General features: G+C 39.0%; 5 protein-coding genes across 6 annotated transcripts; 2 read left to right on the top strand and 3 right to left on the bottom strand.

Annotated features, from left to right (window-relative positions):
- Window positions 1-3,909: 3,909 nt before the first annotated feature.
- LOC140944482 (uncharacterized) lies at window positions 3,910-8,048 on the bottom strand. Its single transcript, XM_073393620.1, has 5 exons — window positions 7,937-8,048; window positions 6,113-6,480; window positions 5,398-5,535; window positions 4,513-4,583; window positions 3,910-4,019 (listed from the first exon to the last, which is right to left on the bottom strand). The coding sequence occupies exons 1-5, from the start codon at window positions 7,988-7,990 to the stop codon at window positions 3,910-3,912; spliced, it is 741 nt and encodes a 246-aa protein (XP_073249721.1). The 5' UTR covers window positions 7,991-8,048.
- Window positions 8,049-10,234: 2,186 nt separating this feature from the next.
- On the top strand, window positions 10,235-12,260 carry LOC140944481 (ATP-dependent DNA helicase RecQ-like). The gene is made up of 2 exons (XM_073393619.1): window positions 10,235-10,740; window positions 11,051-12,260. The coding sequence occupies exons 1-2, from the start codon at window positions 10,235-10,237 to the stop codon at window positions 12,258-12,260; spliced, it is 1,716 nt and encodes a 571-aa protein (XP_073249720.1).
- Window positions 12,261-18,940: 6,680 nt separating this feature from the next.
- On the top strand, window positions 18,941-31,128 carry LOC140942863 (serine palmitoyltransferase 2-like). Its single transcript, XM_073391876.1, has 11 exons — window positions 18,941-19,230; window positions 20,794-20,948; window positions 22,517-22,662; window positions 24,361-24,582; window positions 25,207-25,312; window positions 25,709-25,928; window positions 26,862-26,988; window positions 27,613-27,649; window positions 28,530-28,628; window positions 29,213-29,342; window positions 30,563-31,128. The coding sequence occupies exons 1-11, from the start codon at window positions 18,958-18,960 to the stop codon at window positions 30,638-30,640; spliced, it is 1,593 nt and encodes a 530-aa protein (XP_073247977.1). The 5' UTR covers window positions 18,941-18,957; the 3' UTR covers window positions 30,641-31,128.
- A 6,022-nt stretch (window positions 31,129-37,150) lies between these two features.
- Window positions 37,151-43,844, bottom strand: LOC140943602 (fibroblast growth factor receptor 2-like). 2 transcript variants are annotated; one of them, XM_073392713.1, is made up of 5 exons: window positions 43,594-43,844; window positions 41,429-41,812; window positions 40,913-41,236; window positions 39,239-39,306; window positions 37,151-38,214 (listed from the first exon to the last, which is right to left on the bottom strand). In XM_073392713.1, the coding sequence occupies exons 1-4, from the start codon at window positions 43,826-43,828 to the stop codon at window positions 39,281-39,283; spliced, it is 969 nt and encodes a 322-aa protein (XP_073248814.1). In that variant the 5' UTR covers window positions 43,829-43,844; the 3' UTR covers window positions 37,151-38,214; window positions 39,239-39,280. The 2 variants fall into 2 exon arrangements, with proteins under 2 accessions (XP_073248814.1, XP_073248815.1); XM_073392714.1 differs by having other exon boundaries at window positions 43,597-43,844.
- Window positions 43,845-52,111: 8,267 nt separating this feature from the next.
- On the bottom strand, window positions 52,112-54,531 carry LOC140944480 (tetratricopeptide repeat protein 28-like). Its single transcript, XM_073393618.1, has 2 exons — window positions 54,499-54,531; window positions 52,112-54,445 (listed from the first exon to the last, which is right to left on the bottom strand). The coding sequence occupies exons 1-2, from the start codon at window positions 54,529-54,531 to the stop codon at window positions 52,112-52,114; spliced, it is 2,367 nt and encodes a 788-aa protein (XP_073249719.1).
- Between the last annotated feature and the right edge of the window lie 16,367 nt (window positions 54,532-70,898).

Here is a 70,898-nt window from a genome sequence, read left to right as displayed (position 1 = left end):
AGTGGTATGCAGATTTTCTATAGGGAATAACCTGAATACCACTAAATGCTCTTAGCAGCAATGAGTTTTTTCTTCGGAAAATAAGAACATATTTAGCAACCTAAATAGCCTAAATTTGTTCTAATTACCATTTATGCAAGAACCTGTTTAGGCTAACTTGGGGAAATGTTACTGTACACCTCATTAAATGAAAGAGAAAAACGGTGAGAGAGAAAAGGTGTATTTGAAATGTCGCAAGGGAATCCAAAACCAACTAGACAAGGAGCAATGGATCTTTGCGGAGGTTGCAGATGACTATCTTAATCAGTTGATTGCTTTTAAGTACGCAGGTATCCAATGCGTTCGCGATTGAACGCCCTTAACCAGTGAGCAGCATTGGCTCTGCTGGCATCATCTAAACTATCATGAACTCTTTAATTTATACAATAGAGAGGAGAAGTGTGACGTCATGTTACTATGGTAGCAAAACTTTCTGGATCTCAACAATAGAGAGGTTTTGCAACAGCAAAAAATCAATAGGTTTAGATTGGCAAAAGAACAACTTTGCACATGCATCACCCTTTTTTTACGTTTCTTAGCCGTTGTTGAGCGACTGCGACATGAAACCTCCTAATTTCACTCTTCCGCTTTATCGAGTAGGTGAGCACAGCACAAAATTTTTTTTTTCTTTTTCTGAACTTAGATACGGTCCTTTCGGATTCAACCCAGAAAATTTCGCCAACATTTGACAAATTAAATGAACTTAAATGAGATCGATGAAGTTTGAAACAGTGCGAATCCACTTTTTAACTGACGTTTTGATTTGTTGTCATCCAGAAAAATTGCTTCTACGGTAACGTGACGTAACGGCTTCTCTACCTTATTCATGATACCCATAATCGTTGCAGGCGCTTGCGATAATTATTTTCAGACAGTGTATAATGGTTAAATAGTAAGTCAACATCATCGAGTTTATAAGAATAAAACCTTTGTTTAGACCCTAAACAGGAGCCGATTCAAATGATCGTACCCGCGAGCCTCCCTGGAAGAGAAAAGGCGTGCAGGAAACGAGACAAGAAAAGGGCTCTTAATAAACGATGTCGCAACAAATTATGGTATCTAGAGGTTCCTTCTACACAGGCGTTTTTTTGGTGCACATTTAGGCACCATAAGCCCGTGAGAAAACAGCTACCAACGATTTTCCTGCGAAATAACATGTGAGGAACGAGCTCAGAAATTCCATACTGATGACGTATCACTACCCAGATTTGGGTAGTGTTTCTGATTGGCTGAAAATTTGCTTCAACCAATGAGAAGCACTTTCCAGATCTGGGAAGTGCCTACGATATCAGTATGGAATTTCTGAGCTCGTTTGTCAGACGTCATTTCGTAGGGAAGCCAGTGGTGGCGTCGCGAAATGTCAACTGTTCAGTCTCAGGCAAAGGCGAGATTAGCTGTCGCCATATACTTTGAAATCGCCGTTTTCAGACAGATGGAAATCAGGCCTTCGTTTTAGCAACAGACGGAACGTCTGTTGACTACGGCGCGCTAATCAAACAACTGGCTTGACCAATGGCAGAGCGACAAATTGGGTACCGGAAGTCGCGTTTAGTCCTTTCCGTCGTCAACAGACGTTCCCGTTCTGTTGCTAAATCAGCTGACATTTAAGCGCGCAAAGCGGGTTTTCTTCTGGCGGTGATCTTCGATTGTTTGGAAAGGGTGGGGGAGACAACTCCTTAGGTAGCTTTAAAGGAACGCTGAAAACCTTCCTTTTCAAAAAAGGCATCTTGTTGCGACATAAATTTAGACATTTTTTAACATAGACCCCTTTACGGTTGTGAGGGCATGCTGGGTAATCAGGACAAGATGGTGGGGAATTCAAAAGTTTGTATGGAAATTCAAAGTCAACTAATTCTTCCTAATTGAATATATTCGTCACTTTCTCTTTGCAGACTTAAACTAATGAAATTAAAGAAACTATACACTAAATGTGGAGTGCACAGCAGTCCTTTGTCGCTTTTTAGAAAATCTGACGTCTTCCATACATTTTCTGAAATTTTTGTGCTGTCGGATTACAGAAGTTGAACGGAAGGACTCAGGTTTCCTAAAAAGCAACAAAGGACTGCTATGCACCCATGATTTAGTGTGTAGTTTCTTTAAGCTCATTAGTTACATTTTTCAAAGGGAAAGTGACATACAGTGCATATTTTCAATTAGCAAGAATTAAATGACTTTGTATTCCCCTACAAACTTTTGATTATTCCACCATCTTTAGCATCTTGTCCTGATTACCCAGCATGCCGTCACAATCGTAAAGCCGGTATATTGGAAATTAACTTTTGAGTTTAGAATAGATTAGTTTTTTAGGTTTTATTCAATTATGTTATATTTCAACTTTTATAGTGATTTTTAGGACTTAAAAAATATTTCATATTTGATTGTATTTATTTTCAAAGTTTATTCTTTTAAAGTGACATTGATGTGAAGCGCTTGCGGAGTTTTTAGGAATAAGCCCAATATAACTGTATTACTATTATTATTATTATCATCATTACAACGGAGTTACAACTGCACGACAGACACAGCAAAGTTGCATTGTTTATTGTTATTACTAAATAAGTCTATACCAGCTACATTGACTACAGTATTACCACGCCTTAATCCTTATTATTGGGTTGCTACCGCAATAAGCACACGCATGTGATGGGATGTTGGAAAAACTCTCGAAAAGCATGGGAGGGATTTACGAACATGAGATTTGAAAGCTTTGAGCGTTTTCCCAACATCCCAGTCAGGGGGATTATTGCACCAGTAATAAAAAAAAGCCATTAAAAGGTTTGGTCTACTAAATATAACTATATAACTATCTGGCTTGCCTGCGTGCAGACGTCTCCTATTTCCTTTATTGCACGCGGAAAAGGTCCCTTTTCCGCGTGCAACAAAGGAAATAGGAGACGTCTGCACGCAGGCAACTATCTGGCTAATAAAACATATAAATAATAAATAGGTGTCATAGGATTGTACTTATGTAATAAAAAATGAGTTTTTCGTTAAAAAAATTGCTTGTATCTCAGTTATTTTATCTGACAAAATCAAACACAGTTTAACCAGTGAAAATTAGGAGAGTGAAGTTACGAGATCTAAAAACATGAAATATTAGGGGCGGATCCAGGATTTTTTTTAGGAGGGGGTGCACTCGTCTCTTGCTCTACTTCAACACCAATAAACCACATAGTTTTTTTTTGCAGAATACCGGTTATATTAGAAAACCGCAGGTCACCTCGGAGGGGGGGGGGGGGGGGAGAGTGCGCACCCCTTGCACCCTTCCCCTAGATCCGCCCCTGAATATTAACATTCACCTAAAAAGAACTATTAAGTTCAAATTACACAACGAATACAACAAACGAACTTTGTTCAGTATACTGTATTCGTGTTTTAAAATGGCCATTGACAATAAAATAGCCAATCTGATTCGTTAAGCCAGCTGCCGGTTCGTAATCGAAAGGACATCATTACTGACTCCAATAATAATCACGACCCACAAAATATTTATAGAAAAGTTATATCTAAACACTAGTGAATGACGCTTGATGATATATTGATGGCGTTCAATTGTTTTTAGAAAATGTATTTATTTTCGTTGCCTTGGTGTGCAGTGTTTATTTAACGAGTTTTCCTCTTAGAGAATGTATGAGTTGAAATGTTGAGTAATCAAAAATAACTAAAATTAATCTTAGATTGTATGATATGATTGTGATATTAGGTCATCAGCATGTTAAGAATATACTAAGATTCAGCATTCCAAAAAGATCATTTTCATGTGTCAAAGAAAGCGAGGAAGCTATTTAAAAGTTTTTTTAGTTACATAATCTAAGAATCAGTTTATGGCGTTTCGTGTACTAAGCAACTTTTCCTAACTAATCAGTCTCTTTAGAAATATAAGCTGTAAATTCCGCAGACCACCATATAAGGTGACTGAATTTCGTCATTTTGCACGAAAACTGCTTCTTGGTGCATGACCTGGAGACCGCTACGTAAGCCTACAAAAGAAAATGAGTAACAACTATGAGTTGTATACAAGCGATGAGTTCTGTCATTATTATTATTACTATTACAGAGAGGCAAACCTCCTTCCCCATTCGTCGTCTTAATTAATTTATATGGAAACCTCCTAACCTAAAACACGTCTATTTTTTTCTTACCAAAAAGGCTGCTTATGTTATCAATGTTTCGTGAAAGCAAATTTACTAGATGGCACTCACGTTCGATAGTTGATTGCAAGTGAGTAACGCCTTCATCACATACGCAAATATCATTGCATGCATAGCTGACCGAGGGGGACTGTGTTCTTTATATGAAGAAACTCGAATTTCGACTCTTGCACGGCAAGAGATCAGAATATATTTATTGATGATGAAAAAGACGACCTCAGTCTTGAGTATTTCTTAGCCTCTTTGTCCATTGTTCTCTTTTGTGCAAACCAAGGCGCTGTTCGTTACATATAGAAACTTAGCTGAAAGCACTTGTACTTACCTGAGGTTTTTGTCAGCTGTGCCATAGAGAATTCATCATTAGCTATAACAAGCTTGTTCTCAATTTCATAGCTGCAACAGAAAAATACATCGTATAAATGTGCTGACGAATTTAAAACACAGAAAGTGTCGACTTTTTTTTCTGATATGTAATTCCAATCTTGCATTAGGAAGGTTAAGCGATCCTTTTCTAACACAATTTTTTTATTATTTGCAGTGATTCTTACCTGACAAAGGGGAGGTTGAAGAGCTTTCGCACGGAGAGCTCACGTGCGAGCAGACCTGATGGCCTGTAGACATATACTTTCTCCAACCCCCCTTTAAACCTGTATAAAACAAAAGTTAACGCAACATTATTCATTGCTAAGGCTGTGCTTTTCATTTGTAACAATTAGAGAATAACAGCAAATGATAAAACTCCGCCTATGATCGGTGAGTTTGGTATCGGGAGATATCGTATGTACTTCAAAAAGGGTAGTGTTGCCTTGGTTTACTTGGGCCTGGCTGTCCTTCGCTTATATTATATAAAGCTAGACTACTACATATTTTTTTTCTTTTCCTTTCTGTTCAAAACCGGTAATTATAGCATGAAACGTACTAAAAGTTAGTTTTTACGTTATGAGTATACTTGAAACAATTACCGGCAGGGAATGTAAAGCTGATTTTAATTATCTACAGCATCTTTTGCACACGAAATTAAAGACGACGTTGAAAGAAAAAAGGAAGATGAGCAAAAAGAAGAAGAACATATGGGTAGAGAAAGGGGATGGCCGGGAACGGAAAGATCAGAAGTCCAAGAAACTGGGGTAGGAATCGAGAAACACAGCTTGCACTTCAGTGTTTCAAAAGCAGACTAAACGACGTGTATTATGATCTTTTAGCATACCTCATCTGCAGTCTTTGGCAGGTCTTTTTAATCAGATTGGTGCACATTTTGCTGCAACCTGGTTCATTGTCAATGTCTTCGAAGACAATAACAAAGGGATCATTCTCAACCTTTGTTTCAATTGCTTTTTGAATATAGCTGTGGAATTAAAACATGGAAAGATTAGGAGTTAGAATCTGTCTCTGTTTACACCAATCTAAATGTGAAATTCTTACGTGAATGCCCAGTTTTGCGCACCATTAGATTTGCTAACCAGAACATTGCCTCTCGATACAAACTTAAGTTATTTTTCACGGATGATATCCTGATGACTTGGCAAAGAATTCTTAGCAAGAGGAACAAAATTGTTGGGGATAGCTATACACTTTTTAAGGATAGCCTAAGTAACTATGTGGATATTACTCAATTTTCTTTTCGGGTGCAACAATCCGATCTCTCGCTAAGATCTACTTTTCCTTAAGAGTGATGATTTGACGCGCATAACAACCCTTTAGCACCAAATTGCTGTCAGCGCTTGCACATTTTCTGTCGTGATTCACAGAACGTTTGCGCAAACCATAGCTAATCGAGACAGTAATCTCACCGCTTCTTAGTATGCCAACGCAGCCTATAATGGGTTTTGCTTTTCAAGTAAAATTTCGTTTAAGTAAGGTCAAATTTTATTACGCAAAAACGTCGGACTTTCGTTTTGTATTATAGCATACTTTTCACTTACCTAATAAAGTACTCCAAGGCCATACAGCCCTTCCAGGGTAGTTCATAAATACATTGATTTTCATTGGTTTTCATCTCTAGCAGCTGCCTTGGAGTAAGCATAAAAACATGTGTTCCATTTTCAAGAACACCTTCATAGTTCAAGCATGTTTTCAAACATGTTATCAATTCTTCTTGATCGTATAACTCCACCCACTCGCTATCTTTCCTCATCATGAAAGTTAAAGGAGAGGTGTTGTTCTCATAGTTGGTGGTGAATTTTGGGGCTGTTTTCTGTGGAGTTGTTTGATTGATAGGCGAACTGAATTCATAACTGCATTGAGCTTCAGTTTCAAACTCCACATACCAAGTAGTTGTTCTCTTGGTCGCCTAAGAGAACCAAAAAAAGGTGCTATTCATTAGCTTAAGCTATTCAGCTTTCTCTTGTCATAAGTATGCTATTCTGCATTTACTGAGTTCTTTAATGACTTAAAAGGAGCCGAAATCAATTTTGGAATTATTCGCATTTGCAGATTTTGGCTGGAGCAATCAGGCTATTTCCGCGTCCCCAAATCCCTCACTTTCAAAACAAGGCCAAGGGCAAAAACGTTTGTGAAAATGACTTCAATTTGCGTCAGAATAAATTAAATTCATTTGCATATAAATGGTGTGCGCTAAACCTCGCTTTGAAACAGATACTTGGGGCAACTCTGAAATGACCTATTTTAGTCTTCCGGGCTCTGCGTCACTTTCAATTTTTTTTACCAAGACAAAAGTTCAGTTGAAGTGCTGTGCCTATGAAGCTTGCAACATTTAAACTCATTTGAACCCCTTTTTTCTTTCGGAATAATAAAGTCTTACGTTATTCTAGTTTTTAACGAATGAGTACTTTGATTATTGAATTCGTTATATTTTTAAATTCACTAATTGTAATACAATTAAACAAGAGCGGAGGCGGTTAAAAGTCAACTCGATGCTTGTTGGCATTTGAAGCATTTTTTGATTCTGGCCCATGTATGCCGACATTTTGACGATGATTTGGGAATTTGATAAATCAGGTCTAATCTGACGGCCTTTAGGTTAAAAACTGGTAGAAACCCAGCTAAAACAGTATTTCTGTGCGAGACTATTTATAAATTTAGTTACTAAACGTGCGCGCGCTGAGAGTTAAGTGATCGACAGTTGAATTTGTACCACGAGACCAAGCTTTCCCCTTAATTGTCGTTTACTGTTTATTACTTCTACTTAAAAATAAGTACTTTTACACCAGTTTTAACCATAAGAATTGTTCTGGACAGTTCTTATCTGCTTATTTTCTCCTCTGAGAAATGTTTTAACTTGAACGTTTGCCGTTTGTCGCAAACGTGACTCTTAATCCCTCTATTTTAAATGCACACACTCGAGACGTCGACAAAACACGCTGCTACATTTATGGACAGCCTAAGCTATTGCGGAATTGCGGGCATTTTAGGCATTCTATGCTAATGGTGAACTATTACTACAGTTAGATATTTACAGGAGCAACAATTGTTCCCTTTGAATCATTCAATTATATTTATTTCCCTTCCTGGTTATGCATACGCTATGACACAGTGGCCTGAAAACGATGTTTTGTGATTGGTCAGAATTATCTCATTTTGTTTCCTTATATGGTTAAGCTGGCGCCGAAGACGGTGTCCTGTGATTGGTCAGAATTTATTTAATTTTTTCCCTTATATGGCAATGGTGACGCCATAATTGTTCAACGGATATCGCTCGCGGTCCTAGCGCACAGCTAAAATACGCTTAAAACATCACTTTTTGTGGTTTATTACAAATAAATCATCAAGGGCTAACTTGCGCTTACCCTTTTTCTCTTAAACACTTGTTGAAATTTCACTTTGCTTTGGTTACAACCCATTTCGGGAGAGTTTTAGCAACTTTTCTCTCGACAACAGTAGCGTAAGTCTAGTACACAGTGAAAGTCAGTGCAAACTGGCGGTTTTCGGCTGATGGCGTGTGCTTATATACTCTATACTGACGTCATCTAGTAACGCACGGGTGTTTCGCTAATTTGATTGGTCCAGGTGCAAACGAGGCTAAGATTCAAATTTAGATCGCGCGATTGTTTGTGAGCCCGCGTATTTGTTGGCACGTTGCGGTATGAGATTTAAAAGGACAGTACGAGTCTACGAGAGGCCTAATGAAAGTCTCAGTCATTTCTTCTGGTTGGTGAATTATAAATAGGTAAGATTGAAATTCAGCCTTGAAAATGTTTGCAATATTTTCGTTTATTTTCAGGAGTTCTGGCTTAATGTATATAGGGTTCACTGATAGCTGAGAATTAGCCTGCGGAGGAAGCGTTTCCGATCGAGTTTAATATTGCGCGAATTTTTTTCTCTTTTTTGCAATCATCCCGAATTTCTTAACGAACTCGTGCGAAACTGCTTGCTGCGCAGAAAAGCTGAGAATAGGCCAAAATCTTTAACGGTCAGTACAGGTGGCCATGAGTGTAAATATGAGAGTTTTGAGGGAAACGCATGAATGGTGCCGGTTTAATTTTTAAACTCTTGTTAGATCTTCTTAGAGTTGTGCGGTCAAGAGGCCAGGTTGAACGCTACGACCTGAATTGCGGGATCTTAAGGAATTACTTTGTGACTTTGGCGGTGCAAAATGTAAGGCACGGAAATCTATGCGGTATAGTTTGAACACTTATCCGATGTAATATGTGACTCTCCACTTTAGAGATCGGCGCAGCGCAGCTTTGTTCGGCTACAGAAATCTTGCCGCAATCACTGATTGTTTATCTGTGAACAGAAGCTATCCAATACTAGGGAGTTTAAGCAACGACCGTTTTTGAGCGACGCACGTCAACCGGAAGTGGACTTTTTCACTTTTCGGTCGTGAGTTTCTATAAATTCTTGGGCAAATCGTCTCTTTTAGAGTAAGGACACTTAGCCATACAAATTTGGTAGCGTCAAAGCATATTAAGGGAGAAAAAGGCTCACTTCTGGTTGACGCGCGTCGCTGAAAAACGTCGCTGCTTGAGGTTCCTATTGTGAACATAGCCTAGAAATTGCGTGCATTTTGTGCGAAATTTGGAGCAGTAGTGAAGCAGGTTTGAAGATCGATCGGGGCGTAAATCACCCTGAAACTTCGTAGAGTGAAAGAGAAAGACGCCTTGACGTTGATAACTTTACCCATTTTAGTTCATTTATTTAATGTAAGCTTTATTTCCCATAGAAACTTTTTTCAGTGTAACCCCGCTCAACGGACCCAATTGATTCGGACACACGCACATAACGGACAGTTTCGTTTGTCCCGACGAAAAGCTCATATTTTTCTGACTGATTAACGCGCGGCCGACACCGGTTCATATGGACAACGAACTATCTGCCCGCGCTGTCTGTTGTCCTTTGTACAATAGACATTGTACTCTTTTTAAAAATGACAGATTTCTATTGGTTATTGCTTAAAAAAAAAACAGTGGCAAAATAGCGTATTTGATGTTTTTTTATCTCTTTTGTCTTTCTTCCTTTCTTCGACCCTGGCAAAGTAGCCCTCCAGTTGAGTTTTCTGCCTCCTACAACACAAGTTTCACTTCCTTGGCTCAGTTTGCAGCAGTCACTTTTCGCGCACTTCTTCTCTATGTCTGCTTTATTTTTATAAAAATTTGTATCAACAACAAAACATATGATCGTGACCTTTTTTGTGTCAGCCGCAAGATAATACATGTGGCCATTATGGCTCTTGGTGTGGCATGCATATATTTTCATTCACTCTCAACTTTTTCCCTTCAAAAAAAAAAAAAAAGAAAAAAAGAAAGATCGCCTGATCGCAGGCTAATGAGAAATGGCCGAAAAGTGTTGAACTGTTAGTTGTTACCCTCAACATTGGATTTCGCGGCTTGATATCCCAGGGCCCTTCGGGGGATACCCTGCGAGCAGAGGCCCTTCGATCTTCCTAGATAAGTCGGGAAGAGGAAGGGACCTCTGCCAGCCGCCTCGACTTTCTTTGATTTGCCGCTCATCCACCGAAACGGATGAGTCAGTCCGGTTTGAAACCAGTTTTTTCCGTTTCGGCACAGTGCGCATGTGCTTTCCTAGAAATTGCTGACTAAATGCACGCCCACAGTACACCTCATACACTCGTGAGATTCAAAACAATGGCGGAGGTTTCTGACATTTCTCTTTCGAAAGATGTATTTGAGAAAGCAGTGAAAAATGCATTGGGAAGAGTGAATACAAGTGGAATATGCAATCTCTCACAACACCAGTCGAAGGCCTTGTTTAATTTAGTGTGTGGTAAAGATTCTTTTGTCTGTTTGCCAACCGGCCATGGCAAATCGCTAATTTACCAACTCTGTCCCGTTGTTGTCAAAGAACTTTCTAGCATTGGATTGAAACAGTTCCAGAGCGACCCGTTAGTTGTTGTTGTCTCTCCGCTAAATTCTCTCATCGAGGATCAAATAGGATCCTGTGGAAAAATGGGCTTGAAAGCGTGCAAAGTGGACTCAGAAAGCCTCGAAAAGCTGAAGGACTCCTGCGACTTTGAAATTTTGTATGCAAGCCCCGAGATATTTGACGATCAAGAAGCCAGATCGCTACTTCAGCAGTACAGCGCTAGACTCGTTGGAATTGTTATCGACGAATCTCACTGTATCGTGCATTGGTAAGATTTTAAATTTTGAAAGTTATTTTTTTCCTATTCGCTCCATACTAACTTGTTATGATTCTCTCTCGTGCACGTGTTTCTCGAGTGGGGTCTTCTCTCTTAGAATTGACATCTGCACGGTCGATCTCTAACGTATTGATATTATTACGTTTTATTTCTGTTACCATAAAGCCTGAACAGATATGTGAATAAAAGGTGGCTTTGCACAATCAGATAGCGTGGATTATTCACCTGATTGTTATTTACAAACTAGACTTTAAGTATATCTGTTGTCAGAATATCCTCATAACAACCTTTCTAATTTTAGGGGAACTGGCAACAAGAGAGAGCAACCCTTCAGGGAATCTTATGGCAGGATAGGTCACCTCAGAGTCTTTACCAAGGCACCATTTCTGTGCATGACTGCCACAGCGAGCCTAAAAATAAGAAGCAAGGTTATAAAACTGCTCAACTTGAGAAACCCCAAGGTAATAAGGCAATCACCAGACAAGAAAAATATCTCTTACCATGTTGAAAAGGCAAAAGAATTGGATGAAACTTTTAAGTGGATTTTGGATTTGTTTTCTTCCTGCGTCGCAGAAATTCCGAAAACAATTATTTACTGTAGATCATTAAAGGACTGTGGAGAGATCTACTCATTGTTTGACGAGATAGCTACCCATTCTGAAGCACCAGTTGTCTCCATGTATCATAGTAAGACGCCAGAGCAAATTAAGCAAAAAGTACTCTCATCTCTCTTGGAAGAGGATGGTGACTGCCGCATTGTTATCGCAACAAGTGCTCTTGGGATGGGTGTGAATATTCCCAATATCCGACAGATCATTCATTATGGTGCTCCATCTGATTTGGAAAGTTACGTGCAAGAAGTTGGTCGTGGTGGTAGAGATGGACAGCCTTGCAAGGTAATACTGTATTACCGGCCATTCCATCTTGCTCATTGTGATGAGCACATGAGAAATTATTTAAAAAACACAGACAAAAAGTGCAGGAGGGATCTTCTGATGAACTATTTTAAAGAGAAACCTAACAAGCCAAATGTCAAGCATGACTGTTGTGATGTTTGCCTAGCGGCCTGCATATGCTGCTTGTGCAACGCTCTTGAAAAGCCATCTGATGTGACACCACCAAATGAGACTGTTGAAATGGCAACTGTGGTTCGGCAGGTCCAGGAAGAGGACAGAGAATTTCTCTATGAAATGCTTAAAGACATAAAAATTAATACAGAATCACCTACCTCTGTGCTGGGTAGTGCTGGACTTGTTTTTGAACTTGGTGAGCAGGTTATAGAGGCTATTGTAAGTAAGTGCGAATATGTATTTTCAGTATCTTTCATCATGGACAACTTTCCTATTTTCAGTGAAGAAGTGGCAAATGAAATTTTGATTATCTTTGATGAAATATTCAATGACATTGACGAGGCCGAGTTTCTTTCTAGTATGGACCAAAGTGTTATAGATGACATGTCTTTCCTTGATGTTGACGAACAAGCATCTGGATTTAGCGATGGTGATACCTAGCATAGTGACTGATTTACAATGCATTAGGGTGATTTACTTTAAGATTTACTATTACACTCCATAAACTGCCTTGGACATGTGTTTTATAGTATTTATTGTTTTAAAAAAGGGCATTTTAACACTGAGGACTTCATTTTACAGAGGTTCAACATCGAGGTTTCACTTACCCTGTGAGCAGACGCCCTTAGATCAAGGAAGATTAATGGGCCTCTGCTCACAGAGGTATCATATTGTCACATCTTCTAATGCAGATTCTCCATCTGAAAATTCCAGATTCCTAGACCCAATATGGGCTAAATTCTACAAGTTTTGCAGCCCAACTCTCACAATAATATTATTTTAATAAAACAAGGCAAATAAAGTAACCATGTTTAGTCCTAGACATATCTGTGCCTCAGATATACACAAACTAAAACTGACAGCAAATTTTTCCAAATTACATTTTTTGGCCCTGATATCGACATACCTTATTTCCACATTAAGTCCACGTTTGTTGTAGTTCCAATTTGATGCTGATAACTCAGCTAAACAGATGATCCCTTTTTTTTAAGACTCAAATTGAGATTTCACGTTGCTGGGTATGAAACTAGAAATCAAGGAACCAAACAACCAGGTAATCGTACATTTCTGGTTTCTTTGAAAGTATCCTGCAGGGGTAATGTGGGTAGTTCTAAGAAAAATCCCCATCTCCTGACCCTTATTCCATTAGTTGTTCTCATATTGTTGATGAAAGAAAAAAAAAGGAGGTGAAGCCTCTGGTTGGGCTGAAAAGTTTAAGGTCATAGCTGACTTGTTTTGAGCCTGGATTAATTTACGATTAGACAAATGTGGAAAGTTGTTCAAAGGCTGTTCAGCACTAACTTGGGGTGAAATTTTTATCTCGGTCTATTTTCTAGGGTTCACCAATGTTCATTATTTTTGTAGAGCATACAATCTTCAAATTGTGAACAGAAAGCATTACATTTATGCTACGAAGCTTTTGAATCTACATTCAAATTGTGCACTACCCGTGGGTTATGTTAATCATGTCTGGAACAACCAAGTCCTGGATTAAGATCTGAGAGTGTAATTTGATTTCTAGATACTCAAACACCAGAAAATGTTTACCCTAGGTTAGCACCAAAAAACAGCTCTGACAATCAAGGAACATATCATTGATCAACAGGTTATACTTGTCTATACAGATATCGGTTGTGCCTGTGCCATTGGCGTTTATGTCTGTTGATCCATTGATGTGTGGACTTTTTGTTCAGGGCACAAAAAATGTTTCTCTGCAACTTTGGGAAAGCTTTGTATTCCCGGCCAACAGTATGCTTGAATGTTTTACTCTTGTGATGAACTTGCTCTAAAATGTTTGAGAAAACCCTGCTCTTATTCTTGTTAGAATGATGACCTTTTCCCTTTTCAATAGCAAGGTCACAACGTGTTCCAATTATGATTTTCTCCATTGATCCCTCTGACTTAGTGATTTCTTCAACACTTTTATCATTGATGTTTTGGACACCCAGTGCCCTGATTTCTTCTTTAGCAATCTTGTTGTGTTGCTCCAAGCGCAAGTCCCTTGATATTCTTGTGCCAGGTCCTTCTTGAAGGCCTGCAAATCTGTTCCATTTAAATCTGTGGGCATCTCTAGGGGTGAGCAGACCTGATATTGAGGCCTGCACACGGAGACCAGCTAAGGCATACTTGTTTGCCCCATTTAGGCGGTAAAGAAAGGTGAGGAATTTCCAGACTCTAATTAGTCTGTCTCCATCCCCCTCCTTGACAGCATCCTCAGCATCGCGTATTAAAAGACCAAGGCTTATATGAAGGCAACCATAGTTAAAAATTCCATCCTCAGGCTTTTTGGTTTTGGCTTTGTCTGTTGTTTCTTCTTCCACAAACAGGCTGTGTGTGTTCTGCTCATGACGAGTACGGCACTTTCTATACTTGAACGTACGGTTGCATGCAGGGTCACGGCATCTTACTACCTCTTCTTCCTCCTGACCGTGGTCCTTTAGGCTTTCAACACTGTCCATGATATATGCATCAAGCATAGAGTATAATTGTTGATGAAACCATTGTCGTTTTTCAGTCACACCAGCTTCCTTGAGACCTTCAGGCAAGCAGTGCTCTTTAGGCTCCTCTGAAACATCATCCATGCCAAAGTATGTCATGGTTGCTGAGCAAATAAATGCATCTGTTTCTGTCTGGAAAAACTCTCTGATTTTGTCATAGTTCTCACCCAGTACATCTCCAAGAGCATTGCTATTGCCAGTTATAATAGCATTTGATGCCAAAGTACCCCAGTCCACCAGAGAGTTTCCCTTCCGAAGCATGTCCATGACAACCTGAGAGTGAGGAAAGGTTGAGGGATTAAAACATTTTCCTTTACCTAGTTTTTAATTTACACTAAATGCACTGATTTTCATGTTTTCCAAACACCTAAAACATCAGTTTCAGTTGTTTGTTAACACTTAATTTAAGAGGACAGATGGCAAATTGTTGCTCGACATATGTAAAAGACAGCTGTTCAACAGTAGGTTGCCTAAAATGTGTGTAATTGCACAGTTGGTTTTGGTACATCGATCAAATCGTCAATCATTTACACTTTATGTAAGCTTCAATTTATTATTTTCTTATGACGTGTAAATAACACTTACCTTATATGCAATCCTAATTGCATGCCAGTCTTCATTCTTGGGCCACACGCCCTGCAGTCTTTCCAATGTGTCTGCACCATCACTCCTAGCAAGCTGCACATTTCTTGCTCTCTCTTCCGTCAGCTGGTCACCACCAAAAAATACTGTGCTGAGGGGAACTTTCTCTGCTTCACCATTTTTGTTGACCTTTGTTGTCATTGGAACATATGTATTCTGCAGATGTTCAAGGATATCCACCATGTCCTCATTGACATTTTCATTTTTAGGGAGTACACCAAGAGGAATCTACAAATACAAGAATACATAAACCAAGTATAAAATCACAAGTAAAATGAAGTAATTATTGACTTTTTTCTTGTAGGTAGTGAACATCAAAGAAGTTGACATGATGAAGAAGATATATGTTGTAATCCTTTTTTATAAATAAAACAATTCCATGAAGTGGGCTAGTAGTCATGCACGTAAATTCAAGGGAAACAAAAATACCAACAAGCCTAAAATTTTTATAAACTTGTTAGTTATATTCAAATGTTTCTGCTAATTTCACATCTCCTACTGAGAGTAAGACTAATAACAAAGTACACTCAAGGGAGGGAAATACTGCAAGAAGTCAAGGGGGCTTAGAGTAATAAGACTCTGACAAGTTCCAAAAAATGACACTTTGTTTTTTATTTTTGAGGAATTTTTCAGTTTCAAAGTAATAAAACTGGGTACAAAATCAAGCCAACATAATGGCCAATTAGAAACTTACAGTAGGTGGGCCTCTCACAGAAGCAGAGCCCTATGTCTTGTTTTAGTTTTTCAGCAACAATCAAACTTTTCCTCTGCTGTTATAGTCAGACATGAGAGGGAGCATATGATTTCAAGTACTTAGGGGACTTTCAAAGTGTGTTCAAATCATGCACTGCTGCAATTTATTGTACACAATAAAATAAACATAATATGTTTCTTTTATTATATTGTTCCAACTACAAACTCACCTCTGGAACTGGTAACTTCATAACTTCACTGTATTGATGTGGTATGTGATAAATGATACTTTTCTTCAAAAAGGCAAAGGATGGCATGTACTTCACAATGACTCGTGACCACAATACCATGAAGTCCCTTTTTAGTTCTTGTGTGTCCTCGTTACTTGGAAAAAACGAACTGACCGGGACCTCTTCGAGAGTAACTTCATGCTTGTCAGGAAGGTGATTTCCACTGACTTGATCCTGAAATGCCACAGAATTAAACCAATGGAAAGACTTGTTCTTATTGTCTGTGCTCATGTGGCGTACATTAACATGAAGATCACAATTGTCTCCAACAATCTGATAGCCAGCATTCACAGTTGGTATGGAACTATTTTGCTCACTATTCACAGATGCTACAAGGCCATCCTTACTGATACCACTTTCCAAAACCTTGGAGCAGATGTTTTGAACAACTGTATTGGTATCTGCATTGCATGCAAGATTAAGGCACGTGGCATCTAATGTCATCAGTGATGAAGACGAAGAAGTACAAGTGGTAGGGGTTGCTGAGGGTTGGTCATTCTTTAGCCTTTCAGTGTAAGCCTGAAAGTCAGCCATGGATGGAGGTTTTGGCAAATATGCAACTTCTCTTAATTCCTTTGTCAGCATATCATTGCATCTCTGAACTTCATCATGAAATTCGTCTCTTTCTTTCCATTCCAGAAGCTGTCTGTCGTGGTCCTTCCCGAGTTCCTTTAATTTGGAAGAAACTGTTGTCGGATGACAGGAAAGGCCCATTTTGCAAAGCATTTCAAGTCCCTGAAGACAAGAAGGAATAAAAATAATCATGATCATCATTATTATCATCATCATCATAAACTATATCATCTTATCAAGAAACTCGTTAAAATGTAAAGTTTCAGATTGTTATGCCTATCCCCCCAAATTAGAGAAACATTTACATTCATCTATCAATTCTTGTGATTCTCTGGTATGAATTAATATTCTCAATAAGTGCCATCACTATATAAACTATATTTTTAAGTATATCATCAATGGAAAGTACATAAACAGTAAGCACATTAGATATTATTAACAGTATTTGTCGCTTTACTCTGCCAGGGGCCCTTTAATGAGCATGAATTAAGAAACTCTTGTGATGAAGTTATTAGATTTTCACTTTGGTTCCCTTTTTTTTTATTTAAACTAGGTGATCACATTAGGCATTACTTGTTCAAGATGCATTATGGTAAAAAAATAGTGCAAAGAGTCTTAACTCATAATTACGAAACCATATCATGCAAAGGGCCTATCAAACAACACTATTGCAACAAGTCCTAAACATACCAAGCCTCCTGTACCAGTATGGCGGAGTACCAAGCCTGTCCTATATGCAAGAGCTGACATCTCAGGACACCTTTCACGGAGAATGGTAGCTGCAATGGTTGCCTTGACATTTTGATCAACTGTGGAGGTCCCTGAAGCTCTTTTACTGCTTTTTGAGCAGCATAAGCTTTCAAGAAGTTGGTTGAGGAGGGGAATTTCTTTCTCAATTTCGTGAACCAACTTTTCCATCCGAAAAGCTACAAGACCCTCAGCTTTTGTTTGACGCAAAATACTATTCTTACGCTTTTTGCACAGTTCTTCAAGCTCATTGTCCATTTCTTTTATCAGAAGCTCCTTGATACTTCTAGACAGCTCTGGGGCGTGCGTCATTGCTTTGCATGCAGTACCAAATAGGCCCAGAGCTAAATATTTGACAACATTCGCAACTTCACCCTCCACATTTTTCTTTTGCTGCCCAGAGGGATAGGAAAGAACAACCTAAAAAGTAGAAATAAATAGAGAACTAAATAAGAGATTAATTTAATTATTAAATTAATATTCAAATAACTGATACCAAGAAAATAAAATTACAATACTAGCAATGCAATAAACTAATATAAGAAAACAAAATCCCCTTTCAAACTATCATAAACTATCATAAAATGATTTGAAAGTCCGAGAAACAAACAAACTATGGCGCTATAACCACAATTCAAGCGAGTTAGCATGCCAACTATTGTTTACAAATGGAGGGCCTTCGGATTAAAGGTCAAAACCATAAAATCTCTGCAATTCTAACTTTCAAAGGGGAAACAAAATTGTTTCAAAAAAAATTCCTAACCTGCACTGGTACTTTATCGGATGTATTTTTGATAGCGTCTTCTTTAGCAGACGATTGCTCCAGCGGCTTTATCGGATCCACCACTTCCATCGGCTGAGAAGAGTTGCAGCTTTCCACAGTTTCCGGTAATGGTTGAAAGAAATTCGACAAGTCTTCCTCCTGTTCATTACAATTTGACGAAAAAAGCGATAATCGGCCTGAGCGAATTTTTTTGTGTGCTTTGGGCGAGGGGCTTGACTTTGTGAGTCGCTTTACGCTTACCATCTTGCGACAACACGAAGAATATTTCGCGCGAAACTCCCTGATTTGTTGCATCACCACATTGTACCTTTTTTCTAACGATTCCGTTTGGCGTCCACAGGGTCTACAGACACGACTTGACTGAACAGTAACGTCGATACTTTCTTCCAAGATGCTCTGTAACTTAGCACGAAGACCAGGTTGATTTTCCACGTTAAATGTGCATCGTTCCCCAACTAGCGACATCCCGCATATCAAGCACGCCAAATCTTTTCTTGCAACACGGGTTTTGGACGTAACCTTTTTCACGGGCGTCTTTGGAGAACCAGGAATTCCTGACAATTCCATGCTGGAATCGCCTGGATTTAACTCGATCACTAAACCTTTTTTTTTGAACGAACTGTTCTACTATATTATTTGCCGCGATTACCGTGCAAGAACCTCGCGGGAAAGCAGCTGTGTCAAAAATTAATATTTAATTGTTCATGGAAGCGAGGCCGAGCAAGGCTCGGTTACATTTAATTTAGCGCATGCTCAACAGGGAAAGTCGAGGCGGCTGGCAGAGGTCCCTTCCTCTTCCCGACTCATCTAGGAAGATCGAAGGGCCTCTGCTCGCAGGGTATTCGGGGGAAGGGGAAGGAGAGAACGCTGGGAACGATTTGCAAGGAACAGAACCATTCGACACATTCAAGATGGTCGCTGGAGCGTACAAGACAAGCCCTGTAGGGCAAAAATCCTACAAAAATGGCTTTTCTGCCAAAAAGAACGGGTTTGCAGCGCACGAAAAGGAAAAACTAAAGGAATTCAAAGATTCTTTTGTGGAGGAATTTGAAGATACTCCGTTCCAAGTAGCAGTGTTGACCTATCTGTCGTACTTCTTCTTGATCCTCTTCGGTTACCTGCGTGACTTTCTTCGAAAATACGGGCTTGAGAAATCAAAAGCGCCCAAGGAACACGGAAATAAGGTACGTTACGGGTTTTTTGGTTCTTTTTTTAAAATCGAATTTCCAGATGAAGTGAAATTCTGCAAGATCGCACGAGTTGTTTGCAGTCAGCTGTCCGCTAGCGTAAAATTGATGTGATACGACTCGATCGATTGTAGGCGTCAACCAAAAGCTATTGTTAAAGGTTGAAGCTTTCTTTACTATACTTGAACTAAAGACCTTTATATTGAGAGTGTACACCGGACAAATTTGTTTGTGTAATTGGGGTTTGCGTTAGTTTTCCACAAACACGAGGCCCGCATCACGTACACTGTACAAGCAGTTTCGTAATGTTTTGATGCATTTAAGCACTGTCGGGGACGAGTGTGTACCCGAGTGTGTCGTCATCGACAAAGAATGCAATGTTTCATTTGTTATGTGCTGTTTACTATTTGACTTCATTTTAATTTTTGGCAATTTTCGTTTTTAGCTATCATCTTGAAGGATATATAAAATGACGTTTTTTATCCTTACACTATTCAAGTGAAAATACTCTCTGATATGAATTTTTAGCATACACTGTCACATCTAAGTCACCCTGTGAAATTTATACAATTACATAACTCCAATACAAGAAGTTTTATTTAAAAAAGAGATTGTTTTATTTCATAGTAGTGTAAATCATTATTATGTGTACCTTGGATATGGAGGATAAGGGGAACCCTCTCAGAACTCTTTCTAGAATACATCAGTTTTTCAAAAAAATATGGACATTCAATGTTCAGATACTTTTCTCTGATGGGCAAAACTTTTGGATACAGTGCTGAAACATACATGAGGTAAAGTTGAGGTTACAAAATACTTGCAGATACCCCGATAAGAAAACAACACAGATTTAATCTTTAGGAATTCTATGTAAAATAATCAATTATTTTATGTGATGGCCTAGCTGAAGAAAGTACTGTACAGTTTTATACAAAACTAAGCAAATTTTGGATACTTATAGTGGGATTAACAAAAGATGTGTGTGCTTTGGTAGTTCAATTGACAATAAAGTTCAGAGAACATGAGCAAACCTTAGAGCCACAAACTAATTTCTATTGTTGTTTACGGTCTTGTTTTCCTACACCAGTACAGGGATGCATTCAGGAAGAGTGTGACACCAAAGACGCAAGCTTACGATTTTCTTTTTTCGGGGGTGGGGGGGGGGGGGCTGTGGGGGTCACTCAGAAGAATCCATGCATTTTAATTTTTAGCCTCATTTCCTTTTATTGTCAACACCTTGAGAATCTTGTATAATGAGGTGAAAACCCGTCTACAATAAATTCACACTTTATTTAGGCAGCAGAATTCAGAGCTTGAAGAACATTTGAATTTTGGCTTGAGTTTAACTCTGATACTAGTGAAAAATTCTTTTTATAAAAGAACCACAGTGGAGAAGATGCTGTTAAAAGTTCAAGCTGCCCTAAGGCATTAACTGTGTATTAGCCACTGGAGACTCATTTGCAAAGATATTATGTAACATTATTATAATGATGTTATGTAACATTATATAAATTATAATGATATTATGTAACATGGATTTTTTATTATTATAATTTTCAGGGCTTTGTCCCCCTGTATGCAGATTTTGAAAGCTTCTACACCAGAAATCTGTACACTAGAATACGAGACTGTTGGAACAGGCCAATTTGTAGTGTTCCAGGTGACACTATCAAGATTCTTGATAGAGCTTCAGATGATTATGGATGGTCATTCAGGTAACAGAATTTAACTGGATAAAAATTTTTTTGACTTGTTGTCCTGTAGGAACAAGTCGAACTACAGCCTTGGTCAAAACATCTCGGGACACTTGAGGAAATTAGGTACAAAGATGTACTTTGCTAAGTTAACTCATATTCTACCTCTTAAGAATGCTTGGGGATGTTTTCATAAGGAGCTATTTCTGCTGTCCCCCTCTCCCCCAAGCAGTGTTGATTGTGTTAAATTAAAACTTGAAACCATGACCTCAATACTGCACCAGGGGAAATGGGGGGAGGGAAGATGCCTCAATTTGACGAGCTATTGCGTTAGTGTCCCAAGAGTTTTGACCAGAGTTGTAGTATTAATGTCTTTTGTAATTCTAATCAAAGCAGTAGCTGTTTTGATGTAGGGATATTGTAGTTGCTTGGTTACTTGAAGAATTTGAATACTATTTTTTGCCTTTTTTTCTTGTTCCGTAAGTTGGAGCTGATGTACTGCACAGTTCCTTTATTATTTTGCAGCGTAATTGTTCAATAAATATTTGGGTCTGAATTTTATCCTTGGTTTGATCTGATTTACATTGTCATTTGGTTCAGACTTTGTTTTTGTGTATGCTTATTTCTTTATGATAATGAGTATAAACTGAACCACAATTTACAATGTACAGCTGTATTCCAAAGAAGAACTCTGTAAACTGTAGACAAAAGCATGATGTACTAGTCTGTATGCATTAGTTATCCTGCTCTAGGGAATATTTTTTCAAGTCAAAATTATTATTCAGGTTAAAATTTTTTAACCTACAGCTATAGGTTGATTCTCGATTTCGTTTGTCTCCTAGTCCCAATTCATGAATAATTATGCATTAGTCAATTCCACCTGCGCCCAGCCAGAACATCCTTTCATATTTATAAAACTGTTCATAACATATAACTTTACAGCACTCTATTAATTTTAATGTCAATAATTTTATATCAACACTAAAACCATAAACTGGTGCATGTCATTGTTAGAATCCTAGCGCGTTGTTAGAATCCTAGCACTATTACAAAGGAAGACGTTCATTGAAACAAAAAAATCGAACATTAAAATGCTTAAAAATGGTGCTATGCGACTGTGGGAACAATGAAAAATGTTGCAGTGTTGATGGAGGACGGGGCATTTGCCGTCTTTTTTCGTCCCCACCCCCGGTAATTTGTCATCCAAGGCAAAAAAATGTCAATGCCCGGGGGTCAAGTGGGGGCGGGGGTGGGGGGTTGGGGGGGTTAGGGGGGCTGGGCGCAGGTGGAATTGACTGATGCATTAGGGCTAGGAGACAAAGGAAATTGAGAGTCAACCTAGGTTAAAAATTTCAACGTGAATGTAATTTTGACCTGTAAAATATGCACTGGATGGTCTAAGCTTCAATTTAGATCAGCTATTGTTACTTGCTTGCCAGTGTGATCCTGTTAGCTTCCATGTTTTGACACAAATAAACCTAGTCAGGTATAGCAGGCAACTCTTTGTTAAGTTGTTCTTTTACTGGCTTTCATGCTTTGAAAAAAGAATGATCATTATATCACTTACATATGTTTGCCTCCTTTTCAAGGCAAACTGGACAAAGTACAAAGGCTCTCAACCTTGGTTCATACAACTACCTTGGGTTTGCGGAGAATGTTGGATCATGTGCAGAGGCTGCAGAGGAGGCAGTAAAACAATATGGCGTGGGAGGATGTAGCCCACGACATGAGTATGGTAAAGACTCATACAGTATTCAAACTTGTACACTTTTCCTATGAAGCTATTATGGTCCCTATGAAGGCGAAAAGGTTCAATTATCTATGATAAGAATTAAATTTGTGGTTTGCAGATTGTCATCACCAGATTATGCAGAGCTTGACATTAAAGGGTTGCCCACGTTCCCAGGGCAACTAAAAGTTTTTTGGGGGCAACTTAGTCTCAGGTTCTAGTTGCCCTATTGATCAACTGTTAATTTCTGGGAATGTGGCTTCTGGGTAATTTATCTTCTTTAATAGTTGTTTCGTTCGAGCACTTGTTCTTTTCCATTGATTGGATAGACTAATGGCTGACAAACGAATAGTAAACAGCTTTTCAAAGGTTTTAAGAACAGAATTGACCAGTCCGATTGCAAAATCCACTAGCCTTGGGCTACTAGACACAGCTTTCTTTGCCAGTGCACCACGCTGCAACCATTTCAGTTGCCATGGCGAGTGAAAAAAGATATTGGTGACTAAACTTCAGCAAAAGTCGTCAATTTGGTGACCTTTTTTTTTGGTAGTCATGTTTCAAGGTGTACAACATTAGTTTATCAGTTAGTGTAATGGTCTCTCTAAAGTTAAATTTAGGTGAACATTTGCAAGAAATATTATTTATGCTCGGTATTCAAGACAATATATTTCTTTTCACCCTGGTTGTCCCAGTGTGAACTGTGGGGCATCCAAATTTGATTGCAATGTAGGCATGATAGTTAGGCAGCCATTTTGATGAGGCAAGTGGGAACTGGGTCAGATGACACAAGAATGAAGGTATCTTGTTGAAACAGCTCTTTAAACTTCAAGCAAGGTTAAAGAATAATGAGAATCAAGGGCTGTAGTAAAATCATGTGGATGAAAATTTTTTTGACAAATAAGTATGATGCAAAAACTGATTTCCCATGAGAAAAAGTATTCTTTGCACTTGCTTTGGTGAAAAACAAGTTGGAAAAATGCATCTGTTCTTTCAGGTGTCATCCAGGCTTTGCAAATTAAGAAAAATAATCAGAGTTTCATGCTTTCATCGTGTACAATACTCGAGTATTAATTAAAGCCAAGCTGGAAACTGCATTATTGTATATTTGACTGGTTTTAGTAGCTGCCATTGAGATCAGACAAAAAATTTGTGCCTGACATGGTACTGCACTAAATGGGTTTGCATGTGTCTAAAATTAATAGTTGCAACACAAAAGGAAAAGTAAACCTTTCTTTTATTTCATCATTCAGTGGAGTTTACAATGATGTGCGAGGTAGACGACATTTTGAGAAATTTGAATGCTCTTTTTGCTGCTGGAGATCCATTTGCTGCAAAAAAAGCCACTGAAACTTGGCAAAAATGTGAATCAGTTCTACAGAAGGAAACTGTTCAGAAATATACTTGAGAAGCTTACCTGAAGATCATTGATGTACTTTGAACAGCTTCATGCAAAACACATGAAAAATGAAGTACTGGTAATGAATTTGGTCAGCGGTATAACCCTTCGTGTAAAATGAAATCTGGCTTTTTTTTAATGGCGACCAATATTTTATGTCAGGTGACCATTTTATACTTTTAGGTAGACTTTGAAAAAAATTGAGCTTGGTGCACTGTTTGGATGCTGTTTGTTCATGTAGTGTTTCCCCAGATGCCTTTAATGTAGATGTTACAGGTCAAATTATGATCTGTTTCTCTCCCCTGCAGGTACTCTGGAAAACCTGCATGATGAGTTAGAACATCTTGTTGCACGGTTTATTGGCAAACCGGCTGCCATGACGTTTGGTATGGGCTTTGCTACCAACTCAACTAACATACCAACCCTGGTAGGTAAAGGAGACCTGATAGTCAGTGATGAGCTGAACCATGCGTCACTTGTATTGGGAGCTAGATTGTCAGGAGCAAAAATTAAGGTCTTCAAACATAATGGTAAGAATTCTTCCAGTTATCTTTCATTAGTAGTTGGGTGCCCACGGTATAGAGAGGAGATGTCATTACATCACATGTCAATGGTAGCAAAATTTCTGGATCTCAACAATGCATGGTCCTGCAAATATGACAGAAAAAAACAAAAAATTGACATCGGTGACTTAATTCCTGTGCTTGATTACACTCAGAAACAAAACGATACCCCATACTTTTCTTCCATCGTTCAACAATGCAAATGGCCGTCTCTGTCAAGAAAGATTATTGAGATCCAGAAAGTTTGCAATGTCGGCAATATGACATCATACTTCTTCTCTCTGTCACTTCAGATTACATTAGAAGCAAAATATTAATGTTCTGTAACTACAGCTGTACATGTAGTTTTAAATGTCATATGAAGACAGTCTCCTTTCAAGATCATATTAGGTATAAATGTACTTGTAATTTAAACATGTTTCATTTTTTAATTTCTTTTATGTTGTGTAGAAATATGTATTAGCCTTTCTGCTTAACCCAAGAATTTGTGAAAATAAAGTTCATGTATGTCTATGTATGTGTGTTACACAGGATTTTCTTTGTCAATTGCTCAGTAAGATTTCTTATAATTTATTTTGTAACCGCCTTTAGATATGAAGAGTTTGGAGGATATTCTCCGCGAGTCAGTTGTCCAGGGGCAACCTCGCACCCACAGACCGTGGAGGAAAATACTTATCATTGTTGAGGGTGTATACAGGTGAGCTAAGATTGGTGAAGCCATATATATGCATTTTTGACCACACATTTTTAAGGACTAAAATATGAAAAATCTCAAACAAGCTCTTTTGACCCTACAGTGTACAAGCTTAGTGATAGTAATGGAGACAACTCGGTCGGTGATTTTTGGAAAACACTATCACATTGCCATTGATGTAGAAAATAATATTTAGCAATTATTATTACATTCGGCTTTCGTATGATCTGTAGATATCACTAAATGTATGTATAAATGTAAAACCAAATCCAATTACAAATGATAATATTTATATTTTATTATTCATTCAAAATATTTCAATACCAGTCTGGAAAATTTGTAAGGGTTAACCTCCTTAAAGTAGGCGACAATTCTTTGTTTTCTTTTATTTTTTTTTAGTATGGAGGGCTCTATTGTAAGACTCCCAGAAGTCATTGCCCTTAAAAAGAAATACAAAGCATACCTTTTCCTGGATGAGGCCCACAGTATTGGTGCCATGGGTCCTCGTGGAAGAGGCGTGACTGATTACTTTGGAGTGGACCCTAATGATGTCGACATCATGATGGGTACATTTACCAAGAGTTTTGGTGCAGCAGGAGGGTACATTGCAGCAACAAAGGTGAGTTTACATGTAAGAGTGCAGTTTAACTCTCTTTACAATGGCCACTTGGGGGATAGAGGTAATTGGCTGTTGTAAAGGTTAGTAGTGACCTTGATGGAAAGGTAGACCAGTTTTGAGAGAAAGGGTAGGACATTTTTATTTTCAAAAACATGTAACACAATCAAAGAATGTCAATGAAACAGAAACCAAATCTTCAGCTCAAAAAACAAAAAAAATTGTCAACAAAACAAAGCATGCAAAGTAGGATATAATAATATTGGCACATTAGCTTTTGCATTGTGGATCTTGTAATGGCCATTGTGGAGAAGTTATTTTGGGAGTTGGGACGGACTGAAGTGGCTGTTGCTACTGTGCCGTAGTGTTTGTTAGAGAGAGGTTAGAGAGAGGTACAATTATTCTACCAAAGGCCACCTGGTCAGGGGTGAATGCATTAATATTATTATTAACCCATTCACCCCTGAGCCATTTGTTTCAGCTCATGTGGATCCACCTCCATTGTACTGGTTTGTCATCAGCAGTTTTAACAGTCCTTGACACCTTTGACACCTACATGTTACTAAACCATGCTCAAACTTGATATTTAGCCAATGTTTTAACATCAGGAATAGAAGTCCACAAAGTGCTTGAGATTGTTCCTTTCACTCTTCAAATTTAACATCCCGCTGGCATAAAACACTTCTAGATGGTCTTGACATTCTATGACTACTTTTTTGTATATATTCTACCACGTAAAATTCAAAGTACATGTATATATTTTTATTGGGAGTACACCTTCAAATGTCCAGTCGTTGATGAGAGAGGTACATGTATGGAGGGCATGGATGTTTCCCAAGGCTGCCAAGTTGCATTTCCCATTATTGTTGTGTGATTAGTAAAATATTATTTGTACCCTTTAACTAACAATAGGTTAACACTGGTTTCATTTTACAGGAGATAATTGACCATATCAGAGGTTGTTCCCACAGTGCTGCATATGCTTCATCCATGTCACCACCTGTTGCCATGCAAATTATTTCGTCTATGAAGATGATTATGGGTGAAGATGGCACTGATAAAGGTTAGTTATAGGGCACTGTCTATTCAACAAAAATTCTGGTTTGAAATTTGGGAAATTCCACGTGCCCAGTGGAACAGTACATTCCAGTTACACAGACCTGACCCAAGCCACCACGCCTTTGGTTATTGTTCTTGTAAGTAGGATACAAAAGAGCGGTACTGGGGACAATAATTTTGTCAAATGGAACAGGTCATTTCAGTCTGACTGACCAAGATAACTGGACCGGTCAAAGTGGACCACCTTCAAAGCTGGTCCTAAATATTCCGGTCATTCCCAACGTGGTTAGTGGTGTAATTTTTGGGAAGGCAAAATCTGCTTTACTCTTGTATTGCCATGCTCGTGATTTTTTATTTTATCCCCTGAGGAAAATTGGGAGGTGTAGAAGTAGCCCCCTTTGATTTGCCCAGATTCCTTGATGGTTACATGAGAAGACAAATTCACACACCCAAACAAAAAGACCTGCAATGCTGATGAGCAAAACTTGTTTAACATTACAGACCTTTTCATCCCCTTGCTGGTCATTTCCTTTTCTCTCGTGACTTTTTATGTCTGATTAAGCAGTGATGTTATGAGGAGAAATGTTAGAAGCCTGGTAACTCAACATTTTTATTCCTTCTCTCACAGGAAAGAAGAGACTGACTGCTTTGGCCGAAAACAGCAAGTAAGAAAGAGAAAAATCACATGTAGACCTTTTTGCCAATTTGACAGGCATAATTAACAAAAGGCTATCATGGGATGTACAAGGGGCATGGGTATATGTATTTCCACAAACGCCCTCATTTTTGGACAAAATTATTCACACAATGTTTGTTTGTGTGAATAATTTTGTCCAAAAATGAGGGCATGGGCATCTGTCAGTTTGGTTCATTGATTTATTTCGACAAATAAAGTAAAATTCAAAATGATTAACTGGCAAGGAAGTGCAAATTAATAATTAAGAGGATTCAAAGTCTAGGCTCCCTAGTCATGGAAAGTAAAGGTAAAAATAAGTCTAAATTTACATGTATGCCCTGTTTTTCAGGAGACCAACAGTCATTGCTGCCTTCAAATGCTCTTTAGACAAATTTGGCATAAAATGTGACACAAAAGAAAGCCTTTTCTCTGCATCTTAACCTTTTGAGAACAACACAAGTGGTTACACAAGCTGGGAACTTCATACTGTTACAATGTACATGCTGGTTTACCCAGTTGGCATCCCATAATACAATGTAGTCTGTTAAGATTACAGCGTGCGTGTCCAGTAGCCCGGGGCTAGTGGATTTTGCTATAGGGCTAGTGAGTTTTGTTCTTAACTTTGGGCAAGTGCTGTTTTTCGGGGAAATTCAAATTACAGAAGGATTGTAATCAATCCTGCTAATCAAAAAGGGTTGTGGGGCTAGTTGAAATGACTTTGTACATGTTAGCTACAGCTTGCCCAAATTGCAGGCTGTAAAACTGACTTTCTTTGCACCCTGAGATTAGTTTATTCATGAGTCGACCCTGGTATCAGTAAAAAGGAGTCTTTTAATTCTTTGTGTACACCTCATGTTGTTCCTTTGTAGATACTTCAGACAAAGACTCAAGAAAATGGGATTTATTGTTTATGGTCATGATGCCTCACCAGTCATCCCTCTTCTTCTTTATATGCCTGCCAAAATTGCGTAAGTGTTTACATGTAGTTAGATTTTGACAGTAGTTTGTTATTATAGGCAAGCCTTGTGCTAGAGTGCTTGTTGAATTGGTCAAAATGATGTAAGTCATTATGCTAGAGTGCAAAAAATAATTATGTAGGATTTTTCAGATGTGATTTGAGCTATTTTTGAGAAAATAGGTCAGGGAGAATTATATTAGTCTTTTTAGAAATAAAGTGACTAAGCGATGGTATGACCTACAAAGGAAGCATATCAAATTTTTTAGCATTACCAGTAATATTAATTTTCTGAATAGGATTTGAAATCATGTGATGTGAGTGGTGTTAATTAAACAAATGTCTTCTGATAAGTTTTATCCAGCATATTGCTTGAAAAAGTTAACAGCTAGTGAATTATTCAGGACTGTCTTGTTAACAAGGGCACTGATTATTGTCTGATGTACAAGTATTTAAATCATCATGTCATGAATATCATTTTTGATTGATTGGAGTGTAACATGCTTTGCTGAAGTTGTTATAACATTCTATTTGAGCCCACTGAGCCCAATTACAGTGTTTGATTGTTCTCATGTCCCTGTTCTGTTTGTTGTTTAGTGCCTTTGGCCGTGAAATGTTAAAGAGGAATGTTGCTGTTGTTGTTGTTGGCTTTCCTGCCACTCCTTTGATTGAGTCTCGTACCCGGTTCTGCATGTCAGCATCGCACACCCGTGAACAGCTGGACAAGGCAAGTAAAAACAATACACTGTACCTTATAGCAAAAACAAAATCGACTGTAACTTTTTTAATTTATACATTTACTGTCATCAGTTGACTTGTTTTACTCCCTTGAATGACCAAAATCAAAAGCAAGAAAAGTTTTGAATTTTATTGTGTGAAAGTGAATATCGGAATTTGAACATTATTGATGCAAAAGTATTACCAGGGAGGGTTTATTATGTGAATGGTTACACCATAGTGACAAAGGGCCACGGGCCTGGGATTTCCCCTGGCTACTATGGGAGGAAACAAAAGGAAAATACTGTAAAACATAAAGAACTTTGTAGCTCAGCAGTTTCCCACCTACTAAACTGCTGTACTCTACAACTTGAAATCTTAGTGACAGCCGTGATAGTTTGCAGGTTTCACAGTCTTAAAAATTCCTTGAATTTTAGGGGAAGTCCCTGAAAAGTCCTTGAATTCCATTTTTCCTCGAAAATTCCTTAAATTTCTGTGCAAGTCCTTGAAAAGTCCTTGAATCTTCTTCAACCTTGAAGGTGGTGGCCTGGAAAGTGTTTTAAAACCTTTTTGGTTGTCGACTAACAGAATGTAAATCATAGCTCAGAGAAGTTAAAGGTGACTTACATAAAGCCTTTTTTTGTTTTTTGCTAAAATTAACTATCAATTTAAGACAAGTGAACTGAAAAATGCAGAGAAGTTGGTGGAGCAAATAGGTCAAACCTTTAAAGTCCTGTTAGAATGGACTGGGAATATGCATTTTTGTACAATCTGTGAAATTAATTTCCAGGTAGCTGGTCCTTGAAAATTGAATGTGGTCCTTGGAAAGTGCTTAAAAAAGGGTTGTAATTTTTTGTATGAACCCTGGTGTGGAGAAGCTAAAATGTTTGCTTAATATATATATTATATTGTGGCAGTTCACATCATCTTCATTCTATGGTCAATTACATGGACCATACTTTCATGTATTTAAATGAAATAAACAACATAATTACCTTTCTCCCAATGTACATACGTGTACTTGTATGGGTCTTCATAGTTCAGGTGGCAGAGCACTGAAGCACTAATTTGTGCAGAGGCCATGGATTCGAATCCCTTTGAAACCCTGAAATTAATTCTTTTTCGGCCTAAATTTGAAATAATTTTATTGCTCAAATTGCGATTTTTTACAAAAAACTGTGGTGGTCATATCCTCATTTAAATTTAACATTTTTTCCTCTTACATTTTAGGCCCTTGAAGCCATTGATGAAGTTGGAGATATTCTTCAGCTAAAGTACTCCAAGCAAACTAAAAACCTGAAAGCGTGACTTCCAGCTGTACTCACAGTCAAAAGCTAGTGTGCAGTGAGCAGCAACAGTTACACAGATGATGTAAATGTAAGGGTTCTTACCATTAGTCAGAAATGGATGGCTAGACCAATCCTGTCATAAAGATAATTATTCCACTGTTAAGCAGAATTTACCATACTATTTCTACCTTGCACACAATTAAAAGGAATGCCCATTCCTTAAATTGTATAAAAGGTAGAAATGTATCAAGCAAAAACTTTCAAAAATAACCAATTTTATTTTCAAAAAAGCTGGTCCAACAGGCAGGCCAGTTCTTGCTTTTGGCAAGCGCCTGAAGTCTTACTTACTTTTTTTTTTCAAAAAGGATGAAAATACTGTATCTATGCATAGTTGGTCTGAACTAGGTGTCAGTTGCTTTTTTGTTGTGAGCAAGGAACTTCATCCAGGCATGCCCACACTGTAAACAAGAAACACCAGTAGTTGTATAGCATGTATAGCCACTGGGTTTGATGGTGAAAGGCAACTGGGGAGTACGAGCAAGTGGGAAAGCCACAAAGAGAATGGGGTGGAAACTTACTGCTCCCTCGCAACCTCCTTTCCCAACAAAATCAGCAGCCAGGCAGGCTACACCAGTGGGAGTTTCTTGTTGTTGCAGAAACCACTGTTGGTTAGACAGTATGATGTGGTATAGATGATTGGTCGATGTTTTTTTCAATCTTTTGTGTCATGTCATTTGGTGATTGCACTAAGCTTAAAACACCGAGCCCTTTCACCTGGTTATACTATAACACATTATTGGACATTGCATTCTAAACCGGATCTCAAACAGCTCTGATCAGTAACACTTTCTTTGATCAAGCACAATCTCGAAAGATTCTTAACATCCTTTAATTTTGTATTTATTTTCACTGTGAAAATGATACCCTCTCTTGCTTATTTGAAAGACTCTTCTTTTTTCCAAATAATATCTGTAAGCAATAATTATAGTTTCAATAACGAACATTACAATTTGTCAGAGTTAAAAGTCAAATATTATTTTATCAAATGACCTTGCTTCAGAACCTAGTTTTAAAATTAAAAATGTATTAAATTAGGATAAACATATCTGGGCAAATATCGTGGATTTAATTGTTGTAAAAAGGTACACTTCTCAGGTAAAAAAATTTTGTTAACTTGTTTTTCATTTTTATAAACCAAATCAATTTTACCGAATGCTCTTCATTTCATTTGATAACGTTTTTCACAACGTTGATTGTAGGATTACTTATTTAAACAGCAAGACTGTATATTTACAAGTTAGTTTTTTATAGGAATAGACAGGAAGTAAGGTATAAATAATGGGAATAGAACATTTTTATGGGCTGTTTACAATGTACGTGAAGGGAGCAAGATCCTAGCACCAGGAAGATCCTAGAAGACGTATCATCCTAGCGCCACATGTTTTCTGTACACACTTTACACGCAAAAAGTTGTGCTTGTCCCTAGCGCTAGGTTCCTCTTAGTACTAAGGTCTTCCTAGCCGAGAGGTAGGAAGATCCCAGTACTAGGAAAATCCTAGCACCATGGAAACTGCTTTCGCTAGGAAGATCCTAGTACTAAGGACAAACAGAACAAAAATGGCGGCGAGTAGTTCGGTGGGTGATCTTTAATCTGCAATTCCTTCTCCATACGAACCGAAATTTTTGTATGTAATCCCAACGAAAAGTTTTCCGCCTTCTTGGATCTTCTTGGTGCTAGGATCTTCCTTCCTTTATGTAAACAGCTCCCCAGTTGGTAATGAATAGGCAGTTACCTTTGCCACGTCATTTCTTTCCTATTTAAAGTATAACAGATAAGACATTGTTGTCATTTAAAGGGGAATACAGTGTAAGTCTTTGTTTTATAATTGCAACAGAAATTCCTGGGGGGAAGGGGGGGGGGGGGGGGGAGGGGGAATAAGCAAAGTGTTATACCTTGAGGCTCCGCCTTAAGGTCCAACCCCTTACGGCTTTTATATACCATTTTTGACAGAAAAGGTACCCCTTTCGTAAACCTTCCGTTAAAAAAATGTTTCCCTTTAAATATACGTATTATTGACCTGTAGCCGAAAAAGGGACGCCTTTCGGTCGGAGCCTCTCCGTGTAGGCCATTATAGGGAGTGCTCCCCGGGCGGGGGGGATCTTATCACTCAACGGTTTCCTGTGGAACTGGCCACTCCACAGGTGCATTACAAAGAATAGAAGGTGTTAAATAATAGTGAGTTTGGAATTTTTTCGTCGTTAACGTCGTGCATCAAGGGTGACCCAGGCCGATGATGGTTTTATTTGTAATTATAGTGCGATATACCACTTAATGATAATCATTCACTTGTGTGATAGCAAATATAATGTGAAATTCATATTATGCGTTGGCCATGTTATTTTTTAATTGTTTTTCTGCGTGTGTTTCCGGAAAAGGGGAAAGAAAGAAAGGGTGAGGAGTGCGGAAGGACGAAGAAGGCTTTCTAATTCACCATTCTCTTGCCTGCGAGCAAGCTCTCCGTGGTGCTCTGGCGGCGTGGCGGGAAAAGGAAAATCTAATCCTTACCCTAAACCTCTCCCTCCTTATCCCGCACCTCAGCCAGAGCACCCCGTGGAGCTTGCTCGCAACCTAACCGTTCTCCTTCCAAACGTGAAAAAGGCAATGGGAATGTGGTTATATTTCTTGCCAACCTCTTTTCCTGGGTTCTTAAAGCCCTGAGAGTACCCACTCTGACCGGTTTTCTTTTGTGTTCTTTTTGTTTTGTTCTTCCTGGTACGAAAAAGGTCTGTTGAATTTTGTAACCGAGAGAAAAAAGCTTGTTTCTGGATTAACAATACTCGCCTTGCCTTTCAAACTTCTAAAACCACAATTTATAGGCCGCATACTCCAGAATTAAAGTCCATATCTAAATTTCAATTATTGTTTCATTGGAGGAACGTCGAAAAATATATGACCTTTTACACTCTACCTTGAAGCAGGTGAAACAGAACTCATACATTATGACATGTGCGTTGTATCGTTCGCGATAGCGGAATTAGGTCAAATCTCTTGAAGCAGCAGCCACACTAAAATATGCACCCCTCAAACAGCTGCATCACTGTACTCAGCCTTTGAATAATGAAGATATTTCAATGTTATGCTTCTAAACACCTTAAGCCGAAATAAAAGACGTAAAAATTGTGAAGAATCAAGATGGCGGTCTCTAGGTGCCCTTGTTTGACCTTAAGCAATATCATTAACGGTTAGATGCCAAAATCTCATTGGTTCTTACGCGTCAACTCATAGTACCTTCAACCTTATTGACCCCTGCAACAAACATCCGAACATACAAAGCTACAAAGCCACAAAGATACATACACCCAAACCACTGACATATGAGCTATTTTTTCAATAGCCTGCGTAGCATGGCGGTTTTGTCGAGCCGGGCGCACGAGCGGCGAACCCGCCCCAATCTCCTCGAGGTTTCTCTGCCCTCGCCCGCCTTCATTACTTAGCGCGCCCAACCAAAACCGCCATGCTATGCAGGCTATTTTTTCAAAATAGCTCATCCAGAGGGAGCGCAAGCAACAACGACGGCGACGGCTAAGAAAGCGTCACTACAAAAGTGAATTCGCGCTGCCTCAAACTTTATCGCGCTTGTTCCATCTCTTTTAATTCGTCAAACGTTGACAAATTGTTTTGGAGTTGAATGTCAGGGCGCAGCGCTCATACGCGCGCGCGCGCGCTCTCTAGTTCAGCTGTGGTGCGGAGTAGGACTGGAACTAGTTCGCATTTCGATTTGCTGTCGGGGCAAGAAAAATGGCGCCGTCTAGCTGGAGGTAGGTTCGGATTTATTGCTTTATATCTTTAGATCGCTGCAATCTATAATCAGATTTGATATTTGGCATATTTCTATGCGACATACAGACAATACTTAGGTGATATTTTATAGTTAGTCTTATAAGTTAAGGTGTTTTTTCGTCTTTTATCTTTATGTAGTGTCAACATGGCCAATCGAGTGTTACAGGTTGAAGGTCACATTTTACAGGGGCACCCAACGACAATTTTCGGAAAAATATCTGTTCGGAAGACGATTTGAGACTAGAATTTTCGGAACATTTGTTGTAAAATTTCTTGCTTTCCTACCTCTCCTAGGATTTTCGAAAATCGACTCAAGAAGGTTCTGATTATTTTTAAAGTTCTACTAGAAAATTGCATTTGAATGATATCGTGTGACAGTCTTAAAAGAAAAAACAACAAATTCTGCTTCACTGCGGTACAAATCTAAAGGCTGTATTGCATAGAAACAGAATGAATCCTAAGTATGGAGAAATTTCGCTTTAAATCCCCACAAAGATTCCCCTGTAAAATTAAATCATAGAATGTGCTTGTTGTGATGATTTTCTGCGGGACAACATTGAGTCCCCGGACTGAAAAGACTACTAGAGCACACACACACACACAAGATAAACTAGTTCATAATACTGATAATATGAAGAAGAACATGAACAGGTCTTAATTTGATTGCAAGTAGAATAAAATAAGACTGAGTAGCATTGTATTTTGTCTTCAGAGGCTTGAGTGTGGTGTTGTGCAAACTGCAGTCAATTCTCTTAGATCGCGGGGAAGGGGGGGGGTTACTTTAAGAATTTCTGGGTGGGGATTTGTTGCTGGGACCCTGGAACCTTTAACCAACACCAGAGCTAGTTCAGCTGAATTTTGCTTCGCTATACTAGAGTAAACTCCCCAAATCCCCCCTATCCTAGAGTACCTGTTTTCCAGAAACTAATGAGGTCATTAGCACAGTCTAGCCTAAACAAAACATTATACTACAACCCCTAGTCTAGATAAAATCTTCAACCAACTGACCAGTTTCCTAAAAAATGATACCCTCCTACCCTAACGCTCTGGGTCTAAGGTGAACACTATTGCAATTGGGACTGGCAAAAATGTCTGTATTAGTGGACAAGTGTAACTCTTATAGAGAGTAAAAGAAAATTACTTGGAAAAATAGTGGGGCGCAACTCGATTTCGTGGAGGTGCCTTATCTTTTCATTACACTACTGTTTACATTTCTATTATCTTATCACTTGTCCAACTGTAGTGCGTAATATTGGACTTAGCTCAATATTAAGGAGTTTAGAGAAGAATACTGAAGTACACCTGTGCAACAAATCCAAACTTTAATAGTGAAAACATTCAAAAAGCAAAAGCTTAACAATTCTTAACCTTAATTTTTACATAATGTTAAACGGTGATAAATTTTATATAACATAACAAAAAATTAGCTTGATATGTTTTGATATGGTGGCGTTGTACTACTTCAAACTTTGCTCCTCGAGTGCAACGCGCCATGGCGATTCGCGCATTGTGTCGCAAATCCGGTAACTGCATGTAAACAAAGTTTATTGAAAGAGAATTGTAAGGTTTTTTCTCCATTTTTCTTTCGAAAACAAAACCAAGTAAACAGCAAAAACTGAGGGGAAACTAATTTTGAAGTTCCGAAGAAACAGAAAGACGTATGAGATGTTTTGTGACAATAAAGGGAAGCGTGATGTTCAGGGGCGGATCCAGGGGGAGGGTGCAGGGGGTGCGCACCCCCCCCCTGGGATGACCTGCGGCCGCTTTCTAATTAACACTGTGCAGTAGCTTGACAGACATACAAAATCTGCTCTATCGTTTGATATGTATTCTCAGCATGCAGTTTACATTACGTTATTTCCTAGTCAAAAGCCCTCTTCTTCGTATTCGCTTTTAAAATTTTTTACGTCATCGGTCAGTTAGTGGTGCGCCCCCTCCTAAGAAAAATCCTGGATCCGCCCCTGATGTTGACTTCAATTAATTAACCATATTTAACCTTGCACGAGTTGCACGCATTTATATAATACACGTCATGTAGTTATGAAACGCCATCTGCTGTCTTTTAATACTTTTGCCGTGGATGAGGTTTTGCTTCGTGTTTTAGACAGTTTTTCGTTTCTTTTGGAAGAACATCGACAGTGGCGAGTAAAAGAATGGAAATATATAAATAATTTATATATTCAGTTTCCGTTCTTTTACTTGCCACTGTCGATGTTTGGTTGGTAAGGAGGCCAGTCTTGGAAGAAACCAGAGAAGCCATTGTAATCAGCAACTCATAATTTGATCCCAGTCCACTAAATCACACCTTTTTCTCGGACGCGTTCGTTTCACCGCCCAACCTTTATCCGCCCTGGTATACAGTGGCAATATGGGCGCGATAGCGCCCATCAGGACTGCGAACGGCGCACTTTTCTAGAGAGTTTTGGGTGCATGCTCTTCCGGGAAAATTTTTGAGATTGAGTTTCTCTGAGATGCAATCTAGTGCATTCTGGACGCTTAAATTTCTCAAATGCCTAGATTCCATTTTGAACATGTAATGCTGAAATATGTAATAAGCCAAAGGTGTGGTTGTGGTCAAAGAAGTAATTAACACTTTATAATGCTTGTAGGGGCCGAAGCGACTGCGGCGAGAGCACAACCTCCCGGCAAAGCAACAACATTGTCTCCCTGAAAAATTGTCAAATCCAGTTTGTTTGAGATGAATATTTACTGCATGTATTCTGGGAGCTCTGGTCATTTGCGACTAAAAAAGTAGATTCTTTTCTTATTAACAATGTTTATTAAAGAAAATATATTTATTTAACCAAGCTCAAAGTACCATCTGGCACACGTTTACAAAAGAAAAAAAATCCTGGACAAAAGGGGGTGGGGCCCGGGGCCCACTGGGCCCACCCCTAAATCCGCCCTTGGCTTCACACTTCAGTGCGCACAGACCCACCAATAGCTGGCTTTCCTAGGGAATTAATTTTATAGCCACGTAGCGCTTTTATAAGGTTCCTGAAACTATAGTTAACTTGCTAAAATATAATCGAAGTGCTGTTTTACAAAATGGGACTAACGTAACGTTTTTGGCATTTTGTACGACCTCTATTTTTTAAAAACGTGAAAACGTAAATATTTGTTTAGTTACTCGTGAAACACAAAATTGTTGTTTGTGGACTCGTGATGAGACCCCCTCTTGCTCCTCTTCTAAGTACGACTAGTCAAGATCATTCAAGTGAAAAGATCATTCAAGTGAAAAAGGACCCGTTCACACACTAGTTAGTCTCAAATTTACTTCAAATGCTCTTCAAGTGCACTTGAAAAGTCCAGTGTGAACCCACCAATTATTTTTATTTATTTATTTTTTGCTTATAGAAATTTATAAAAGCCCCGACTGAAGTCGTGGCTCAACCTCCTGGCTCAAGTTCTGCCTTTAAAGAAGCACAGTAAATTGCCAGAAAAATAAAAAATAGAGAGGCAGAGAGTAAAAGACAAAGCGACAGGCAAACGTTGAGACTGCTATGTCACTTTTACCCCCTAAAACTAATTCGACAAATAATTATTTTGATTCCCCGTAGAAGTTTATTTTGGTTACACACAACTTTGGAGACTTTGTCTGAAATTTTACCAATCTTACTAATTCGTATTTTAATATTATTTTTTAAAGTTAAAACGCGAAAAGAAAACGAAGACAAGGAAGTCGGCATAATACATAAATTGCTCTTTGGTAATCCTCTTTATGCTGTGTCTGTTCATAATGAAAGTGCTTCCTAAAAGATGAAAGAGAAAAAGTGGTTAATTCTCTCTTGATTCGAAATGAGGGCGTGATCTTTACCCTCCCCCAATATGGCAAAAAGGGGGAACGGTTCTTTCCTCTTTTATTAGGCATCCCCTATTCCACATTTTCCCGTTTTCTTGCCACTTAAGGAGACTAAAAGAAAAAGTTTCATGTTTAGATGACCATAGCCCGGCTACTTTTGGTGAAAATCAAAGAAAGCGAATTGAAGAAGGAGCCATGTTATGGGCTCCTGTCACCGGAAGACATGCGCATATCACAGCCAAAAAACTGTACAACAAACTGTGTATAATTGTACCATGCTTACTTTATTGTAAACATTATTTTCATGAAAGTACGGACTGATCATGGGCTCTTGTTTCAAATGCCTTATTTTTACAAGCCACCCCCGCCTATTAAGAAACCTTCGGCTTATTAAGAAAATTTTCTAGCTCCCCATTGCAACCCCTTAATAGTAAAAACAACAATAACAACAACAATAATAATGATACAATTTAAACAACTAGGACTAATATAATAATTTACTAACAATGTATAAGAAAAGTTATGAAATTAAAATAAGTAACAGTAGGAATATATAAAAAGCTTTAAAGTTTAAACGCATCCGGCTTTGATGGTCTTTGATGAGATGACCACCTTTTCGTGGTGGGGGTGGTTTGTGCATCCCCTTGATCCCTACAGCAATGTCGGCTGAGGTCTTTTACTCTTAGAAGGGCCACTCAGCCCGAAACAAATCGGAAGGCTCTGTGAGGACTGTGAAGGCCTTATCCTGCTTATCAGTGCAGCTCAAGGCACAAAGTAAATTAGGGAACGTAAAAAGCTTCGAAAAATTTACTACAAGACGTGAGAGTTATAGAAGCTAAAAAAGAGTAAAGCGTTTCTTCCTTCTTTATATCCCTCAACTCACAGCGGAAACCAAAAATGAACAGAAAAATTCATTCTAGTCTTCAGTCATGTGATACCCTAAGTTTTTCTCTTTGCTATCACCCTAGACTTACTCATAGAAATTGCAACGGTCCTTTGCTGTCCACGATAAGGCTTCAGATCGAGGGTGGACGATAAGGAGCTATAAAAGATAAAAAAAGTCAAATATGTGAAGATGTGGGGGTCAGACGCGCAGCCTGAGGAACAGTCATTACTTGACAAGGGAATACCTTGCAGGGGCGAAGCCAGTTTTTCAACTATTTGTAGGCCTGGCTGACTTTCATTTCCACATATCCTGAAAACTGCACGCATGACTAGTCTGACCTCACCAGCACTTTGACCTCTTAAGCTTTTTAGCTCACCCCCAACAACGCATAATTTATTACTGGGGGTAGAGTGAACAAACCAAAAACTTGCAGGCCTGGGTATACAGGTGTACATGTATGCCCCCGCCTCGAACACAAAATCCACTGTTGAATAACAAGGTGATGGGAGGGGTATCAGTTTTCAAGCGAAATTGAAAAATCTATAGAGTCTCAATGGTTTCCTCATTTGAGAATTAACATAACTCAGGAAAAGTTGACACAAGTAAGCAAAGGTCACTAAAACCTCTCTGACCCAACAATGTGTTTCTTTGAATTAAGCGAGGTTTCTCTTCCTCACTATTCATAAGGCATGTGTAAGTAATATATCTAAGGTTAAAAATTTGAGAAACGAAATCAGTTGTTAGAGTATAGAGGAGAGTAGAGGACGGCAGGTACATTTACCACTATAGTTTTTAGCTTGTGCACCTGTAGTCTGTATATCAAGTTAACTACTAGTAAGTGTTTTGGCCAGATGGTTTCAAGATAATTTAGAAAAAACAACAAAAAACGCATTTCTAAAAAGACACCACCATCAACAAAAATATTTCACGTATTATTTAGGTATAATTTGTATAGGTAATAGCATCATTTGTAGTGATATTTGGCATAAATACCACGAGTGATATTTCAAAATTGTTATACGTAATTTCACGAGCCGTTAGGCGAGTGAAATTTGAGACAATTTTGAAATATCACAAGTGGTATTTATGCCAATTATCACGTACAAATCCTGCTACTATTTGTTTATACTACTACCCGCGAAAGGTTGTAATTTTCACATGTAGGTATTTCAAATTAAGCTGAAATACCACTGCTCTAAGCCAATCATATTGCAGAAATTTCTCCTGTAGTAGTATAAAAGATTAAATTGCCACAAGTGCATTTTAAGTGTACTGTAGTCTAAAAACAGGACAAGAATAAGCTCAGATTACTAGGTCAACAAAATTGACTTGTCACAGGCATTTAAAATTTTTAAATTTAAAACGAGTGGCCGTATTAACGGGGTGAAATTATAAGAGATTCTACTGTATAGCATTTTAAAATGTGGCCGTTGGCCATATTAATGGGTGACTGCATTAATGGGTTTTTTGTTATAAGGAAATGTTAGGCCGTTTTGCCGGGCTGAAAAAAACTGGCCGTAATAAGGAGGTGTCTGTATTACCGAGGTGGCCGTAAGGCGGAAGTTCCACTGTATACACAAGTCATTGATGTGCTGAGCTCAACTGCTAACAGGTTGTTGATTTAATGTGAGTGACACTAAATTTATTGTTAATTTGTTGTTTTCTCTAAAGAGAATAAGAACAGAATTAATTTGTTTAAAAATTACTTACATTAGTAATCAAGAGGTATAAAATTGTAAAGATCCCTGAAAGGAATACATACCGATTCTAAGAGGAAATGTTTTACGTTTTGTTATACCATGGAGGACTGACACGCAAGTGTAATTTCCAGAGTCTGCTAATGTGACATTTTTTATCTCAAGTTTGGCAACCTTGATGTTGTGTTGAAAATCTCCCATTTGATACCATGTGACACGTATTCCATCCTCTATCTTAGGAGAACCGTCCTTTAAAAAGTAATTGTTAACAGCAGTGTTTTGAGTTCTGCAGGTTAAATTTACAGAAGTCCCAGTAACTGCTACACCCTGCATTCCTGTCTTTCCCTCTAGTCCAAAGTCCATTATGTACATTGGGCGTTTATCTTTTGCTATGAAAATCAAAACAAAATATTTGGTCATTTTATTGTTGTGTACTGATACTAGTTTGCTTTTTTATACATGAAGGTATTGCTACACATACACTCTTAATTGGTAAGCTTCAGTGCACACAGAATTAGAAATAAAATAACAACAAAATATTTCAAATGATAATTTTCCATTGATGCTTGAATTTTACTTACTTCTCACAGTCAAATAAGAGGATGCCATTGCTTGTCCCTTCTCATTTTGAACAAGGCAGGTATAGTTCCCAGCATCTGTGCTTAACACATTTTCAATTAGTAAAACGGTTCTGCATTCCAAATATGAATACCTAAAGTCCATCTGTCTAGTCAATGGTAAACCATTTAGTAGCCAAGTTACATTAGCTGCAAGATTAGAAACCACCTTGCACTGGAATTTAACATAGCTGTCATCTCTCACAACAATTTGTGAACTACCACTGGTCTTTGTAATTTTGGGAGGGCCTGTTTTGGTAGGCAGCCAAACAGTTGGTAGTATTGTTCCATTCTTACAACAGAGGTTTAAAAAGCCTGCACGTCTCTGCCTTTGTAAAGAGAAAGTATCTGAAAAGGAAGATATGGGAAAAAATCAATCGATTAATTAAGGAATAAGTGACATAATCCAAAATAGGTACCTGTTCTTATAATAATAATTAAGTATAGTACAAGCCTATATTCATTTTCATTACTAAAGGTTGTGAGAGTGAAAATGTATTTTGTACCTATCTAGCAAGTTATTCCCTGGACACCTTTTCATCACACCACTATACACCCGTCATGACCATTTTTAACAATTGTTTGATTAAGTGGAGATATCACTGCTGGTTCATTTCTTTAAAGATGTGGTTGATTGGGTCGCAAAGCAAAGGGCTCGTTCATTGTTTTTTTTCCATTTTGTTTGAACTTTTTCGACTACAATGATATGTGCAACAACTCTGGACAATAACTGAGGGGTGGTACAGTGAAAGCATGATTTATTGGGCAATTCCAGAAAATATCCATACCACACCATGGATAGCTTTAGTTTCAGCGGGCTCTAATGGCATTGCACCATGGGCCGGTTTTTGCAGATAAGAGGGTGATAATTTGTGCACTATGTTTCATTCAGTTTGTTGTCTATTCCATGCGGAATCCTGTTGTTTATCGGACCGGGAAAAAAGTTAAACGAGTTAAGTCGTTATGTAAGCCTTAACCATGCAGGCACTTTTTCGCTGCAGCTCACTTAAGTTAAAAATTTCTAGACTGAAATGACACCGGTTTGGAACTTCGCGAAGTCAGCTTACTGAATAAATGTTCTAAAATTTGCGTCATTTTAAATTTGGACTCGTTGGAATGCTTTTTCACAGGAAATAATAACGGATTCCCATTTTTGGATATTTTAGGGTATTTAAAGAATACCCATAAAAATCCCAAATTTGGCAAAGTGAGACAAGTCCCAAGTAGGGAATTCCCAACCAAGTTCCCTGATTGGGACTTGTCTCACTCTTCCAAATTTGGGATTTTTTTGGGTATTTTTAAATACCCTAAAATATCCAAAAATGGGAATCCGTTATTTTTTCCTGTGTTTGGGACCATTAACGGACTGCCCGGCGTCATATAAAGGCTTTTAACCGGCCTTTGAATGAGTTTTGTTGTTTTAAATTGCCAAGTAGTAGAATGAGTTGATATTTTTGCTAACCCGGTTTTCAAAAATCCAGGTATATCATATATAAATGAGGTACAATCATCTACAGGGCTGTCAACCCCCCACGTCTTCAAATATTAAGAACTGATAGGGAAGGGATGATAGATGACGTCATAATGCACTGCACATGACGTCATTTGTACAAAAAAAAAAAACGCGCGAAACCTGACCTGATTGGTTTACTTCCCACCAATCACTTTATTGCTTACATTACAATGGGATACACCGAAGTTTGCGAGGAAAAGTTTGACATTCACAGCAAAATAGCTCAAACAACGCAAAATTTCATTGTCGGAAAGTCGAATCTACAAGAAATGGTAAACTTGGGCGATTATCCGGGAGATTTCAGACTCTAATCTGGAGACCGGGAGAAACTGTTCAAAATGTGGAGTCTCCAGGATCCATCCGGGAGAGTTGAAAGCACTGCATCTATGGCATCAGACAGATCCTTCATGAAATCATTAATTAAAATGAGTGTGACCAAAAATTGATCCCTGAGCTTTTTGGTAGCCCTGCTGACCAAAGAGCTAGCTGTCCATATGCTTCGTACGGACAACCCGTTATTACGGACACGTTCTATGGCCTCCTCGGTTTCCGTATAAACGGCAAATTAGAGGAAAATAAAGCCCACCTTCAACAAACAAAAATTTTGAAAGCTCACCACCTTTCCTACATTTCTCCATGACCGTCTCGCTGCTGCAAACAGATTTTGTATCTCCTTCTTTCAAATCGTAAACACACTTTTCCACAGTCACGATCAAATCTACACCGTACATTTCTTTGCAGGAACAATGAATTATTTGAAAATGGCATGTTGATGGATGACCTAAGAGTTCTGAACGAGAAACGACCACTGAGTAGACTGTAATAAACACCAGGAAGTCCTTTGGTACCATTGCTGTCCGCCGCTAGAGTCCGCTAGACGTCGTGTTTGTGCAGTTCTTAGGAGTTAAGAAGTTACACTCCCGTATTTTAAGCGATCTTAAGCTGAAATAAAAACTTCCTTTCAATACAAGTTGAGTAAATTAACGAGTGAAAACAGGTGTCATTTGACTGAAATCAGATCCCCTCGACTTCCGCTCCCTTGATCGATTGCAGCGAGGATGTTGTATTTGAGTTAGTTTGAGTTACAAAACGGTCAATATTGTCGTTTTCAGTTTATGTTACCAAAAAAATGTTAAATCTGTCATAGACTCAGCTGTATTGCATTGAACGACGCGGCTTATGGTCTTTCTTAAGCTGAAATAAAAACTTCCTTTCAATACAAGTTGAGCAAATTAACGAGTGAAAACAGGTTTCAGTTGACTGAAATCAGATCCCCTCGACTTCCGCTCCCTTGATCGATCGCAGCGAGGATGTTGTATTTGAGTTAGTCTGAGTTACAAAACGGTCAATATTGTCGTTTCCAGTTTATATTACTAAAAAAATGTTAAATCTGTAATAGACTCAGCTGTATTGCATTGAACGACGCGGCTTATGGTCTTTCCGAGGAACGCTGATTTCGGTCGATGGAGGGGGACATGGGGGTTTACGGTATTGTGGTATCGGGCTTTTTTTCTTGTGGTATTTCGGTAATTTTAATTTTAACTTGCGGTATTGCAAAACCGTTTACCTTACTTAAAATGTGTGTTACGTCTCTCCTGTGTGGTCCACGGGCCGATTTATGGCCGTTTTATGGGTTTTAATGTAAACGGTTTTCTCTCTATGTAAAGGTTTACCAAGGTTGGGCACTCCAGCGAAGCGGCTCGACTGATCCACCGAAGGAAAACGGCCGTAAATTCCCTAGTAACTCGCGCGTATATTAAGGACAGTACTTACAGTTCAAATATACAGTCAGCATACTAGAAGAAATCTCGATTTGCTCGAACAGGGGCCGCGAGGAATCGGTAGGTAATGATGACGTTTCTATTGTTTGCGCCCGCAAGTACGAAATGGTTAGGATGACGTAAAGAAAGAAATCCCGAAGGGACCGCTCAGGCACAGGGTTCAGAGGAGATGTGTTTGTCGTTAGAAAATCAAAACCCATCGAAAACCTCTGAAAAAATGGGTTATTTGATCGCGTTACAGCTTCGTTACACATTCTATAGACTGCAAACTAAAAGACTGAGGCGAAATCCCGAGGAGACACCCTAGTAACTCGCGCGTATATTAAGGACAGTACTTACAGTTCAAATATACAGTCAGTATACTAGAAAACATCTCGATTTGCTCGAACAGGGCTCTCTGTGCTGACTTATTCCCTGCTCACAGCACAGGTAGCCCAAGCTCGAAATGTTGCGTAACATTCAAAATATACGGATTTGTATGGGAAGAAAACCTATCGTTTCCGTAACCTACGAAAGTGAAAGGATTTCAATAAAAACCGTTTACCTTACTTAAAATGTGTGTTACGTCTCTCCTGTGTGGTCCACGGGCCGATTTATGGCCGTTTTATGGGTTTTAATGTAAACGGTTTTCTCTCTATGTAAAGGTTTACCAAGGTTGGGCACTCCAGCGAAGCGGCTCGACTGATCCACCGAAGGAAAACGGCCGTAAATTCGCTCCAACTGCTCCAATCGCCTCCAAATTCCGCCTAGGTAACACACGATAGTTCTTCTTTCCATTCGTTATCTTGCTTCAGGACTCCTTTGCACCGAGAGCGAATCAAAGGTTGCAAATGTCTGGAACCTTTCCCGTCTGAAGCCATCGACTGAGGCTCGGCCTGAACTCCGCGTTACCGTTGACAGAAAGCGACACTATAGTTGACACAATAGGAAAACAACGGGAGCAAGAGACTGTCTCCCACCCCAAGTGTGAGTAATTTGAGTCTCAGGCCGTGTCGCTATCTGTCAACGGTAACGCCGAGTTCAGACCGAGCCTCAGTCGATGGCTTCAGACGGGAAAGGTTGCAGGAAGTTGGTGACTGCTCTTTGGAATTCATTAAGGCTGCGATAAGCAAAGCCGAGCTTGGCAAGGGCTTTGCCCTTGCCCTGCCCTGTCACCAACTTCCTTGGCAATGATGACGTATTTATTGTTGTACTCTATTGCTCTTTGGAATTCATTAAGGCTGCGATAAGCAAAGCCGAGCTTGGCAAGGGCTTTGCCTTGACATGCCCTGTTACCAACTTCCTTGGCAATGCTGAGGTGTTGATTGTGGTACTCTATTGCTCGTTGGAATTCGCTGAGGGATTCATAAGCATCGCCGAGATTGCCATAGCCACATCGTTCTGCTGCCCTGTCACCAATTTCCTTGGCAATGCTGATGTGCTGGTTGTGGTACTCTATTGCTCGTTGGGAGTCACCGAGGGATTGGTAAGCACAGCTGAGATTGCGATAGGCACGTCCAAATAGGAGAGCTTGCTCGCAGGCTAACAGCAATGTGCACCGTTTTCTGTTCAATTTAACAACAATGGGTGACAAAATTAGTTGAGATGGTTTGTTCCAAAGGGTCTTTCTATGGCGTTTTACTACCTGGAACTTATATTTGGGGGGACACTCCGATATATGCTCATGAGATAATGAAATTTCAGATTTGGCCCAGTGCCATTGTTGGAGCTGGTTTATTTTGGAATTATCAGTCAAAAGTAACTCCTGATAGCAAAGAGTTCGCGATGATGATAGATACTCAACGCAAGGTGAGTCGTTATGTTAGATTTATCGAGCAACTTATAATTGTCCTGACCTGACTGGTCAAACGTATTGCCTACTACTGGTAAGGTCACAGAGCCAAGTTAAAAGAAATTGAGCGAACTTTCTGCACACCCCTCAACCGCCAGAGGGCTTCCGTGTGTAACCACGTCCCTTTTATTACTCGTGACGTCATCAGTTTAACGGTCATTGTCCAACCTCGTTTCCAGTGTTCTCTCTCTTCCTGCGAGAGAGAATCTTTCTTTCTTGAAGCAAGAAAGAGAACTCTGGGAGCGAGGATGGTCATTGTCAACTTTGACACTTAACTTGTGCAGGGGGACAAGATCTTTGCAAAACCATAGCCAAATAAGCACCGTTCAGTGAAACATGAACGAGAAAATTGGCAACAAATAATGTAACTTTAACTAGAAAATATTCCAATGAAACTCTTGTCTCACAAGCCTACTGAAATGCCTTGAAATGCACTTCTTGAACTTCGGGGATTTTGCGAAAACCTCTTCCTGCGAAAAATAAAGCACTGTTAATGCCCAGGAAAAGAAAGAAAGACTTGGGAAAAGCGAATAAATCAAGGAGGAAAAAATTGACTGCGTATGCCCTAACTTTGAAAGGCAAAAAAGTTGCCCTAGGTTGCTGGTACTACAAAGAGTTGCTCAAAACGCTAAAAGTTGCTCAAAAGTTGCCGAGCACAATCTATTTTCGCTACTTCCGGGTGTAAATGTGACGTCCTCACTAGATGTGGTCAAAAGTATCCACAGCCCTATTGACTAATTCTTAGAATAAGTTAGCTTAGGAAGAGTGATTTTATGTGGCATATCTTATTTATCTTATCGAGAACTCCACACACTGAAAGGTTTAGAGCTTAAAATTTGGCTTAAGTTATTGCGACAAAATACTTGTTAGAATAGTTCTTGATGTGCTCTTTCGTGTGTTCAGGTTTTCTAACGCGTCTTTAAATGCCCTGCCCTGACATCTTCATTAATAACATTTTGAATTTTCTACGCCATCTTGGCATTGAGACGTACGGAACGTTGCCATGGCAATTTTGTAATGTCACAAGTGAAATTATATATTAACGCTGAAATTTCGTGCCAAAATTAAGGAGTAATCTATCACCCATGACGTGATATCACCCTTGGCGGTGTTGGTTCCCCCCCACCGGGTTGTCATGGTTACCTCTCGTGCTGCCTTGCGGCTCCCTTCTTTTGAACAGGCTACTTCCCCACACCCATTTCTACTGTCGAGGGGTTTAATCAAGGACTAGCTTAGCCACGTCATGTTTTCTTCCTTTTGAATTTTTTTGCTAAATTTTTCAAGTTTGTCTTTCCCATCCATGCTTATATCCTCAACCATCCTTAATTTATTATAATGGCTAATAACTCTGTGCATGAATTTTTCTTTTCCTTGCAAGTCCGTTTGCAAGATATCTTTTTTGAAATAAATTTATATACATATAACCAAAATTATTAGACGTTGTACTTAGTGAGTGCCTTCTCATTGGCTAAGAGCCTACAGTTTATTTTGAAAATAAGCGCAACCTACAGATTAGTTAATTATCTGCTAGCAGATAACTGACTTGTCTGCAGTTTGCGCGCACAATGCATGATTTCCGAGAGCAATGTCAAACTATGTTCACTGCGACGGTGTGTTGTTATTTTCTTCAAAACAATGTGTGACTAGTTTAACTTTTTGTAATACCCGGAATAGGCCGGTAAGTGTTATCAGCCTCAGCCTTCGGCTTGGCTGGCAACACCTAGACCTTTGATTATTCCGGATATCATAAAATCTCATTCAATAGGTGTTCAATATAGGCACTGGTGAACATGACCATGTTTGGAAATATGTACGGTAGTGCGTGCTTCACGATTGACCAGGTGTGTACTGAAACTTGACTTTGCCCATGCCTGGAGAGGAAAATCTATAAATGTTTACAATCGCACCATTCACTATTTATGTGTTTTTGGGATGAAAGAAGATTGAAGATTGGATAAATAAATAGCGACTGGGTACGAGTCTGGAGTAGTTGGCCGAGAGGGATTGGCGAAATAATTCCCAATCCTAACTTCCGCTTCATATTTACTTCCGTTTTTCTGGGTTTCAGTCCTCCCTTCTACTCGTTTATTAACGCCACGGTTCGAATACCCGTTACCCATGCACACTGCGACGAAGAGTTGCACAGAAAGTTGCACAGGTGCTGCTTCAATTGAAAGTGGCAAGATTGCTTGGATTAACGATGAAATTCTAATTTTGATAAATATGGACAAAAGTTTCCTTTGCTGTGTTAAAGGTACATCCCGAGATGTCGAAAAATTGGTTTGAACACGTTTTTGTTTTCCTGTGTCATTTGACTGCCAAGAGACCCGTGACACGGTTGTGGGTCACTACCATGGTATTCTTTGAAAATATAATTAAATGAGTTTTTGGTGCCTTTATGCTTCTTATGACGTTGTATGGCGAAACGAGGTCAAACGGTTTTCATCAAACTTCTGCTTGAAAGTGGGTTTTCTTGCTTGAAAACCGATTTACCTAGCGGGATGATGACAGAACCAGAAACTTGCCTTAAAATATGGAAAAAACGTCTTATAATCGAAAATGTTTAGCGCCTCTGAGGGGGGAGTGGTTTGTTGACCAAATATTGACTATTCCAATTCAAAGAGAAGTTGTTTTAAAATGATTGAAGGCATCGAAGAGATCAACAATCACAGTAAACATCTCGTTTTCTTCAGGTTTAATACAAGATTACTTCTCTGAAGGTAACATCAGAAACTAAACATTGTATCTTGCAACGTGTTGGGATCAAGTAGAAGCAGTTCAACAAGCCGACCTATAAGTCACCTCATTTAAGAGAATCCACGATAGTCTGGGATTCTGGATTCCACGTCACGGATTCCGGATTACAGGTACTCGATTCCAGTCTTTGTCAGGGGAACTTGGATTCTCAATTCCAATTGCTAGTGGGAGTCCGGATTCTTTGAGCTGTACTCCGGACTCCAAAACCCAGGATTCCGGATTCCACATGCAAATTTTTCCCAGATTCCGGATTCCGTCACATGGGGCGGTATAAGGGATGAACCATTAGGAAAGTAAAGGGGCTGGGTTGAATTCTTGGGAGGTCTATGAAAGTTTTCTTTTTACCCCTGAGGTGGAAATCGAAATCTATTTTTCCTTCTCGAACAGCTTTTTTGATCATGGTGCGTGTGGAGACATTTTTCCGACTATTAAATGCGTTTGCCTCCCCCCAACCTCCTATCCTTTTTTCTAATGGTGACATCCCTAAAAGTCAATGGTCTAGAGAAAAGGGATCTAAAAGCAGTAAAAATAGGTCAGATTCTCGATAGAATGATGATAGCTTGAACGATTGCTGTTATTTCCTAACGCCAAACCTCAGAACGTTTCTGTGTACGTATTTTGGAACTGATCTACTTGATAAAAAGCCCAACTTTTACAACCTAGCACAATTATAACAAAACATCATTAAGTTATTGGAGCGTCCAAAATCTTAATTTAATCTCGTCCACTGTTTGGATACTTTAAAGTCGACATCAATTAAAGCTGTTGGACCACTAACGCATATAGTACACAATAACGTTTCTTATGATTGAAATGACTCGCAGTAATTAATTAAGAAACAAGATTAAGAGTTAAACCTAGTTTAATGGCAGAACAAAGAGTCTACAAGTGCAGAGACAGAGGCGGATTCAGCTCTACAAGGAAGTGGTAGTGGAAAAAAAGAGAAGGAAAATAAATCTTGTTTTCGGTTGAAAATTAGATTTCGGGCCCTTTTTCCTTTGTTTGCAGGCATGGAAGGACTATCTTGCAACGCTTTTCCCAAAAAAGGGTTATTAAAGCAAGGCAAAAGTCACTCTAATGATTCTTAGACGGTCCAATTCGGCAGCGGTCACTCGCTTTCGTCTCTGCGCAGAATATTCAATGTATCATCGAAAACTTACTCTTAAAACTACGAGCATATTAATTATTCCCAAACATGGAGGGCAAAATGTGTACTCTTTGTATGAAACGCTAATAATTTATCCATATAAGTTAAACTCGCCCCTGAAATCCCATTTTACTAGAATTTAAAAGCAGTTTTAATTAAGTGACACAATGTGTGTCCCAATTTATAACATCAGTACAGAATGCAGACTGCTCTCAGTGAAAAAGATTGTTTTCACCATGCAAATGTAACGTGACAACAATAGTCCCATTGACAAATGCATATGAAATAAATCATATATGAGAACTGCGGAAATGAAATCAAATGAAGAATGATCCTCGCAGTTGTGAAACCACTGAATTGTGACCAAAATACTTACAGTGCATACTTAAACATTTTAAAATTATAAAAATTATCTAATTAAAATCTGAATCACTCTAATGAAACCACGGCCACGCTTGTAAATAGTTAATTGGTTCGTCTCCGTCCCGTTGGAATTCTTAACCCTCGGACGTACAAGGGGGGTGCCTCCCCCCCTCTGAGGTTTCTTAGATTTTTTTAGACGATAAAAAATCAGCACCTGACGTTTTCAGTGGCTGTTCGTTTATTTCTCGAGCGCATTTTAAGGCAATTTTAGTGAGCGTCAGTTACTATGGTACACCTATCCTTATTGTGTATATATTTTAAAATTAACAAGTGTAGCCGTGACTGATTTAAAAACGTTTTTTTGATGAGTATTAATTAGAGAGATTTAGAGTTTACGGCAAAGCGAGGATTTGTACCACGTGGCCAAGTGTTCCCTTTACTTCTCGTTTGCTGTTAATTAAACCTACAAAAAATTGTTAGTTTCAAGTTACTTTTATCCATAAGAATTGCTTTGAGCTGTATTCATTTTATCTTCATATTTTCTATTTTGAGAAATTCTTAACCTGAATTTGCTGACGTTTGCCGTTCGCCGTTAGCGTGGCTCTAAATCTCTCTAGTCAATATCTTCTGAAAAAATGATTGAATTGAAAACACGCTTTTTTACCAAAAGCCCCATTGAGGACATTCCTCTATTAAATAACGAACTCCTTTCTTTGGGGAAATCCAGATATATACACGCTATTTCAGCAGTTGTGTTGACATCAAACTTTCAGCTCATCCCTGTAAAGAAAGTAACAATTGAGGTGAATGATGATGTAAAAAATGGCAAATAATATATTAGACATATTTGTTTTTCATGAAGCTGTTAATTATTGGTCAACATACAGAGCTAGACAGTACTCTAAGAAAACGAAGGCGCTTATTGCAAAATGTATCTTTCATATATATTGTCCCTAAATTAATTAAGAATTGCGAAAATTAAGGGTTATCTAGTGTTTGAATGATTTCTAAACGATTTGTTTGGTAGGAATAACATGTGATTGTGTGAATCCATTAACGCTACATACTTACCACACCTATCCTTATTGTGTATATATTTCTCTTTTTATACCAGTAATTATCAAGTCTGCCAATGTTCTTACATTTCGAGTTGAAAATAATAGTTCAGACTTTCATTCTTCAGCCTTCTATTTCTAGGACTCTTAATAAAGAAAAGCAAGTAAAAAGTAATAAAAACTCTCTACTTACGATTTTCTCATTGATTTTTCTTTAATTCAATCTTAACATCATCACCAATCAGAACAAATGGAGCCCAGTACCTCGGGGCAGAAAAATCGTGGGAGTCTCGAAGACATTTCATGGCCCTCTGAAGAGCAACACTTGCACTTTCTCCACTTCCAAGTTGTTGGTAGAAAGACTTCATAAACATCATTGTGGCTTCGTCATCGATTGCCCAAAGCGCCGCCAGCACGGAACGAGCACCAGCAAACAAAAAAGCACGCGCCATACCGACCACACCCTCAGGCGATACCTTTCCTTGACCACTGTGGGGGCAACTGAGCACAACAAGCCTGGCTCTCAGCCTAACAGCTTGTATGTCAGACATTTTCAAAATATAGTCCTCCTCCGTAGGAGGCTTGGATCCCGATTGGGGGTTTGGAGTCAAAACAATTTCTCCAGTCTCCTTCCTTCCGTGGGCTGCGATGTGAACCAAAGCAACTGGCGCGATTCTCTGAAGTACCGCTTCTTTGGTTGCATCTTTACCTGTTAAAGGTTGACTCTCTAGAATTTCTCCAATCATCTCCACTTCCATTCTTGCGTACTTCAGCGGCTCATAAATGGGGTTGCCCCACTTATTTGTAACTTTCTCCAAACATGGGTCTCCGACAATTAAGGCTCCACTTTTACTGTGGTATTCACATGGCGAATCTGTGATGACTTCCAAACTTCTCAGTGAGGGAACCATACGGATTCTTAACGATTCTCTTAAGGCTGCCCAGGGAGCTAAGCACAAAGCACCATCGGGGACTACAATTAGTTCATCACCATCAAGCAAGTCTTCAATGGGACCAAGAACTGCATCATATAATGGCTGTAAAAAGTCGGTGGTCTCCTGTGATGGCTCCGATGTTTGATTGTCGTCTCGAGTACTTGAGGGAGTTGAGTCATCACTCAGCTTATCCATTGACCGATTTTCGCACCTAATACCGACGCCATCCCTAATGTTTTTCAAAACAGTGTCTAAAAGGAGAGTAAAGGAATCTTCGTGTTCACAACCAATTTCTATCTCTGCTTGCCTAAAAATAGGGTTGCCCTCTTTTCCCAACACCCAGATATTGACTGTTTTCAAATGAAGGGCCAGAAAAACTGTTAAAACAGTTGTCTTCCTTGAAATATTTCTGACTTCTTCTTCAGATTCAATTGACCTGGGAGAAAGTGATGTAAGGCCATAAGTTACTTTTAAGGCATCGAGCAAAGCCTGTGCCCGTCCCCTCTCAGCAGCGTATAAAGCCTCATCATTCCTTTCAAGCATTACTAAAACGTACCATAAATGAGTATAGGCAAATTGATGTTGCGTACGGAAACTTATTTTCAATTCATCTTCCGAGATAGAACTGGCTCTAATAGTGTCATAGACTTTTACGCTGCATCTAAAATGTTCTAAAGCCTCATTCAAGGAATATGAATGCAAAAAAGATTGACCCAGACCGACATGGGCACACGCTTCTCCCTTCCTGTCCCCGATTTCCTCGGAAATCCTCAGGTGTTGCTTGTAACACTCTATTGCTTCCTTGAAATCGTGGAGATGTGCATAACAACTTCCGAGGTGGCAATAGGCATGTCCTTGTCCATCCCTGTCCCCGATTTCCTCGGCATTGCTCAGGGATTGCTTGTAGTACTCCATTGCTCGTGGCACGTCTCCGAGGGAATTATGAACGTTGCCGATGTTTAAATAGGCATGTCCTTTTCCTCTTCTGTCACCGACTTCATTGGCAATGCTGAGGTGTTTCTTGTGGCACTCCATTGCTCGTTCGAACTCATTAAGATTGAGATAAGTAGCGCCGAGAACGGAATAGGCTTCGCCTTCCATTGCCCTGTTACCATCTTCCTTGGCAAAGATGAGGCTTTTATTGGTGTACTCTAGTGCTCGTTGGTATTCGCCGAGAAGTAAATAAATATTGCCGAGAATGCCATAGCCTTGCCCTTGCCCTGCCCTGTCACCAACTTCTTTGGCAATGATGAGGTATTTATTGTTGTACTCTATTGCTCTTTGGAATTCATTAAGGCTGCTATAAGCAAAGCCGAGCTTGGCAAGGGCTTTGCCTTGACATGCCCTGTTACCAACTTCCTTGGCAATGCTGAGGTGCTGATTGTGGTACTCTATTGCTCGTTGAAATTCGCTGAGGGATTCATAAGCATCACCGAGATTGCCATAGCCACATCCTTCTGCTGCCCTGTCACCAATTTCCTTGGCAATGCTGATGTGCTGGTTGTGGTACTCTATTGCTTGTTGGGAGTCACCGAGGGATTGGTAAGCAAAGCCGAGATCGCCATAGGCACGTCCTGCACCTGCTCTGTCACCAGCTTCCTTGGCAATGATCAGGCTTTTCTTCTGGTACTCTAGTGCTGTTTGGGAGTCACCGAGGGATCTGTAAACACAGCCGAGAGTGCCATAGGCACATCCTGCACCTGCTCTGTCACCGACTTCCTCAGCAATGCTCAGGTATTGCTTGAGGTACTCTATTGCTCCATGGAAGTCCTCGAGGAAGTAATAAGCCTTGCCTAGATTGTAGTAGGCATCTGCTTTCTCTGCCGTGTTTTTATTGATTTGCGCTTTTGTAAGACGCTTTTTTTGTTCAGCTATATCTTGTAGTATTCTTTCTGCCATTTCGAAATTTAAGTATTGAAAGTGGACTGTTTCTTTGCAGTAGGGTTTCTTTAATGGAGCGTGGAGGAGGAGAAAAAACAAAAATAATTCTCATTAATACATTTGTATGTTTTCGTAGGCTAATACATTTGAAGTCTTAGAATATGTCCCCATTTGACAGACAAGACATGATAGAACTTTCCACTCCTTTCTCCCTAGATTTAATCTAACTGACGCATCTCCGGAATTATTCTGTCTGTTATAACACAATATTTCAGGTAGAATCCCTTAAAACTTTTTTCTATAAATTAAGATTAAAATACTCAAAAAGTCATCTTTGTGTACATCACCTAATTATTCAGAAAACAAAGAAAGGTTACATTGAGTACAAAAACTAATCATTTTTGAAACCTGTGATACCAAATGAAAATGTAGTTAAGAGCTTCTGCCTAAGAGAGTGTGTTACGGTTGCACAGTAATTTTTAGGGAGTTATTATAACTCCAAAAATGGAGTAAAAATTTTAGGCACAGGTTAACCCCTTTTATAATTTAACTCCAAATTTGGGGTCATTTTTACTCCTGAAAAAGAGTTCTTTTTCCTCCCAGTCTGGAGTTAAAATAACTCCGAAAATGGGGTTGTTTTTACTCCTTACATGGGTTGTTTTTACTCTTTTTGGAGGTTATTTGACTCTGAAAGTGGAGTAAAAATTTTAGGTACAGGATAACTACTTTTTTGGGGTTATTTTAACTCCTCAATATCTGGGGTCATTTTTACTCCTGAAAAAGGGTTCTTTAAACTCCTTTTTGGAGTTCAAGTAACTCCCCCAAAAACAACTCCACTGTAAGGGGTTAAATTAACCCACTAGATAGAGGAGTTATTATAACTCCTTGAAAATTACTATGTGGAAATAGGTGTCGGTAGAGTTTGGTCAAATTGGGTACACTTAGTTACTATGGAGACATCGGCATTATGCCAATGTTTTAGCTCGATTGTCCCTGTTTTGGTCTGAGGTATAGATCGGCCTTTTGACGCCGAGTTTTCTGAAGTCGATTTTTAGGTCAATTTTGACGGTTTGGAATAATTGCGACCGTTAATGTGTGGATTGGAACATTTTCAGCCAATTTAAGAGTCATTTATTATTAGCTCTATCGTCAAGGTTTTTATAGCAGAACATGCAGCTCAAAGAAATATTTCTATTGTTTGTGACTTTATTGTATAGTTTGAGAATACCCGTGCACGAATGCATATGGTAGGAGAAACCGCAAAAGGCCCAAAGTTAAGTCCAGTTAACTTCTGTTCTCTCTTTTGAAATTATAAAATTCTTACATGAGTAGAAATTGTGTAGCTTTGTATCAAAAACACCAAGAAGAAAAAACTAAGGTTATACGGCTTTCTCACTGTGCAACCGTGCATTGATGATTCTATTATAGTCACAACACTCTCCCCATCTAGTTTACATAAATTGTTTCCGCCCAAATAGCCTGTATACAGGCGTCCTCCCGTCAGAAAAAAAAGATTTTCTAAGGGGAGGGTGTGGCTGTACACAGGTTAAGTCCAGAGAAATGGGGCTAGGTCTAATCCTCAAAAATGAGTCCGCTGCCAGGCGACAATAACATTACATGCAAATTTCAGAGAGACCACAAAGTAGCAAACCACAACAAATTTTAAATTGTTTGCCTTACATAGAGCAGAAATACAAGCCAATTAATCTATAAAAAGTAATTTTCCTGAAATACTTTCTGGCATTATAATTTACATAGTCCCAATCCACAATGAATAAATTTTAAAGGCAGCTGTTTGAGGAAAGATTTCTTGACTAACTAAATTCATGACCTCAATTTCCTATTGATCGATGCAAGACTTAGTTTCACAAATTTATGTACAAAGCAGGTCTTTCTTCGTTAGCTATTATAATAAAAATGAAAACTATTATAAATCTGTGACGTCTACAACATGAGAGATCCACATTTACCACAAATTATCCGGAATATCCGGCATTGCTTGTGTGAAGAGGGGTAGGGTTGAGGGTTTTTAGGGGCGGGGGGGGGGGGGGGGAAGAAAGTGGAAGAGAGACGCGGACAAAGGAGACAACGAAAGGAGAGAAACACAAATCGACCAAAACAATATTCTAGTCGGACGTTTTGCTTAACACGGAACAAACATACTTTGCTTCGCGGTCGCAAACCGGTCTAAACTTATTAAGTAAAAAGTAAGTAAAAAAGAGAGGAAAAAATACTACAGCAGGAAATCAAAATGAACCTTGCACAAATATCTGCTTAGGAAAAATTCCAAGTTAAAGGGCATTATTTCTTACCTGAACGATTTGATATCTGTGAAGAGATTTTCGACGGAGTTTGAAGTGTTCTCCAGTGGTTGGATTTAAATGCAGAGGACTATCAAATATATAGGGTGGCTGATAGAAACTAAAAACCACAAGAACACAACAACAACAACAAAAATAGGAGAGAACAAACCCAAAACAGAAAAACATAGGACAAAACGGAAACCCAAAACAGAAAAACACTACCAGGAAACAGAAACACAAATCCCAATACGGAAATAAGCATCCCCAACCGGAAACGCACACAAAAAAATACAAAATTAAACCGCAAAATTAAACTGAAACAGAATCCAAAAATACAAATAAACCATAGCCACAAAAGACGAAAACAGAAACAAGGAAATAGTGTAAAGCTATACTTTCTCATGTTTCATCGTCTTTTTTTTTGAACAGGCGTTTTACGTTTTTTCAGGGAGACCATGATCGCAGGCTATTATTATCTAGGAACATCAAACTGTAAATCAATCTCGTTCCCATGCTATCTCTTCTCTTCGTCGCCTTTCGCTCCAGATGACCGGTAATTTCGTCTTTGAGGTCTCCGGTCAATTTTAGCCCGCCAAGGTCTTCACGCGTGGACCGGAAAGCAAAACCACCTAAGACAATATTAAATATGTGTGGCAACTGACAGGTTTTATACATTTATTTATTACCCTTCAATACTTTTTATTTTTATTGTAATTTGTTTTGTTACTTACTGACTTTTTTATTTATTTATTCTTTTACTTTCTGCTGCGTATTAATGTTGTTTATACTACTACATGAGAAATTTCTTCAATTTGATTGGCTTAGGACAGTGGTATTTCAGCTTAATTTGAAATACCTACATGTGAAAATTACAAACCTTTTGTGGGTAGTAGTGTAAACAAATAATAGCAAGATTTGTAGTGATATTTGGCGTAAATAGCACTCGTGATATTTCAAAATTGTCTCAAATTTCACTTGCCTAGCGGCTCGTGAAATTACGTGCAACAATTTCGAAATATCACTCGTGGTATTTATGCCAAATATCACTACAAATCATGCTATTACCTATACTAATTTGTTGTTAATAAAATAAAATTAAAAAAAAAAAAACACATGGGGTCCGTTTCTTGATCGTCCTGGTACCTTTTCTAGTCCAAAGCAGACAACCTAACGTGAGACATAACTACTAACGTATGGCGTTAAAATACAGAGATTGACTCTGACTGAAAGTCAGTTGCTCGAGATTTAATACGCCCGACGGTAGCGAAACGTCATATAAATAAAATAATTTTATAAAACTATTTGGCGTACTTTAAAATTTGTGGGGGTTATTTTAATTGGCTAAGTTGGTCAAATGTAGGCGATTTTTCCGTGGAAATGAATTTTTAGGGAGCACTGACATCAAAGTGTAAATAGAGAAAAATAAATTTGTCTTCGGGTCCTTATGTCCTCTATATAACGTAGTGACGGCGAATAAATTTACAAAAACGTGTGATGCATACGGCAGAGTTATTGTTTTGTTCATTGAACCTATGTCAAGAAAATATGCGAATGAGGCCCCATTTATATCGAGAAAATTTTTCTCGGTGTCACCCTCCCAGCCCGAGTCAACTTAAGCAAGTGTTAATTATATGAGAAACAGTTGACCCTCTTGCCCGAGCTGAAAACAGCGCTTGCGCATGCTCTGATTCTCTCGTCTTGGCCGAGTTAATGATCCGGCTGGGTAAGGCAAGTGTTTACTTGGCGAAAAGTTGGCTTAGCTGGGAGGGTGATCTTACCATCGGAAAAGGGATCTAACCGAGCCCACTATTTGTTTCAAGTGTAATTAAACGCCAAGTTTCGGTAAGGAGATGTTGACTCGCCCGGGGTAGCTAGAGTAGGCGAGTGACTCTTCTACCCGGGGCGACTTTTCTTCATATAAGGGGTGACCTTGCAGTTCTTGGAAAACATCCCGTTATGGGTTGGGAAAACAATGAACATGGAACCTAGCCCGAAAACAAAGGAACTGCGACCCATACCGTAAACGATCTAATAAACGCCCACTCTCAAATAAACCCCCTTTTATCTAATAAACGCCGCACTTACGCTGTTAAGTTAGTATTAAACGCCCCTCTCTAATAAACGCCCCCTATCTAATAAACACCCCCCTTGAAAATTGCCCCCAAATACCAGGAAATGGCGAAATAGAGCAAAATCGATCAATTTATTAATTTCATTGCTTGATTAACATCAGTTTGCGTATTATGTCATGTTCAATTTCTAGATAAGCCGCCAGGCCCGCATGCGAGATTCTGTTAACACAAAAACGTTTTTAGTCGAAAGCATACTGTATACAATTATGTTGAGTTCGTTAAAATAAGGTACGAAAATAAACCCCTCTCTCTTTTAAACGCCTCCCATCGATTAAACGCCTCCTCTTGGACCCCTAAAATTAAATAAACGCCCCGGGCGTTTATTAGATCATTTACGGTAGGGGTCTTTTCTGAACTGCTGCAAGGCTACTGGGGCCACAGGGCCTAATTGCCTATTTAGGCGATGACTTGTTTTTGCTAGTAAAGGAATTCCTTTCATTTTTTCTTTCATATTTAAATTTGTTAATCGTTCTGAGGTTTAAAAAACAAAAGCCCTAACTTACGCAAGAAAGTAAAACCCTGAAGAAATCTGGTATAGTAAAATGACGCCGTCGCAAAAACGGCCTTTTATGGAATCCTTCCAAGAATTTGGCTTTCTAATGCAAATTAAGGCTTTTGAATTTACTGAATCAAATATGAAAGAAATGAAAAAAAAAAAAAAAAAAAAAACGAAATGACTCTGGTCGTATTTGTAGATTGACACCAACGTGAAAAGCCCCGTCCACAAAAATCCGGATATTTTTATGGCGCATTTATATCTATATTTTCACATGAATCGGCCTTCCGTCTGGTATTCCGTCCACACACGAAACCAGTGAATCCTCTCACCGAAACATTAGCATTTGCAACGGAACGGGAGCGTCAGTTGACGATGGGAAAGCGCGGAAAGGACTAAACACGACTTCCGGTGCTCAACTTGCTTCTCTGCCATTGGTCAAGCCAGTTGTTTGATTTGCTCGCGGCGTCGTCGTCATCTGACGTTCCCGTTTTATTGCGCGCTAAATCAGCCTACTATCTTTTTGAAACCGGTCTCCGGAGTGGTTTAAGGCCTCGTCAGCACGAATCCAGGTAAAAGGATATGCAGTTTCAAAAATTACTCTTGATTCGTGTAAACGAGGTCTAAAACAGTTCAAGGTAGCTTTTGCTGGATCCAGTCTAGAATGTCCTTGTAAACCACGCTCGCAGTTTCATCCACCTCATTCAAAAGTTCATGGCGTCCATTTTTGTCCACCTACAAAGCAAGTTTTACAAGCAGTTGAGTTAATAATGAAATAATAGGTAGATTTAAAAATGACAACGGGAAGGAAAATTGGCCGAAGAGGGAAAACAACATATCATTCTTTAGATTCCCGTTTTGGAGACGAGAATTGAAAGATGAAAGCATTTCCTCTTAGGTGATTATTTTATAAATTCTCATAACCTTTTCCTTTTGAAAATGTGTTGATATTGATTGGAGAAAATTTATATTTGTCACTCCTGGGGCTAAAAGGGTTAAGACAAATCACGAGTGTTGTTGGGATACGTTCACCCCGGGCAGGGCAATATCGCCACATGAACAAACGTCGTTTTAAGACCGCCTCTTTCTGCCCTCATGATAAACCGTCAAGCGGCCGAACTACTCGTCGAAAGTACCAACAGAGAGGTAATTAGTTCGCTCAGTGCTGTCAGCAAAGCAGCTCATTCGTGTACCTTAAATGTCTTGTCGTTACTGGGAGAATTCTCATGTAAGTAATGTGAACAGTCAATCTTCAGTAATTGGTCTCCATCACCATGGACAAGTAGCTAAGGTGTTGTAAGCCTTGACAAGTTCCCATGGATTTCATTCATTGCGTCTGATATAGCTCCCACCCATCTCACTTTCATTCCCTCATGCCACTTTAGGCTATCATTGGCATACTTTTCAACCTAAAACAATAGTAATAAACAAGGTGCATTGTGTTATTGAAGTCCTAGACTTGCCACAAGTCAAGGCCGAGAGAGTAGAAGGCGCGAGGGACGCCTGGTACTCAAGAAAATTCGACTTGCTGTAAGACTTTTGGTTACTAAATGGATTTTGCAAAGAATTAAGTGACACTGAAATTTTTATGGGGAGGCTCCAACCCTAAACAAACACGACGAGCTCCTTCAACGATAAATGTGTTTGGAGTTAGGTCGTGGGGTGGTGCCTTACCATATAAAACGTTGTTGAGTAGCTCCCCCGCCCTCCCCCACTCGGGGTATAATCTTAGGGCTGATTAATTGAACAGGACAGAATAACCCTCGACAAACCCGCCGGCCACCAATATCACTAGTTCATTGCACAATCATGAACGATGGAAAACATCAATTCCTGTCTCACAATTCCGAACGACCTGTCATTAACCATTAAAGTGAAAAACTTTTATTTAGTCTCCACCCATAACGTTCCAGTTAGTGGTACGAAATGTCGAGTTTCGCGATCGGTTTGAGGGACTGGACACAGCCTCATTCAGCAACCTCCAGAAATGACCGGAATATGTTCGGCATTGCTCGAAAGTCGTGGAAATTTTTCTTCGGAAACGCGGATAAAATGCACACGAAAGTCTCTCTCCTTTGACTCAGGAAAAGAGAGCAGTGTTCAGTTGTGTTATTCGCCTTTTTAGAAACGAGAAGGGAATTTTATTGGAGAACAAATTTGACCCGCGATTGTTTCTGGGATTGTTACTGGGGTCGCGCCGGTCAGCTATTGGCCAATCTTCTTCTCTGTCCCTAGTAACAATCCCAAAAGTCTTCTTTCCTCTGCTGTTTTTAATAACAATCCCAGAAGTCTTTGTGAAAGTTAACTCGACCCAGTTTCTGACTCGTTTCTAAAGTGATGAATTGTATCACCTGTGTAGGATCCTGGCTTAAGACTGATGGATCAATCAGTGGCCTGATCTGATACGAGGGCATTATCCATGATACTGTTCTTCCTACACAAGCCTGTAAAATACATGCATTATATACGTAATTTGAGACCTTTAGTTTTTAAGACGAGAACGACTAAGAGTACGAGATTTTCTTAATGCTAAGCAGTGCGCGCGCATGAGCCAGCGTCGGCAGGAAAACGTGGTAGCCGTCGTCATTCTACTACGAGTTTTGCTGAGAATGTCGTTGTGACGAAAACAAGTTATCAAATGTTAGAAGCTAAGTTGTATTATTTTCGGTCGGGAGAGGGCTTAAACTCCTTTAATAAGTAACAGTGCTAACTTTTCTGGTGAATCAAAAGTACAATGGAGCTTTCCGGGCGTCTATTTTTCTTTTTGAGAAGAGCGAAAGTCGTACTCACCTCCTAGTAGTTCTCGTCCTCGAATCTAAAGGTCTCTTTTAACCAAGCGTGAGGTCCAGATAGCTGAATATTGGCCAAGTTCGTCTTGTTTTTGTTGGTGCGTTTTTATATATGGAACAATCACTACAGTGTTAATTTCGCACCTCCCCCTAGAAGACAAGGTTAAAAACTTGACCCGTGATAAAATAATCTCCTATTAAAATAATCATCACATTCCCTTCCCTTCGCCACTAGAACGTTGTAGAAAGTTCGTTTCTACTTGTGATTAATCAGTTATTTATGTTTAAATAACATGTGAATTGAGAGGCAACAGACTATAAAAAATTGCTGCCCCTGCAAATATTTCACATCTAAAATCTGTTTTATCTCACACTGCATTAGATTTTCTTATGACCTTGAAAAAAGGTTTCTGTAAGTGTTCGTTATTTGTTTTATCAGGCAATGGATGAAAAGATCAAAACATGGCCTCTTCGCTTTCCCGCCAAAGAAATCCCTAATATAGAGAAAGCATTGTGCGATTGGGTAATCGTGTTGTTATATGACTTCAAAGCGAAGTCAGTATCGTTTGACTTCTAGAAAGTTCTCGGGCGTTCGCTTAACCAACCAAAAGGCACGCGCGTTTGTATCCGTTCGATAAACCAATCAAATCGCTCTATTACCGTTGGTTTGATGTTTCTTTTTTGTTCGCGCGTTTTCATTTCATGGTCATACGAAAATACGAAAATTTGTTGCCCGTTTTACCTTACTTTCAGCCTCATTTTTAAAGTGAGGGTTTGTGGAACTCGGAATGGTCTGTTATAGCCTATGATCATGCCCTCCCTTAGAAAAAAAAGAAAAAAACGCCTGATCTCGGGTTAAGATAAGACGATAAATCATGAGAAACTATTGTTTTACATTATTTCCTTGTTTCTGTTTTGGGGTTTTTGATCATCAGGTTTGTATTTTTAAATTCTCTTTCAGTTTTGTGGTTCAATTTTGTGTTTTTGTTTTGTATGTGTTTCCGCTTTGGGGTGTTTATTTGGGGTGTTTATTTCTGTTTTATTTCTGTTTCTGTTTTCTCAGGTACGTACTGTTTTTCTGTTTTGGGTTTGTTGTATCCTGTTTTTGCATTGACGGAACTGTAAGAAAAGAGAAATAGTCTGTGCATTGTGTTTTCGTTTACTGTTTGTAGCAAGTGGAACAACAAATTACCGTGCAAGGACTGGCTTCCACTTGTATGCTTGATCACAGGCGGCCGAAACTCATTACATGAACGCGGACGTGACTCTTGCTTGGGAGCGGTGTTGTGTTACAAACGGTTATTTACAAAGGCTTGTATGGGATCGATCGGTTTTTCTTAAAAGAGATAAAAAATGTTATGTTTTTAAATAAAATCGACGTACCTTATTGCCTTGTTGTATTCTTTGTTGTTTGCCCGCGTCTCAGGCCGTTTTGAAGCGTTTTCGGCGAGTTAGCGCTATTTTGGTGTTCCACTGCTAAAAGAAAGTCTTTCTTTTAGCAGTGGAACACCAAAATAGCGCTAACTCGCCGAAAACGCTTCAAAACGGCCTGAGACGCGGGCAAACAACAAAGAATACAACAAGGCAATAAGGTACGTCGATTTTATTTAAAAACATAACATTTTTTATCTCTTTTAAGAAAAACTGATAGATCCCATACAAGCCTTTGTAAATAACCGTTTGTAACACAACAACGCTCGCAAGCAAGAGTCACGTCCGCGTTCATGTAATGAGTTTGGGCCGCCTGTGGCTTGATGCACTAAAAATTGTACCCGCAAAGAAATAAGGTCTCTACATAAAACTAAGAACAGCTATTGTACCACCCTATAAAGAATAATGCATAATATTAATAACATTACGAGCCGCAAGGTCGATTTTCGTGCACGCACCAGGGATCCTTAATTTCCATGGAGATACCCACAAACTGGACTCAAGTAACTACAAGGCGTTAGTCTTGACACATTTCCTTGCGCACCTCAGGTGTGCACATTAATCGCTTTCTGTCAGTTCATCTGTCAATAAACTCATTTTAGGACAGGACACAAATTTGCGTCAAATATCAGAGCTTGTCTTCTGCGCGCCGAATTTATACCATCGGAGCGAGATATTTTAACTCAGCTATGGTTCTCGTCAAAATCACTTAATGAAAATACTTGAATTCATGGTTGGTGTTAAAAAAGGGTCTTGGTGCAAGTCTTGGAAAAAAAAGAAATATTTTTTTCGTTTCTTAAGCGAAAGGTAAAATCTAGCGCTTTATGAAGGTCGAATTCGAACCCTCCAAAGTAATAATTATTCGGTACGTTACCTGGTAAGTTACATATTGTCGCCGAAATGGTTTCAAAAGTTCAACGTGAAGAGTTCTGGATGTTATTTCGCATTATTTTCGAAGGACAGAAACTGTGTTCGCCGATATAAGGTAAGAGAGACCTTTATTATTTAAAAGGTAGAGGAGCAGCTTGTTATGGCTCTCGCATGCGGAGTTCGAGCACATCGGTGAAGCCGGTTTCACGACACTGAGGAAAACTGAGGAAAATATTTACTTGTCTTTGGTATTGTGTATATTCTCGATCACTATACAATAACGCACAAATATTATAATTCAAAGGGCATTTACAACACGCGCCAAAAGAGCCGTGATCCCGCCAAAATGCTCGAACCATCTAACAGAGTGTAAAAAGGGGGCTGGTAGGCAACAGACGACTTTTACCTCGTGCCAAAATGCTGCTTGTTCCAAAAATTGTTTTCTCTGGTCGGTATATTATATTCTGGGTTCTACTCTTTGAATGAGTAAATGTGAATTTTGCCGCTTGTTTCATACTGAGAGGTCATGACACGCATATTGATTTTCTGCGGTTATTGTTTCTGGTCGGCATGATTTGTCCCCTGATGCAAGAGCACTTTCTTCGACCTCTTTTGAAACGTAAATCTCTTCCTTTGCGGCTAAAAAAGAGTTTTAGGTTGTTTAGTCTTCTCCAAAGTGCCTCCTGGATCTGAATAGCTAAAGGCGATATTCTTTTGTCCGTGAATGTGATGGTTTCCTTCAATTTATGTCACGCTGGGCCCAGTTCGTTTAGTATTTTCTGCACGATGTTAGATTTTCACCGAAAGTGATTTACAGATCCAAATTTCGAGGAATGGATTATAGGAACGCATTTTGTGAAGAGAGATTTTTTAAGTAAAAAGAACTCGGATCCTTAAATCGATCGTGTTTTAGCTAGCCAATTGCAATTTTCATATCCTGTGTTAGTTCGGATAATTCAGTAGGTTATTCTCTCCTCTCCCTCTTAGTTTACAGGCGGCGCGCCCAAGTTTAAGAGGTGAAGAGAGATTTTTTTCAAGGGTAAAAAACTCGTAGCTTGAATCGATCATCTTTTACTATCTAGCCAATTGCAGTTTTTATGAGCTATGTTAGTTTGGATAATTCAGTAAATTTTTCTCTCCTCTCCCTCTTAGCTTACAGGCGGCACGCCCAAGTTTAAGAGGTGAAGAGAGATTTTTTTCAAGCGCAAAAAGCTCGTAGCCTAAATAGACCTTGTTTTACTAGCTAGCCAATTGCAGTTTTCTTACGCTGTGTTAGTTTTGTTACTCTCTCCTCTCCCTCTTGGCTTCCAGGCGGCACGCCCAAGTTTAAGAGGTGAAGAGAGATTTATCTAAATTGAAACACTCGTAGCTTTAGTCGATCATGTTTTACTAGCTAGCATATTGCAGTTGTTATACGCTGTGTTAGTTCGGATAATTCAGTAGGTTATTCTCTCCTCTCCCTCTTAGCTTACAGGCGGCGCGCCCAAGTTTAAGAGGTAAACAGAGACTTTTTTCAAGGGTAAAAAACGTGTAGCTTGAATCGATCATGTTTTACAACCTAGCCAATTGCAGTTTTCATGCGCTATGTTAGTTTGGATAATTCAGTGGATTATTCTCTCCTCTCCCTCTTGGCTTACAGGCGGCGCGCCCAAGTTTAAGAGGTGAAGAGAGATTTTTTTCAAGGGTAAAAAACTCGTAGCTTGAATCGATCATCTTTTACTATCTAGCCAATTGCAGTTTTTATGAGCTATGTTAGTTTGGATAATTCAGTAAATTTTTCTCTCCTCTCCCTCTTAGCTTACAGGCGGCACGCCCAAGTTTAAGAGGTGAAGAGAGATTTTTAAAGGGAGAAAAACTCGTAGATTGAATCGTCATGTTTTAGCTTGCTAGCCAATTGCATTTTTCATGCGTTGTTAGTTTGGATAATTCAGTAATTTTTTCTCTCCTCTCCGTCTTAGCTTACAGGCGGCGCGCCCAAGTTTAAGAGGTGAAGAGAGATTTTTTTCAACGGTAAAAAACTCGTACCCTGAATAGACCATGTTTTACTTGCTAGCCAATTGCAGTTTTCATACGCTGTGTTAGTTTGGTTACTCTTTCCTCTCCGCCTTGGCTTCCAGGCGGCGCGCCCAAGTTTAAGAGGTGAAGAGAGATTTTTTTAGATTGAAACATTCATAGTTTGAGTCGATCATGTGTTACTACCTAGCCAATTGCAGTTTTTATACGCTGTGTTAGTTTGGTAAATCAGTGGATTATTCTCTCCTCTCCCTTTTGGCTTACTGGCGGCGCGCCCAAGTTTGAGAGGTGAAGGGAGATTTTCTTAAAGTGAATAGTACATAGCTAAAATCGATCGTGTTTTAGCTAGTAAATGCAGCTTTTTTACATTGCTTTAGTCTGTATAATTCGGTAGATTTTTCTCTCCTCTTCCTAATGGCTTACAGGCAGCGCGCCCATACTTAAGAAGCGGTGATAAAGTATAAAGTAAGTCACAGCTTGAATCGATCGTGTTTTAGCTAGTCGTTACAGAGTTGTTGTTTTTGTTCATATCGTTAGTGTGTATAATTCAGTAGATTTTTATTTTCTCTCCCTCTTAAGTCTTTAGCTCTTATGCGATGCGCCCAATCTTACGACAAGTGGTGTTGGTTTCAAAAGCGAAATCTAGTAATTCTGATTTTTTTTCTGATCTACGGCTCTCAGTCTGGATAATATTCAGCGTGATGCATGTGTTTGATGTACACCGGAAACCGGAGAAAAGCTAGTTTTGTCCGCGGGCGGCAATACTTTAATTTCGACAGTTTAAGGTAAAATATTAAGATAATGTCTAAATCATTTGTGAACTGTGATAGTTTTTTTTTTTGCGTAAATATCTCTCTTCGATCAAATGTGACAATTAGGCCAGATTTATACTAGCGATGTAAAAATTTCCTCCGTCTATGTTGAAACCGAACAAACCTCGCGGGTATCCGCTTTGGCGGGTGATCTCCCTGGGAGATAATTGAGTTGTTGTTTTCATTGTTTATTCATCAAGTTCTCAGTTGTAATTATTTTTCGGTAATATTGTTCTTATTTATTGTTTATTGAGTGGGTCGGCTAAAATTAAAGACGAAGAGTGAAGCTCCAATGCAGAATTTTTGAAGTCTATTTGATATTATGCTTTCGACAGTGCACGTGAATAGCAACTAGGTTGGGTGTCCACTCAAGATAAACTGGATTAAGTGTCGAAGATGAAAGATTTCTCGATAAAACGAACATTGTTCACAGCTTTAAGGAGTCTATCTTTTTGTCGAGGGTCGAGGGTCGAGGGTTCCTTGTCGAGGAGGGTACCATGTCGAGGGTCGAGGGTAACATTTTTTTTTCCAATTTTTCTTTTTTGGAAAAGGTAATAATCGATGCAATCAATGTCATTAAAACAAATAAGAAGAATTTAAAAAACAAATGGCGCGTGAACATCTTCTAGTTGTTGGGTGGGGGGGGGGGGGGGGGGGGGGGAAAGGGGGTGGAATAGAGAAAACCTCCGGTACATCCCAATTTGTTTTCGAAGAATTACATTTATAACACCCCGGAAACCCATACCACGAACAGAACACGTTACTTGAAAACACTGATTTAAAATAGAATAATGCCTAGTAGCGACTTTCGGTGAGGTGAACATCGGCATTTGCCGACGCTTTCCCATTAAAATACAATATATCTTTCTAGGCCAGAATCGGTCATATTTATTTGTGAACGTGGACGTGGTGGACGTAAATAGGAAAAAAACAGACGTACGGTCCATGTCTCCCATTGATCCAATTAATTGTTTTACATTTGACACATTTCTACTAAAGATCTGTTGTTTTGCCAAGTTGGACATGAATAGGAAAAAACGGAGTACTGCGATAATGCCGTTTATCTTGAACTGTGAATACAAGTTTTTTATTCCCGAAAAAAAAATCGACTGTGTTGCAAATTCTGTTTAACTGTTTGAAATGTTACAATGTCACACAGGGCCATTCCTGTACAATTTTTCGGTGGGACCGGTCGGTCTGGCAAGAAAAAATGGCATTGGGTTTGTGGAGTGATTTTTGGTTCTGTTTTGAGGATATTTTCCCTGGTATTTCAATTCAAGCTTTCTCTGTGATCTACTTTTCCGTGGTTTCTGATGTCAATTTACTACTTTTAACATCATGCAAGAAACTCAGTATTATTTTCCCGAAAATTTTAGATGCAATTTTAGGTTTTACGAAAGTGAGAATTTTTCTGATTCCTCTCTCCATCGCATTTTCTAATCCGAAAATTTTAGATTTCCTTTTTCTACGAAAAATAGGCTAAGTTGGGGACTGAAATGTGAAAAACTAAACTTTAGAAATAGACTAAAAATCGTAGGGAATTAATTAGATAAGCTACCAAAACTGTACATGAATGGAACGGCCATCTAGAAATTTTTAGCCTTCCTCAAGTAACAGAAAATTGTAGGCAATTTTTGCTTCTCCGAACAGATATTTTACAGAAAACAGTCGTTCGGTGCCCCGGCCTGCCTAAGCTCTATGACATTTTTTTTAGGCAAAACCTGTCTACCTTCACAGGAAGGGAGAAGGTTCTTTACTTTTAAGCGAATTCGAATGTCCACGTACTATCTTAATTAAACAACATCAACAACAACAACATCACATTTTCTTTATGGATATCCCGGAGCTTTTCTCTATTCCAACCCCCCCTCCCCCCCCCCCCCCCCCCCACTCCCACCGTACCCAACGACTAGAAGATGTTCACGCGCCATTTGTTTTTTAAATTCTTCTTATTTGTTTTAATGACATTGATTGCATTGATTATTACCTTTTCCAGAAAAAAAAAATTTTGGAAAAAAAAAATGTTACCCTCGACCCTCGACATGGTACCCTCGCCCTCGACATGGAACCCTCGACCCTCGACCCTCGACAAAAAGATAAACTCAGCTTTAAGATAGGCTCAGGGTCTCTTGATGTAATATAACCCTTGGCTCAAAACAATAGACTTGGCGCCTCGCTCTTCAGAAATATGCGAAGATTGCGACGCTGAACGTCGCAATCCCCCGAAAATCGAGCCGGCGGCTTGTAATGATCATAATATGAACTTTTCAACTTTTCAAACTTTTTTCGTAATAGGTGATTTTACTGCATTGAAGCCAGACTTGAAAAGAGTTAATAATAAGAAAACCTGAAATTCACAGGCTATCTATGTTATCAAAACAAACTGGCAAGAACGCGACATTACGAAACAGCCGCAAAGCATGATGGGCTTGAGGTCTTTCTCGTTATTAACAAAATATTCTTGGTTTTCACATGACGTCACCAAAATTCAAACTAAGAAACTATCGCCTCTTCTGAGTTTCTACTTTCATGTGATACTATAGCACCTTAAAATCTTTATACAAACAAATTTTCGGTTCAAAGGGGAAAGGGGTTCTTTGTTTTGCGATACGGGACGCTGGAATTTCCAGGCTTTTGGGTGACGCGGCATTTAGCTGACGGCCGGGAAAACTCTTATGTGGGTTAGGACAGGGATTTTTGGAGATTTTGCTATCTAAACATTCCTTGTCTTAGAATTAATATTACTTTAATCTTTATGAGTTCCTCAAGCGAAGAATTCACGCATGAGTCGGAAAACTCAAAAACAGATGTTTCTGTTGGTTTCCGGCGGCCATATTTGTGCCCCTGAAAGGGACACAAACATGGGTCTCCATACAAAGCTTTATAAATTTGGGTAAAACGTTTTTCCGAATATCTCGCATATGACCTATTGCATAGACCTGATTCTTGGTAAGGCTTTTTGTATATTTATCTTCTTTCATTTCCCAGATTCTAGACTTTTTGTATTAAAAGGTTTCCATTTTTATTTCTGCTTTCTCACGTGAGTGAAAATCGAGAATACGAACATATACTAGTATTTCAGTGATCAGCGCGGTTAGGGGACCCCAGAACCTACCATCTATATCTTTAAAAAATGTAAAACAAACAAACAAACAACAACAACAACAAAAAAACAAAATTCAAAAAAAGGGGCAGCGTTCCAATAAAGTTTTTATAACAGTACATACCATTGAGTGGCCAAACATAAATATTGGTATGCCTGTGTTGTCTGCTGTGCCTTGGTCAATGTGTTTAAAAACATCTCTGACGTAACAGGAAAAATCTG

This window comes from Porites lutea, chromosome 7 (genome assembly GCF_958299795.1).
Source record: "Porites lutea chromosome 7, jaPorLute2.1, whole genome shotgun sequence".
Classification (NCBI taxonomy): Eukaryota; Metazoa; Cnidaria; class Anthozoa; order Scleractinia; family Poritidae; genus Porites; species Porites lutea.
The sequence above is the reverse complement of the archived record's forward strand: the minus strand, read 5'-3'. Positions and strand labels throughout refer to the sequence as shown.

Excerpts from the sequence above, each read along its gene's own strand:
- LOC140944482 (XM_073393620.1), bottom strand. The coding sequence starts at position 7,990 with ATGGGTTGTAACCAAAGCAAAGTGAAATTTCAACAAGTGTTTAAGAGA. Across the intron at positions 6,481-7,936 it reads AAGTGTTTAAGAGAAAAAGG|GCGACCAAGAGAACAACTAC; the intron begins GTAAGCGCAAGT and ends TGGTTCTCTTAG. Across the intron at positions 5,536-6,112 it reads GCCTTGGAGTACTTTATTAG|CTATATTCAAAAAGCAATTG; the intron begins GTAAGTGAAAAG and ends TTAATTCCACAG.
- LOC140944481 (XM_073393619.1), top strand. The coding sequence starts at position 10,235 with ATGGCGGAGGTTTCTGACATTTCTCTTTCGAAAGATGTATTTGAGAAA. Across the intron at positions 10,741-11,050 it reads TCTCACTGTATCGTGCATTG|GGGAACTGGCAACAAGAGAG; the intron begins GTAAGATTTTAA and ends TTCTAATTTTAG.
- LOC140942863 (XM_073391876.1), top strand. The coding sequence starts at position 18,958 with ATGGTCGCTGGAGCGTACAAGACAAGCCCTGTAGGGCAAAAATCCTAC. Across the intron at positions 20,949-22,516 it reads GATTATGGATGGTCATTCAG|GCAAACTGGACAAAGTACAA; the intron begins GTAACAGAATTT and ends CTCCTTTTCAAG. Across the intron at positions 25,313-25,708 it reads ATTGTTGAGGGTGTATACAG|TATGGAGGGCTCTATTGTAA; the intron begins GTGAGCTAAGAT and ends ATTTTTTTTTAG.
- LOC140943602 (XM_073392713.1), bottom strand. The coding sequence starts at position 43,828 with ATGGTACCAAAGGACTTCCTGGTGTTTATTACAGTCTACTCAGTGGTC. Across the intron at positions 41,813-43,593 it reads GGAGAAATGTAGGAAAGGTG|ATACTTTCTCTTTACAAAGG; the intron begins GTGAGCTTTCAA and ends CTTCCTTTTCAG. Across the intron at positions 41,237-41,428 it reads CTCTTATTTGACTGTGAGAA|CAAAAGATAAACGCCCAATG; the intron begins GTAAGTAAAATT and ends TGATTTTCATAG.
- LOC140944480 (XM_073393618.1), bottom strand. The coding sequence starts at position 54,531 with ATGGCACTCTCGGCTGTGTTTACAGATCCCTCG. Across the intron at positions 54,446-54,498 it reads CTGTGTTTACAGATCCCTCG|GAAGCTGGTGACAGAGCAGG; the intron begins GTGACTCCCAAA and ends ATCATTGCCAAG.